This window comes from Rana temporaria, chromosome 11 (assembly GCF_905171775.1).
Source record: "Rana temporaria chromosome 11, aRanTem1.1, whole genome shotgun sequence".
NCBI lineage: Eukaryota > Metazoa > Chordata > Amphibia > Anura > Ranidae > Rana > Rana temporaria.
Window position 1 is genome coordinate 131,658,694 of NC_053499.1, and position 58,439 is coordinate 131,717,132.

At 45.5% G+C, this 58,439-nt stretch overlaps 1 protein-coding gene across 1 annotated transcript; it reads right to left on the minus strand.

The window, feature by feature from the left end:
- Positions 1–490: 490 nt before the first annotated feature.
- LOC120917699 (cholesteryl ester transfer protein) lies at positions 491–55,315 on the minus strand. The gene is made up of 16 exons (XM_040329169.1): positions 55,127–55,315; positions 51,241–51,355; positions 42,880–43,011; positions 37,688–37,758; positions 34,101–34,188; positions 30,976–31,045; positions 29,266–29,326; positions 26,440–26,531; positions 24,651–24,830; positions 21,561–21,611; positions 18,033–18,185; positions 14,674–14,741; positions 11,918–11,960; positions 9,469–9,538; positions 4,069–4,154; positions 491–689 (listed from the first exon to the last, which is right to left on the minus strand). Exons 1-16 carry the CDS (start codon positions 55,248–55,250, stop codon positions 615–617), a joined length of 1,479 nt encoding a protein of 492 aa, XP_040185103.1. The 5' UTR covers positions 55,251–55,315; the 3' UTR covers positions 491–614.
- Positions 55,316–58,439: the final 3,124 nt, after the last annotated feature.

Here is a 58,439-nt window from a genome sequence, read left to right on the forward strand (position 1 = left end):
TTCGCCTAGCAGCAAAAGGGTCGCTGGTTCGAATCCCGACCACGACACCATCTGCCTGGAGTTTGCATGTTCTCCCTGTGCCTGCGTGGGTTTCCTCCGGGTACTCCGGTTTCCTCCCACACTCCAAAGACATGCTGGTAGATAAATTGGATCTTGTCCAAATTGGCCCAGTATATATATGTATGACTGTGTGTCCCAAGCGTGTCACGATCCTACGGGGTAAAATGACCGCACCAGCCAAGCATACACTGGCTGGAAAAAGCGCCCAGAGGCGATTCAGTTCGCATGTGTAGCGCTATACAAGTCATTCATTCATTCTTACGGGTGTAATGTTTGTACCCCCCTGATGGCAGCCCGGCCAGGTACAGATGATGAAACCCTTCCCCAGGCTATTCAAAACAACACAAAAACATTTTTGCTTTACAACTCAAGTGAGTGTTGCATGTGTGTTTGTTATATACTATAAAAGAACATGAATAAATCTTTAAACTGGATGGAAATATTGCATTCAAATGCGTTTATTGTTTAGTCATTTTAACAAAAGATAACATTATCCATTTTCTTTTATCCCAATGGCATGGTGATGATGGATAAGTTCTCTGCTACGTTGTCTTCTACAGAGCCTTTTTCAGGAAGTCTACAAGCAAATGATGAGGAAATCCAAAATCCAGTCGGACTATTAAGTATCCCTGAAAATGAAAAAGCAAGAGTGTTCAATACAAATCTTAGATGACATTTCAGATAGTATGGATCAAAGGCGTTCTTATAAAATAAAAATGATTGTGTTGGCCTAGACAACGCCTTTGAAAATAAGAATCTTTTTGGTTGCAATGAATAAAATAAATCACTTTATTTGAGGCACCTTAGATATAGAACAGTGTCATGGGATATCTTGCAGAAGGTTACAATCCCTGGGCATTACATGTACCACTTATATAAATCCACAAATGGATACACCCACCCACTGGGTGACAAAATGTCTGCAAGAAAAAGATTTTGTGCCAATATGGATGGATCAGTTTCCCCCTTTCCTTACTGACAAGGCCTTTTCTGGAACTTTTTTTTTACAAGTTAAAATTTGTATAGAGAATAAAATGGCGATTGCAATATTTTATGTCACACTAGATTTGCGCAGCAGTCTTTCTTTTGGGAAAAAATACACATTAATGATTAGGAAAAAAACAAAACACTAGAGTTAGCCCAATTTTTTTGTATAATGTGAAAGATGATGTTACACCAAGTAAATACCGTAATTGCCGGCGTAAAAGATGACTGGGCGTATAAGACGACCCCCTAATTTTCCAGCTAAAATGTTGGTTTTGGGATATACTCACCGTATAAGGCGACCCCCTTCCTACTAGTCATGCCTCGCCTCACCTCACTGTGCTATTATATGCCAGACTGTGCCACCATTACATGCCAGACTGTGCCACCATTACATGCCAGACTGTGCCACCATTACATGCCAGACTGTGCCACCATTACATGCCAGACTGTGTCACCATTACATGCCTCACTGTGCCATTACATGACAGACTGTGCCACCATTACATGCCTCACTGTGCCATTACATGCCAGACTGTGCCATCATTACATGCCTCACTGTGCCACCATTACATGCCTCACTGTGCCACCATTACATGCCTCACTGTGCCATTACATGCCTCACTGTGCACCATTACATGCCTCAGTGTGTCATTGCATGTCTCGACGATCCCTTACCTTATCCCTGACATGCAGAATCTGTCAGACCGCGGCCGTCCATTTTTCAAAAACCGCGCCTCCTCCTCGTGCTGTTCTGTGATAGGTGGAACACTCCAGATTCTTGTACAGCCGCGTAAAATTGTGCAGGCTGATTTACGTTACGCCTCCACAACTTACACGGGCAAGTGTTGTATTCTCAAAGCACTTGCTCCGTAAGTTGCGGCGGCGTAGCGTAAATCGGCCGGCGTAAGCCCGCCTAATTCAAATTTGGATGAGGGGGCGTGTTTTATGTAAAACTACTGTGACCCGATGTGATTGACGTTTTTGCGGAACGGCGCATGTGCCGTCCGTGGAATTTTCCGGTGTGCATTGCTCCAAAGTACGCCGCAAGGACGTCATTGGTTTCGACGTGAACGTAAATGACGTCCAGCCCCATTCACGGACGACTTACGCAAACGACGTAACTTTTTCAAATTTCGACGCGGGAACGACGGCCATACTTAACATTGCTACGCCGCACTTATGCCTCATATAGCAGGGGCAAGTATGCACCGGGAAAAGCCTAACGTAAACGTTGTAACTTTACTGCGTCGGCCGCGCGTACGTTCGGGAATTCGCGTATCTAGCTAATTTGCATACTCAACGCGGAATGCGACGGAAGCGCCACCTAGCGGTCAAAAAAAAATGCAGTTAAGATCCGACGGCGTAAGAGACTTACGCCTGTCGGATCTAATGGATATCTATGCATAACTGATTCTAAGAATCAGGCGCATAGATACGACGGGTCGGATTAGGACTTATGACGGCGTACATGGCGCTGCGCCGTCGTAAGTCCTTTCAGAATCTGGCCCACTGTGTTCAGTGTTCCGCCTATCACGGATGCCCTCTCGTCCAAGACCGAGGACGAGAGGGCATCCGTGATAGGCGGAACACTGAACAGAGGCTCTGCTGGGAAGCTGAGTGTTCCGCCTATCACGGAACAGCAGAAGGAGGAGGCGCGGCTTTAGAAAAATGGACGGCCGCGGTCTGCATGTTAGGTTACTGGCGTAAAAGACGACCCCCGACTTTTAAGAAGAATTTCAGGGGTTAAAAAGTCGTCTTATACGCCGGAAAAAACGGTAGATAACCAACATGTCATGCTTTAAAATTGCACACGCTCGTAGAATGGCGACAAACTGTGGTACTTAAAAATCTCCATAGGCGACGCTTTAAAAATATATACAGGGTGCCTGTTTGGAGTTACAGAGGAGGTCTAGTGCTAGAATTATTTCTCTCGCTCTAACGAACGCGGCGATGCCTCACATGTGTGGTTTGAACACTCCCACATATGTGGGAGTGACTTATGTATTTCTTATTTTTTTTTACTTTATATTTTTTATTTTTACACTGTCCCTTTATCTATTTTTTTGATCACTTTTATTCCCATTACAAGGAATGTAAACATCCCTTGTAGTAGAAATAAGCAAGACAGTTCCTCCTTAAAAGCAAAAAAAAAAATGGACACTTTGACTTAAAAAAAAAATCATCTCTAAGCCCTAGAACCAGAAGTGGCATTGGAGGGTGCTCCGGTCTTCCAAGGGCATAGAGCCGAGTGGAGGCTATCTTGCCCTCACTTGACTTCATGCCTAGCCATCGGTCGCTTGGGATCAATTTCAGGCTTACTGACGGCTCCAGTAAGCTCGGAAACTGCAGGGAAGCGGTGGGAGGGGGAGGCACCTCTCCTGTCGCCTCCAAAAGTGATCCCGCAGCGAATCCGCCACCGAGACTACTTTTAATAATCGCAGAATCGCCCACAGAATAAAGATACCAGGGTTATGGCAGCTACTGTAGCTGCTGCCATAACAATGGTATTTAACATCAAAATGATGACGTATATATACCGTGGGCGATCGGCAAATGGTTAAAGCTCAAAAAGAGAGAGACAGAAAACAAATGTCTAGTGACCTCTATTGCCTGCGGTTCCTGTACAGCTGACATTTTCCCCATTATTAACTTACTATGCCTTGTTCTGTACTGTGTCTCTGTGTGAAGGCAGGGCTTTGCTTCCTCAGGTCAGAGCCTCCAGCGAGGAAAATAGTGAGCAACACAGTAATGACATCACCAAATTTCACCCCAAATCTCCTGAAACTAGCCGGCAGTAACACCCTAGATCTCACACTGCAGATATACAGCTATGAGGCTGTAGACACATCAGTGTCCTGAAACCCACACATACTGCTATTTTAATGCATTGGTAGAACTGAAGATAGGGCCTGTTTGGCTGCAATGAATGAAGAGAGCAGCTTTGCTATTTGACATATCTGATAAAGAAAATTGGTGTAGTTTAGTTCTTATCCCAAATATTCTTCCCTGCACATTTCTTACCTCGTGTGGTACGACTTCAGGATTTATAATTTCAAATAAACTTAGGCCTTTGGTGTTCATCAGTGATGTCAAAGCTGGTCCCAAGCCTGTACAAAAATCATTCTTTAAATATATAGCGTAGTATATACTATGTTATGCAATATGGTAAAAGGTAATAGTTACTTCATTGTATACGCTAGACCAGGGATCTTCAAACTACGGCCCTCCAGCTGTTGCGGAACTACACATCCAATGAGGCATTGCAAGACTCTGACATTCACAGACATGACTAGGCTCGATGGGAATTGTAGTTCCTGAACAACTGGAGGGCCGTAGTTTGAGGACCCCTGCCCTAGACACACTATATTGTGTTTAAATATATTGGGCCAGATCCACAGAGCGAGTACGCCGGCGTATCTACTGATACACCGGAGTACTTTCAAATTTCCCACGTCGTAGCTTTAGTTTGAATCCTCAAACCAAGATACGACGGCATCTGGGTTTGATCCGACAGGCGTATGGCTTTGTACGCCTTTGGATCTTAGATGCAATACTTCGGCGTCCACTGGGTGGAGTTTGCGTCGTTTTCCGCCTCGGGTATGCTAATTAGCTATTTCCGACGATCCACGAACGTACGCGCGGCCGTCGCATTCTCTTACGGCGTCTCTAGTCTGCTTTTTCCAGGGTATAGTTAAAGCTGTTATTTTGCGACGTATAGATAGACTTGCCATGTTAAGTATGGCCGTCGTTCCCGTGTCAAAATTGTAAAAAAAAAATTGCGTAAGTCGTCCATGAATCGGGATGGACGTAATTCACGTCTAAGTTAAAAAAATGACGTTGTTGCGACGTCATTTAGCGCAATGCACGTTGGGAAATTTTGAAACGGAGCATGCGCAGTTCATTCGGCGCGGGGACGCGCTTCATTTTAATGAACCATGCCTCCTAATCGCCGATTTGAATTCCGCCTCCAAAGATACACTACGCCGCCGTAATTTACGGCACAAATTCGTTGTGGATTTGAAACAAAGTCAAGTAAGTTACGGCGGCGTAACGTATCTTAGATACGCTGCGCCGGTGCCGATCTATGTGGATCTGGCCCATTGTGTGTATATCTATATCATACTGAAGGACTCTTATTCTCATGGTAGGAAGAACCTGTCAACGTTATAGAGAATGGTGTTTTACATAATGTATTGATATATATATATATATATATATATATATATATACACACACACAGTAAAACCTTGGATTGATTGCAAGCACAATTTGTTCCGGAAGCATGCTTGTAATCCAAAGCACTTGTATATCAAAGCAAATTCCCCCATAAAAAAGAATGGAAACTCAGATGATTCGTTCCACAGCCATTTATTCATAAGTCCTTCAAGGAGTTGTAAAGGAAATTTTGTTTTTCCCTAAATAGCTTCCTTTCCCTTAGTGCAGTCCTCCTTCACTTTCCTCATGCTTCAATTTTGCTTTTAAATGTCCTTATTTCTTCTGAGAAATCCTCACTTCCTGTTCTTCTGTCTGTAACTCACCACCGTAATGCAAGGCTTTCTCCCTGGTGTGGAGAAAGCCTCTTGAGGGGGGAGGGAGCGAGCAGGCAAGTCAGGACACTCTCTACTTTGCAGATAGAGAAAGGAGCTGTGTGTTAGTGGTAGAGCTGCACGATTAATTGCAGAGAGAATCGCGATATCGATTCTCCCCGCCTGCGATCTCCCCGCGGGATGACCCGCGATTCTTATGTGTCACCGCCATTCCACGTAACCAGCGTGGAACGCAAATGCCGCCGATATCGGAACAGACATCAGCAGCCTGGGCTTCTCTCACAGTTCAATACAACTCTAGTGTGTATCCATGCGCCACCCAGTGGTTGCCGGCGGTACTGCTTCTGATGTATTTATCTTTCTCACAGTTCTGTACAACTGTGTGTATCCAGGCGCCACCCAGTGGTTGCCGGCGGTACTGCTCCTGATGTATAAAAAACAGACCAGTGAGATGTCTATATTGTTAAAGACCATAACTTCAAAGGAGTTATATGGTCTTTAACATTATAGACATATCACTGGTCTGTTTTTTATATATTCGTATTTTCAAATAAATCACAGGTTTATTTATTTGGGGGGGGGGGTTCTGGCAATCAAATTTTGAGAATCGTGAGAGAATCGTGATCTTTAGTCTAAGCAAAAGAATCACGATTCTCATTTTGACCAGAAACGTGCAGCTCTAGTTAGTGGGCGTCCTGACACTCCTGCTCGTCCCCTCCCCCCTCAAGAGGCTTTCGCCACACCAGGAAGAAAGCATTGCATTACTGTGTGAAGTTGCAGACAGAAGAACAGGAAGTGAGGATTTCTCAGAAGAAATAAGGACATTTAAAGCAAAATGGAAGGATGAGGTAAGTGAAGGAGGACTGCACTAAGATAATGGAAGATATTTAGGGGGAAAAAAATTCCTTTACAACCCCTTTCAGTTTATAATCCATATAAAAAGTTTATAGCAATGTGATAGGTTGTGTAACCATAAAATGTCCATCCACAAATGGCAGCCTCCACAAGGGGATTAGAAGCAAAATCCAGCAGGAGCTCCAGAGTATAAAAGAGAAGAGAGGCGCCTCTAAGTGTAGCAATATGGTTACACTTAATGAAGGTACAACATTTAGCAACTCACATGGTTGATGTATAAAAGAGGCACATCTAAGCATGCGTCATCCACACCGCTGGCTCTCACCGCTGTCAGGCTGCAATTGTGACCGGGAAGACTACCCTGCAGTAGAGCGATCTGAAAGCGAGGCTTGAACTGCTCGTGGAAGGGATGACATCAATGGTGGTGCGGAGGGCGGTCTATGTGGACAGCTTTACCCCGGATCCCTGCATACTTAGATGTGCCTGTTTTAATCATCAACCATAGAGGGTTCCCCATACTTACAATGTATGAACAGCGATCAGTCATTTCCCCTAGTGAGTCCACCCCCCCCTATAGTTAGAACACACCCAGGGAACATACTTAATCCCTTCCCTGCCAGTGGCATTTTTATAGCACTGATCGCTATAAAAATGCCAATGGTCCCAAAAATGTGTCCGAAGTGTCCGCCATAATGTCGCAGTACCGAAAAAAAATCGCTGTCCGACGCCATTACTAGTAAAAAAAAAATATTAATAAAAATGCCATAAAACTACCCCTATTTTGTAAACGCTATAACTTTTGCGCAAACCAATCAATAAACGCCTATTTTGCTGTCCTGACAGGACCGGGAGCTGTGTGTTTACACACACAGCTCCCGGTTCTCACTCTGTAACGAGCGATCGAGGGTGCCCGGCGGTAATCACAACCGCCGGGCACACACGCGGGAGTCAGGAGCGAGCCTATTGGCTGCTGGGAGAGATGACGTATAGTTACGTGCTCTCGCCCAGCAGAGCCGACCTGCTGCCTTATAACGGCGGTGGCTGGTCGGCAAGCAGTTAAAGGGGTTGTAAAGGTTTGTTTTTAATTCCCTAAATAGGTTCCTTTAAGCTAGTGCATTGTTGCTTCACTTACCTTTTCCTTCCATTTCCCTTCTAAATGTTTTTTTTTTCTTTGTCTGAATTTCTCACTTCCTGTTTCTCCTCAGTAAACTTGCCCCCATCATCTGGCTGGGGGTTAGTCAGCCAGAACAGCTTACTGAGAAGGAACAGGAAGTGAGAAATTTAGACAAAGAAAACAAAGAAAAAAAAATTTAGAAGGGAAAATGTTAGTGAACCAACAATGCACTAGCACTAGCACGTATGTGCCATTGCTTCAGTCTGGGTGCCGTCACCCGCAATACCCGGAAGTAATCCCAGGGAGAGATGGTGAAGTAACCCCAGGGAGGGGGGTATGAGAACCACTGTGGGGGCTTCGATCTGAGGTAAGTAATTCATAATGCTATGCATACTAGCTCATTATGCCTTTGTCTTGCAGGCAGGCCTGGATTTCCCACAAGGCCACTGAGGCCAGGCCTTGGGGCGGCAGGGCGCCAAGGGGCGGCAGTGGCATGGAGTCCCCCGACGCCCGGAAGATACAGTTAAGGGTGGTAAGTTATGGGGGAATCCGCTTGCTCGTTAACAAGTGATTGCGGCGATGTCGCCGATATCACTTGTAAAATATGTGCTCCCGTCCTCCCCCCCCCCCCCCCCCCCCCCCCCACATACCTCTCTCTGCTGGCTCTGTCTTCGGGACTCCGTCCTCCCCCCGGCCACCGAGTCTGTCTCCTGTTCCTGCTGCCGATGTACAGAGAGAGAGGGGAGAGCTGTGCTCTTCCCATCTCAGCTGTGACAGGAGTTATAGCACAGTGCTAGGACTCCTGTTTTGGAGGTGACAGGGTCAATAAAGAGAACATGTCACCTGCAATTGCTATCACACAGGAAATTGTTTTCTCCTGTGTGATAGCAAAAAAGTTAAGTGAATTTTTTTTTATGAAAAATAAATAAATAATAATTAAATTAATAAAATAAAAAAGTAAAGAATAAGAAAAATAATAAGAAAAATAATAAGAAAATGATACAAAAATTTTAAAAAGTAAGCGACAAGCTACAAATAAATAAAAATAAAAAAAAGTAAAAAAACAAACAAAACATATTTGAACTAACCATGCCGCACATTCTGTATTGATTTGGGGGGGTTTGGTTGGCGGGGAGGGGGTGCATTGTAGAACCTGGCCTTGGGGCGGCAGGGAGAGCAAATCCGGCCCTGCTTGCAGGGTGTTTTATTTTTTTTAGATCAGGGTTACAACCACTTTAAAGCAGAGGTTCACCCGTACAGAACACTTTTTCCCCTTAGCTTCATGCTCGTTTTGTCTAGGGGAATCGGCTAGTTGTTTTAAAATATGATCCGTACTTACCGTTTACGAGATGCATCTTCTCCGCCGCTTCCGGGTATGGGCTGCGGGACTGGGCGTTCCTATTTTGATTGACAGTCTTCCGAGAGGCTTCCGACGGTCGCATCCATCGCGTCACGATTTTCCGAAAGAAACCGAACGTCGGTGCGCAGGCGCAGTATAGAGCCGCACCGACGTTCGGCTTCTTTCGGCTACAAGTGACGCGATGGATGCGACCGTCGGAAGTCTGTCGGAAGACTGTCAATCAAGAAGGAACGCCCGCTCCCGAAGACCCATACCCGGAAGCGGCGGAGAAGATGCATCTCGAAAACAGTAAGTACTGCTCATATTTTAATACAAATAGCCGATTCCCCTAGACAAAACGAGCATGAAGCTAAGGGGAAAAGAGAAAAAAAAAACGAATTGGGTGAACTCCCGCTTTAAGGACAGTAAGTTGTATATGCAAAAAAAATAATTCTGTATAACTCACCTGCTCCTAGGGCTCTACTGTACTTACAAGGCAGGGAGTGTTGGTTATAAAATGAGATATTACTGTTGTGAGAAAGAGCCGACGTATCCATGAAACTTACGTTTTACAACAGCTGGAATTCCAAAGTTAGCCACGGTGTTCTGGAGAAACAGTCTCACAGCTTCTTCATTCTGGGAAACAAACACACTTTGTGAAAACTCTTCATGGTTTAAGTCTTCACGCTCACACAACCTGGACAGAGAATTAAAGGCTTCGTCCCACCCAAGACGCTTCGAAGTCTTCAATCTCCAGACTTTGATCCGGGATGCCAAAAGTCGGTGAAAACCAAATACCACATTTTCTTCTCGGTCACAACACTCTGGAGTCCCATGGACTCTCCTAGGTGTCCCAGCTCTCTCAGTCTCCCAGACTTGCTTAGCCGCCTCAACATCTCTTAGCCTGAAGGACATGGAACCTCTCCAACAGGAAGTACTGTCTCCTGAGTAGATGACCCCTGTCTCCTAACAGGAGCACACAGCAATCTTTAAATGTGAGCTCTGCTCCCACCTGCCTGGAGTAGGGTGCCCACGTGTCCCGGATTGCCCGGGACTGTCCCGCAATTGACATGTCTGTCCCGGGTCCCGGGCACCTTCATTCCGGGACAATACAATGTCCCGGAATGAAATAGAGGACACAGCCACCCCCTACTAACTAATAACTACATTTGCGGAACTGATTGCTAGGTGCGGCGCTGCCAGGCATTACTTCAAGGTAATATTGGATATATGCCGTTCAGTTTGGCGCAATGTGAGAACCATAATGCAAATTTATTTTACTTTTAGTATGTTAATATAATATGTTTCATTTCAGATAGTGAAATGTATTTTTCCACTATTACCTTCTTTTACTAGTCCTGAAGAAGCCTCACGGCGAAACGCGTAGGCGACGCATAGGGAATATTTCTCATACTCTACATCCTGTATGGTTTTTATTTTTGTATATTGAGTTGTTTTGTATATTTTCTACTTTTGTAATAAAACTATATATTTTTCGATATTCCTGTCTGTTTTGCCTCTAAAGTCCGACCATTGATTGCCCTTTTTTTAAGTAATTTCTTTTTTCGTCAACCCCGAGACTACATTACCCCCCGCCCCCTCATCATTCTTTGGGGAAGGTGAGAGAGGGGGTGTGTCACTGAATGGCAGTTTGGAAATGTGGTCACCCTAGCCTGGAGTCCTGAGCCCGGATTCAGATAGGAGTTACGACAGCGTATCTCCGGATACGCCGTCGTAACTCTGAGTGCGCGGGGTCGTATCTATGCGCCTGATTCATAGAATCAGTTACGCATAGATTTCCCTAAGATCCGACCGGCGTAAGTCTCTTACACCGTCGTATCTTAGGCTGCATATTTACGCTGGCCGCTAGGTGGCGCTTCCGTAGATTTACGCGAGGAATATGCAAATTAGGTAGATACGCCGATTCAGAAACGTATGTCCGCCCGGCGCATTTTTTTACGCCGTTTACGTTAGGCTTTTTATGGCGTAAAGTTACCCCTGCTATATGAGGCGTATCCTATGTTAAGTATGGACGTCGGGCCAGCGTCAAATTTTCCGTCGATTACGTCGTTTGCATAAGTCGTTCGCGAATAGGGCTGGGCGTAATTTACGTTCACGTCGAAAGCATTGGCTTTTTGCGGGTTAATTTGGAGCATGCGCACTGGGATACGTTCACGGACGGCACATGCGCCGTTAGCCAAAAACGTCATTTAAGTGGGGTCAGCCTTCATTACCATACAACACGCCCACTGTATGGAGAATTTGAATTCCGCGGGCTTACGCCGGACCACATACGCTACGCCGCCTTAACTTAGGGCGCAAGTTCTTTCTGAATACGGAACTTGCGCCCTATGTTACGGCGGCGTAGCGTTACGCCCGCCGATAGATACACAATTGTATCTGAATCCGGGCCCTGAACTATATATACCCAAGCTCACACAACCTGCAGGTCTCCATTGAGACCTGGACAGAGAAAAAAAAAGGCTTTGTCCCACCCAAGACGCTTTGAAGTCTTCACGCTCAAGACTTTAATCCGGGATACCAAAAGTCGAAGAAAACCAAATACCCCATTTTATTCTCTCAGTCACAACACTCTGGAGCCCCACACTCAGAATTAGTGCGAACCCTGGGGGTTATTTACTAAAGGCAAATCCACGCTGCACTACAAGGGCACTTCAAAGTACACCGAAAGTGCACTTGGAAGTGCAGTCGCTGTAGATCGGAGGGGAAGATCTGAGAAGCTCTGCTGATTTTATCATCCAATCACGTGCAAGCTAAAATGCTGTTTTTTATTTTCTTTGCATGTCCCCCGCAGATCTACAGCGACTGCACTTCCAAGTGCACTTGCAGTGTACTTGAAGTACAAAGTGGATTTGCCTTTCGTAAATAACCCCCACTGTGTCGCTTTTCCCTACATTCACACAGTGGCAGCGCCTAGCATTGTCATAATCACTTGTATCATTTTTATCACTAAAGTCTAATGTATATAGTAAGTGTATTTTTTTCTATTCTTACCTGACTTAGTGCCAATGAGCTCCTGAAGTCTGTTACTTGAACTCTGATACAGGGAGAGAAGCAATGTAAAATTAAGTATATGTATTCTCACCTAAAGAAAAGTTACACATAAAGGGCTAGATTCACAGAGATCAGCGGATCTTTAGATCTGCGTGATCTATGTAATTTAAGATCCGCTGCCGCAAGTTTGAGAGGCAAGTGGGTAATTCACAACACACTTACCTCCAAACTTGCGGCGGCGGATCATAAATCCCCCGGCGGAATTCAAATTCTGCGGCTAGGGGGAGTGTACTATTTAAATCAGGCGCGTTCCCGCGCCGATTTAAATGAGAATGCGCCGTGCGCGAAATTTCCCAGCGTGCATTGCTCCCACTGACGTCGCTAGGACGTCAGTGGTTCCGGCGTGAGCGTAACTAGCGACGATCGGGTTTGAGAATCGGCGTACGCAAACAACGTAAAAAAAAAAAAAATCGACGCGGGAACGACGGCTATACTTAACATTGGCTGTGCCTCATAGAAGCAGGGGTAAGTATACGCCGGGAAAACCGCTACGTAAACGTCGTAACAACACTGCGTCGGGCCCGCGTACGTTCGTGAATTGGCGTATCTCACTGATTTACATATTTCTCAGCGTAAATCAGCGAGAACGCCCCCCGCGGCCATTTTTAAATTGTAGTTAAGATCCGACGGTGTAACACAGTTCTATGAATCAGGCGCATAGATACGACGGGCCTAACTCAGAGATACGACGGCGTATCAGGAGATACACCGTCGTATCTCTCTGTGAATGTAGCCCGATGTCTTAAGCCCTGTACACACGATCGGATATCTGATGGAACCTAATCCGATGGATTTTTTCATCGGATATCCGATAAAGCTGACTTTCATCAGTCTTGCATACACACCATCAGACTAAATTCCAACCGTGCCAAAACACGGTGACGTAAAACACTACGACGTGCTGAAAAAAATGAAGGTCAATGCTTCCGAGCATGCGTCGACTTGATTCTGAGCATGCGTAAATTTTTGACCGATGGACTTCCACACAGACGATCGTCTTTTTCTATCGATTTTTTTATCCATAGGAAAAATTTAAAACATGTTCTATTTTTTTTCACCGATGGAAAACAAACCGATGGGGCCCACACACGATCGGTTTGTCCGATGAAAACGGTCCATCGGTTTGCAGGCGCATATATATATATATATATATATATATATATATATATATATATATATATATATATATATATATATATAAACCAAAAAATAAAAATATTTATAAAAAAAAAGGGGGGGGGGTTTGCCACATGGGGCCCTGGGGACCTCTGAGCCCTTTAATAAAATATATATATATAAAAAAAAGAACTAAAAATAAATAAATAAAATAATATAAAATATTTTTTTTTTATAAAAAAAGGGAGGTTGCCATCCGGGGCCCTGGGGACCTCTGGGCCCTTTAATAATAATAATAATAATAATAATAATAATAATAATAATAATAATAAATATATATATATAAAATAAAAAAAAAAAGAAATAAAAAAATATATAATTTTATTTTTATTTTTTTATTAAAAAAAGGGGGGGGGGTTGCCATCCGGGGCCCTGGGGACCTCCGGACTGCTAAAAAAAAAAAAAAAAAATGGTGCCTTAATAAAAAATAAAATAAAAATATATTATTATTATTATTATTTTTTTATAAAAAATAAATAAAAAAAAGGGGGGCTGCCACCTGGGGCCCTGTGGGCCTTCGGGCCCCTTACAGGTGTACTGCCTGTACCCCTCTGATGGCGGCCCTGCCTGCACTACATGGTTTTGGTCAATCTAAAGGAAATCAGACAACGAAAGTGGAATAGTGTGTATGGGGGGCTTAAAGCGGTGGTTCACCCTCCTTCACATCATTATACCATTACATTCGGCATCGTAGCGCGAGCTACGGTATGCCGGTCTTAAATTTTTAATCCCCGTACTCACTGTGCTATCGATCATTGAAGAATCCGACTCCCGCGGGGAATGGGCGTGCCTATGGAGAGGGAGGATGATTGACGGCCGGCTCTGGCACGTCACGCTCCCCGAAGACAGCCGGAGTAGGTCTCGGCTCTTCACGGCGCCTGCGCACAGGCTATGCGCAGGCGCCGTGAATAGCCAAGCCTATTTCGGCTATTTCCGGAGAAGCGTGACGTGCCAGGGCCGGCCGTCAATCACCTTCTCTCACCATAGGAACGCCCATTCCCCGGAATCTTCAATGAGCCATAGCACAGTGAGTACGGGGATAAAAAATGTAAGACCGGCATACTGTAGCTCGCGCTACGATGCCGAATGTAATGGTCTAATAAAAAAAAAACATTTTTTTTTTTTTTAACAGGGTGAACCCCCGCTTTAAGTCTGTTTGATCTGCAGTTGCCATAATGCTGCACATGTGATTTGATGGCTTGACAATTCAGTTGGGAATACAACTGTGACAGTTATCATTCACAGCATGCTTTGAATACCCAACGTAACTGTTTTGGGGAAGTGAAATTGATGGGTTTAATTCCCCTTTAAAGGCCAGCTGAATGTTCCGTTTAAATCAGCTAAATGCATTCCAGGTGCATCAAAACGCATTTTGTGCAAAATCTTACAGTTTCTTTTCTTTAGAACTAGAAAAGTCTGTCCTGTTGCTCAGGAGCAAACCAGCAGGATTGTCACTTTAAGGTTCTTGAGCAGGAAAGGTAGAAACAGAAAACCACTGTTATGAATAGGTTGCAACTCACACGGAATCCGTTGGGGAAAGTGTAAGTTTCTTATCACCATATGAAGTCTGAACTGTTGTGAGAGTTTCCTGCAATCAGACAAAAATACAAAGCAGAAGGATACATCAGAAGGACACTCTCCCAGTGTGTTCAGTGTGTTTATGATAAAGCTGTAAATGATAAAAGTACAATAACTCCTGAAGAGCAGAAGAGAAAGGCAGGAGAGGAGAGGATGGAAGCCATAACAGCACAAATAAAATTTTTAGCAGCACAAACCAGCACAAACGTAGCACTAACCAACGAGACCAGTTTTGTGTAATTTGGGCGTTGTAGGGGGGCTGATTGACCTTTGGTGACCTTTAATAAATCATTAATAACGCAAAAATGATAAAAGATAGAACGGAAATGTTAGCAGCACAAAACGGCCCAAACGTAGCACTAACCAACGAGACCAGTTTTGTGCCATTTGGCTGTTGTAGGGGGGCTAGGTGATGTCATAGTCTGGAAAAAACAATTGCTAATATCTTCAAAATAAAAGCAGCACAAACGTAAATTTTTGCGGAACAAAACAGCACAAACGTAGCACTAAAGAAACACACTTGAGTTTTTATTTGTGCTGATTGTAGGGGGGCCAGCTTCGCTGAGCTAAGCCGGAGGTGCTGCAGGGGGGCACAGGGGAGGCCGGGCAGTAGGAGGGATTAGTGTGAAGCCAACCTTAAGCCGCATGCACACTGGACGTTATAAAAACACCAGTAGAGTTAGCTGTAGAAAGCTATAGCTGTAGAATGAGTTTTTCAGCGTTTTTTTTAGCATTTGTGTTTTTTAGCTTTTTTTTTTGCAAAACGAGACTCCCACAAAAGCTTATGGCTCAAAACGTTTATAAACGCTGAATAGCCGAGTTTTTCAGCATTTTTAGCTTTTTTTTTTAGAGTCATGCCGCGTACACACGATTGAAAAATTTCGTGGATTTTTTTCCGACAGAATTTTGGCTCAAACCTGTCTTGCATACACACGGTCACACAAATGTTGTTGGCATAGGCGTGCGCACCGGGTGTGCCAGGTGTGCCCAGGCACACCCTAATCACCCTGTGCAGAACAGATCCCCCCTACTGACCTGGCTCTCCCTCCTTCCCCCCACAGCACTGCCAGCTTGCTTCCCTCCTCTCCCACCGGTTGTTACTGATGTTTTAGGATGAGTCGGGGAAGGGGCCAGTAAATATGCCATTTACTGGCCCCTTCACTTTCTGAATGAACATCGTGAGTGATCGGTAGAGTGTGTTTGAGCTTTGGGGTGCACACCCTAATGCCAAAGGCTGCGCACACCTATGGTTGTTGGAAATTCCAAACGTCAAGAACGCGGTGATGTACAACACCTGGCAATCACCGGCCCCCCAGCCACCCCGTTTTACTTACCTGAGCCAGTTCACCTGCTCTGCGCGTCCCCGGCATCCTTTTCTCCATGGAGTCTCGGCATTGATTGGATAAATTGATAGCAGCGCAGCCATTGACTTCTGCTGCTGTCAATCAAATCCATTGACGCAGGCGTCATGGGGCGGGGTCGAGTCATACACTGACGGACGCCGAGTGTATGACTCATGAGCGTGCCCGTAAGGTAACCCCCTCGGGAGAGAGCTTCCCAGAGGGGGTTATCTAAAGCGTTCGTGCCATTTAAACGAACGGTGGTTCTTTTGAATTGAGTGTGTGTACACTCGGCCGGCAAGAGAATCTTGCCAAGAATCTCGTCAGGAAAAACGTTTTTTTTTTACTTAAGAGATTCTGGCCTGTGTGTACAGGGCTTAACCGGCCAAGATTCGAACCATGTATGGGCAGGCTGAATGTACTCAAGTTGATCGATTGCCGGATTTTGCATGCGATTCTCGCTAGTGGCTATTGTAGCCTTTAGCAATAATCACTGTGTTCTGCCAGTAGGGACAGCTTCCCCCACCCCGGGAAGAGAACACAATGGCTCGGCGAGAGGGATTACACTATGGTGATAGGGGAAAGCCATGGTTGCAGGAAAGAAATTCACTCCTTCTATGGCTGGCCTTAGACAACCAAGCAGCAGCGGTCCGTCCATAGAGGGCGCTGGAGCGCCGCCCCCTCTGGCTCCGCACTGCCACTGAAAATAACATACATTCATGCATTGCATGAATGTATGTTATTGTTGCCAGCTGCCGCTGGTCTATTCAGGTGGCCGGACATTGAGCGCCGACCACCTGAATAACGGCAGCTGGTTGGCTGTGCGGAAGTGCCTATCAGAGCCAGCGGCTCTGATAGGCTTTCCGAGTACAGCCCTCGTCTCCTGGATGTCTTATCTTTCGAACGTGTGGGGTGCGTACCTTGGATAAGACTGACGGCCGTCTCAGCCAATCAGGTTCGCCGATTCTGGTTATCGGTAACCTGATTGGCTGAAGCGTCACCAAGGCGAAGGAAGACATCGAGGGATGTCGAAGGATTAAGGTAAGTGCATTTTACAGGGCACAGCAGCGACAATGGGCACAGAGGCGACAAAGGGCACAGTGGCATCAATGGGCACAGTAGTGACAATGGACACAGTGGCGACAATTAAAGGGCACAGTGGTGACAATTGGCACAGTGGCGACAATTGGGGGGCATAGTAGTGACAATTGGCACAGTGGCGACAATTGAGGGGCACAGTGGCTGTGTTTGATGGCATGGTACAGTGACTGCGTTTGATGGCATGGCACAGTGACTGCGTTTGGCATGGCACAGCAACTGCGTTTGATGGCAAGGCACAGTGACTGCGTTTGATGGCATGGCACAGTGACTGCGTTTGATGGCATGGCACAATGGCTGCGTTTAATGGCATGGCACAGTGACTGCGTTTTATGGCATGGCACAGCGGCAGCGTTTGATGGCATGGCACAGTGGCTGCGTTTGATGGCATGGCACAGTGGTGCGAATTGATGGCATAGTGACTGTATTTGATGGCATGGCACAGTGGTGATAATTGATGGCACAGTGGCTGCGTTTGATGGCATGGCACAGTGACTGCATTTGATGGCATGGCACAGTGGTGCGAATTGATGGCATAGTGACTGCATTTGATGGCATGGCACAGTGGAGACAATTGATGGCACAGTGGCTGCATTTGATGGGCACAGTGAGGCTGCAATTTTTTTATTTTTTTTACGTTTGCGCCCCCCCAAAAATTTTGAGCACCAGCTGCCACTGCAACCAAGAGAGTGCTAACCGCATCTAAAATGACTCCACAGAGAAAAGTGAAGACCATGTAATAATAGTTCACTTAGGACACACCTTTAGGAAAAACGCAGAGAAACAGTACATAGTATATTATCACTTGGCCAAACGACTCTGATTTTCATGTTTTGCTCTGTAACCTTTTCCTTCTCACTTACTACTTGAAAATATAATTCTTCGGTGGGAGATACATCTATTCGGACAGCTACAGACGCTTCAACAATTGTCCCCTTTGGTCTGAATGTGATCCGAGGTCTGGTGAGGCTCCATACTTTGGCCACAGTGTTTTCCATTGGAAGGTCTTGGAGGATCTAGCTCATTGAACAGCCAAATAAATAGACAAATTAGTTCAAGTAAAACACTATTGTATTTCTAGAAGAATAAAATAAAATAAAAATGCTCAGAACTGAATTACAGTAACTGCACAAAGGGTTCATTAAAAAGTTTGTAAACCCTTATGCCGCGTACACACGATCGGAAATTCCGACGATAAAAACGTGGATTTTTTTCCCAGATGGAATTTTGGCTCAAACTTGAGTTGCATACACACGGTCACGCAAAATTCCGACTGTCAAGAACGCGGCGACGTACAACACTACAACGAATCGGGAAAAATGGAGTTCAATGATTTCGAGCATGCGTCGAATTGATTCCGAGCATGTGTGGTTTTTTGCGTGTCGGAATTGCATACAGACGATTGGAATTTCCAATAAGAATCAGCTCTTAAATTCCGACAGAAAAAGTCCGATGGGGCTTACACAAGGTCGGAATTTCCAACCAAAAATGCACATCGAACTTTTCTTATCGGAAATTCCGACCGTGTGTATGCAGCATTACAAATACCCAGTGATGTGACTGACCTCAGGTGATACACAGAGGATAAAACAAATCCTCCTACATAAATTGTAGCTGTTTATCTACAGTCTTCTCTTCTCTACATCTTTTCAAAGCCCAGAATTTATAAAGCGTGTCTGAGCAGTCAGAATAAAAAGGGGGCAGGAAGTAATGCCGCGTACACACAACCATTTTTAATGGTCTAGAAAAAAACAACGGGCCAGATCCACATAGAAATAGATTGGCGCAGTGTATCAGAGATACGCTACGCCGCCGTACCTTACCTGGCGGAATTTCGAATCCTTAAAGATTTTGCGCCGTAAGTTACGGCGGCATAGTGTATCTCTGGCGGCGAAATTCAAATCGGCGATTAGGGGGCGATTTTCATTTAAATGAAGCGCGTCCCCACGCCGAATGAACTGCGCATGCTCCGTTTCGAAATTTTCCGCCGTGCATTGCGCTAAATGACGTCGCAACGACGTAATTTTTTTTAACTTAGACGTGAATTACGTCCATCCCGATTCACGGACGACTTACGCAAAAAAATTCAAATTTCGACGCGGGAACGACGGCCATACTTAACATGGCAAGTCTAACTATACGCCGCAAAATACCAGCTTTAACTATTTGCCGGAAAAAGCCGACTAGAGACGTCGTAAAAAAATGCGCCGGCCGCTCGTACGTTCCTGGATCGTCGGAAATAGCTAATTTGCATACCCGACGCGGAAAACGACGTGAACGCCACCCAGCGGACGCCGAAGTATTGCATCTTAGATCCGAAGGCGTACGAGGACGTACACCTGGTGGATCTAACCCAGATGCCGTCGTATCTTGGTTTGAGGATTCAAACTAAAGATACGACGCGGGTAATTTGAAAGTACGCCGGCGTATCAGTAGATACGCCGGCGTACTCGCTCTGTGGATCTGCCCCAACGTTTTTTTTCAACCCGATTATTGTTAAACCGTCCTTGCCTACACACGATCATGAAAAAAAAGAAAGACTAAAAAAGAAAACGAATACAGACATCACATCTAAGAATTGGTAAGCTAGTAAATGTTTGTTTTTGGGTTTAATACTGCTGTAACTTCAAATGCCCTATCAGTTTCAAAGAAAAAATAAGTAATGTCTCCCAAATCTGACACAGTACTTGAAGCAAGACATTGGTTAGAGTTAAATTACAGATGAATTAAATCAGCCTTTATACATATTATTGCCTTAACAAGGTGTACTGCAGTGTTCTACACTCGGGCTACTTTCACACTAAAAAGCTGGGTGCGCTGGCGGTAAAACGCCGCTATTTTTAACGCCATTTTACTGTTTTGTTTGCCACGATTTTCGGCCGCTAGCTTTGCGGTTTTAACATCCGCTATCGGACGAAAAAGGGTTAAAAAGCCTGTTTGCGCCGTTTTGCGGGCGGGTTGGAGGCGCTACCCCATTGTTTTCAATGGGCAGAGGCGCTATAGGAGCGGTATTTTTACCGCTCCTACCGCGCCTCATAGATGCGGCTGGCAGGACTTTTTTTAGCGTCCCGCCATGGCAACGCTCCAGCGTGAAAGCCCTCAGGCTTTCACACTGGATATAAAGGATTGTCTCTTTCCGGGCAATAGCGCCTGCAAAGCGCCTCAGTGTGAAAAGCAGCCTTATAGTCTATATTAAAGGGGTTGTAGAGGTTGGTTTTTTTATTTTCTAAATAGGTTCCTTTAATCTCGTGCAATTTTGGTTCACTTACCTTTTCCTTCAACTTCCCTTCTAATTTTTTTTTTTCTTTGTCTGAATTTCTCACTTCCTGTTCCTCCTCAGTAAGCTTGCCCCCATCATCTGGCTGGGGGTTAGTCAGCCAGAACAGCTTACTGAGGAGGAACAGGAAGTGAGAAATTCAGACAAAGAAAAAAAACATTTAGAAGGGAAGTTGAAGGAAAAGGTAAGTGAACCAACAATGCACGAGATTAAAGGAACCTATTTAGAAAATAAAAAATGAACCTTTACAACCCCTTTAATTAGGGTTGTCCCGATAGCGATACTAGTATCAGGACCGATACTGAGCATTTGCGCAAATGCTCCCGATGCTTCACCCGATACTTTTTTTTTCACCCGAGAGCGGGCTGAGATGGGGCGGAGAGCAGGCAGAGAGTGGACTTAGAGGGGGCGAAGAGCAGACTGAGAGGGAGCGGAGAGGAGGCGGAGAGCCGGCGGAGAGCAGAGCAGTCCTCGGGAATGTAAAACATGTCAATGGAGGAGAGGAGAGCTGCTGCTGCTGCCGCCGTCTAATTGATCAGCGCGAGGAACAGAACAGCTTTCATTTGAATAGCTGTGTGTTCCCCGCCGCGCGTCGTCATATATAGCCCCTCCCCCTTGTCCGGGTACTTTGATAGACAGGTCACCCATCCCAGGATTGGACGGATGATCTGTCTATCAAAGTGCCCGGACAAGGGGGTGGGGCTATATATGACGACACGCGGCGGGGAACACACAGCTATTCAAATGAAAGCTGTTATGTTTCCCGTGCTGATCAACTAGACGGCGGCGGAGGGGTGGGGGGGGATTGGGGGCTTTCTCTTTGCCACTGGAGACCTACACAAGGCCGCATTTGGGGACACATGGCTGCATTTGGGGACACAAGGCTGCATTTGGGGACACATGGCTGCATTTGGGGACACAAGGCTGCATTTGGGGACACATGGACACATTTTAAAAAAAAGTATCGGTAATTGGTATCGGCGAGTACATGAAAAAAAGGATCGGTACTTGTACTCAGTCCTAGTGGTATCGGGACAACCCTACCTTTAATCCTATTATATATCGCAATGCCACATCAGCACTTACGGCACTTGCTAGTTTAGGATAAACTTACCTCATTGATGATTTGCTGATGTGATTCTGTATTGTCATCCTTAAAGATCTCCTAAATAGATGAGATTACACCAAGACGTCATGTTAGCTGTTATTATGTATTTAAAGGGCATTAGGTGATTAAGATAAAAAGCTAGATATGGAAAGCTTGGGCTAACTAACCTCTGATGGTCCAGAGACATCATTGTTCTTAGCTTTCTAACTAAATCAGTAGCTTTGGCTATTGTTATTGTTATGAAAAGAAGAGTGCAGCCAGGTCATTTGGGCCCAAGACCCTATCCCTACCTTATAGTGGTTGTTCCACTAATCTGTCTTTACTTTAACAGATATCCACCTCTTATTAATGCAACCATTGTATCCATTATTACAGAGCATCCGGAAAGTATTCACAGAGCTTCTTTTGTGGATACAAATTGCCAAGTTACAGCCTTATTCTGAAATGGATTAAATCCATTATTTTCCTCAAAATTCTCCAGACAATGCCCCATAATGACAACGTGAAAGAAGTTTGTTTGAAATCTTTACAAATTTATTAAAAATTTAAAACAAACAAATCACATGTACCGTATTTATCGGCGTATACCGCACACTTTTTTGCCCTGAAAATCAGGGCAAAATCGTGGGTGCGCGATATACGCCGATACCCGCATTCCCGCGCCGAGTTTGAATACTGCACCGACATATACCGAGCGCAGTACACTCGTGTATAGTCGGGCAGTCTCGGCTTTTCTTCGGCTGACGTCCTGGACGTACAGGACGTCAGCGCGAGAGTAGCCGAGCCTGCCCGAGTGTACTGCGCTCGGTATATGCCGGCACAGTATTCAAACTCGGCGCGGGAAACGAGCGGGGAGGACGCGAGGACGCCGCAGAAGGACCCCGGACCCGACGACGAGGACACCCGAAGCCGCAGACGGACGCCGGACCCGACGAGGCCGCCGATGGACGCCGCGCAAGACACCAAAACTGTAAGTACAAAAAAAAAATTCCACAGGAATTTCGAGCAACTTTAGGGGTACGCGCTATACGCGGGAGCGCGCTATACCCCGATAAATACGGTACATAAGAATTCACAACCTTTGCCATGACGCTCAGCCTAGGTGGGAACCAGCGCACTTCCGGTGCCATTTCCCACACTGCATCTCTCCCGCAGGCAGTTTACACTTCCTTCTGCGAACCGCTGCAGGTGTCAATGCAATGTTAAGGACACCCCCAGATCGGTTCAGAGATCGCAGTGCAAACTGTGGATTCGGATCAAATGCGTGAGAACACCCTTGCAATCCGATTGCTGAACTCGCATTACACAGACATTGCATGTGATCGGCACCACAGCTTCCTTCTGCTGACCTAAACCTCATAGAGAATCAATGGAGTATTGTCAAGAGGAAGATCAGAGACACCAGACCCAACAATGCAGATGACTCGAAGGCCACTATCGAAGCAACCTGGACCTCAATAATACCCCAGCAGTGCCACAGACTGATCCAGGGGAGGGCTGGCAGCCTTAGGCCTGGGGGGGCAAGTCCAGTCAAATGGCCCATAGAACGTGGAAAAGTTATGGATCGAGGAAAACAGTCTAAGATTTTTCATGATCACAAGAGTCCACGCAGAGGCTCCCCTTACATCAAAGTCCGCACAGACCCCATATATATCAGATCTGATGCTAAGGGGTGTTCTGGGAAACTTAATTTAAGGGTGCATGCTGTGGACTATTGTGTAAAGAGGGTCTCTGCTCACCAAAGCCTGCCCCCCTCCCCTTTAACAAAGTCCACAGAGCACCCCTTTTTATACACTGGAAGGCAGGAGAGACTAGAGAGGGTGAGCTTTCCAGGATGGAGGCTGAGGCGCAGGCAGGTTGTCTGATGCTTTTTTGGGTTCAAACTTCCTGTCCAGTGCCCACACATGCCCGGGGAGTGTGGGCAGGGCAGACTCAGAAGGAGAAGGAGCAGATGAGCTCTATCTTTCCTTGTGTCTGTGCAGAGAGAGAAGGGGATGTCAGCGCTGATGTGCGCTGAGGCTGAGCTATGTGTCAGACGAGACATAGCTCAGCTCTGCAGCCATCTACCTCGGAGCTGACACAGGCATGGCTGCACAGTGGGAGGTGAGCAGCGGCCATGACCTGTGTTAACAGAGCTCCAGCAGGCATATTCCTGCTCTGCAAAAACAGCATTTGGTAGTGGTGGCCAGTGGCTGTGCATAGTGTCACCAGCCTGGGGGGAGATTTTCACCCTGCCCCCCCTGCCAGCCCTCCCCTGGACTGATCGCCACCATGCCACACCGCTTTGATGTAGTAATTAATGCAAAAGAAGCCCCGACCAAGTGTTGGTATAGTGCATACTATACTGTAGTACCTAGGGTGACCACATTTCTAAACTACCATTCAGGGACACCCTCCCCCTTCCCAAAAACCAGCTTGTGCTGTAACGAATCACAGTACAGTGATTGGACACAAGAGGCGGGATTTATGATTTCTCCAATCACAAGCAGGGGGCGGAAATTGTGCTCCTCCAGGCATTTCCGGCCAGGACAAGTACTGTCAGTGAGTAAAGCGGTGATGTGGCGGCCTTTTTTGGGGGCATCAGATTGGCCCGGGGGGGTGGCTGTGTCAGTTTAATTCCGGGACACTGTATTGTCCTGGAATGAATGTGCCCGGGACAGACCTGCAAAATGCGGGACTGTCCCAGGCAATCCGGGACAGGTGGTCACTACATGGACATACTTTTCAGGAAGCCAACATTTCTGTATTTTTTTTTTTTTGTAATATTCCAATTTTTTATGAGATACTGAATGTTGGGTTTTCACTAGCTGTAAGGCGTAATCATCAAAATAAAAAAATAAAAAATAAATAATGTGTGTAATGCATCTTATATAAAAATATATGAGTTTAGAATTACTGAAATAAGTTAACTTTTTTTTATGATATTACATTTTTTGGAGATGCACCTGTACAGTAATTGTAATAATTGGTGCATTTTATGTCTGCCTGGAGTTAAGCTGTAGGCCCAGAGTCATCTTTTTCATAATCTGAGAAAATACATATCAGTAGGTCCTGATACATATGAATGAAGGATGTGCACTTATATCTATGTTTTACCTTTAGCTCAGCACCTGTCAATGTCAGGACCAGTCGTTCATCAAGGTAGTAGCCCAGCACTAAATAGTCCAGGACCTGCTCTGAAAACCAGAAGTAGAGCATCCTGTCTTCTGTCAGCATGGAGGGTGTATATATGGAGCTGTTATAATAAACACTATGGTTCTTGTATTCCAAGAAACCCTATGGGGGAAAAAAAACAAAAATAGACAGGTTTTAAAGATATATAAATGTGTTTTAAAATGTTTAACATAGAAACTACAGAAGAATTTAGGGCCAGATTCTCAAAGGCCTTACGACGGCGCAAAGCCATTTTCGCGGTCGTAAGTCCTAATCTGGCCCGGCCTATCTATGTGACTGATTCTTAGAATCAGTTACGCATAGATATCCCTTAGATCTGGCAAGCGTAAGGCTCTTACGCTGTCAGATCTTAAATGCATTTTTTTTCCCGCCACTAGGTGTCGCCGACGTCGTTTTCCCCGTCACTTATGTAAATTAGCAATTTACGACGATTCCCGAACGTACGCACGAACGACGCAGAGAATTTACGACGTTTCCGTAAGCGTAAACTTGCCCCTGCTAATATGAGAGGCAAGTTTACGTAGGTCCGTCGTATGCCATGTTACGTATGGCGTTGGGTCAGCATCGGCTTGTTCCGTCGGTTACGTAGTTTTCCTAAGTCGTCCGTGAATACGACTTTACGTCAATGACGCCCACGTCGGCGTCATTGACGTTTTCCGTCGAGAACTGGAGCATGCGCACTGGGCTATTTTAAGCCCGGCGCAAGCGCATTTCGATCGGCGCGGGGGCGCGCTTAATTTAAATACAAGCCGCCCCCTTTGAATTACGCAGCCTTACGCCGGGCCAATTACACTACGCCGACGCAAATTACGGAGCAAGTGCTTGGAGAATACGGCACTTGCTCCAGTAAGTTGCGGCGGCGTAGTGTAAATGGCTTACGCGACGCCGCCGCAGATTCTACAAGAATCTGGCCCTTAGTGAGTAAAAGTATGGAGTTTTATTGTGCAGTGACATATGTTTCCTTAAAGCGGGATTCCACCCGCCATTTTTTTTTTTTTTTTTTTAAAGTCAGCAGTTACTAACAGTGTAGCTGTTGACTTCTAATAAGGACACTTACTGTACCTGTCCTAGTCGCCTGCAATGTCGGTCCCCCGCCGGCGATCGCTGGCGAGCGCTCGGTCTTGGCTCCTTCATCCTTACTAAGGGAAACAGGTAGTGAAGTCTTACGGCTTCACTGCCCGTTTTCTACTGCGCATGCGCGACTAGCACGCCGCTTTGTGAATGGGCGGCTGCCTCCTGGGATACACACAGTTCCCAGAAGGCAGCGCGGCTCATTCACAAGAAGACACGGCGACGTAGGACGAGCCAGAAGATCCACCGTGGTGGAAGAAGAGGCAGAAGAGCTACGTCCGCATAGCAACTGCCCTTTCAGGTGAGTATATCAAAATAAAAAAAATTTGAGAGAGACTTACGCCGGTCGGATCTAATACAAATCTATGCGTAACTGATTCTATGAATCAGGCGCATAGATACGACCGCTCAGACTCAGAGATACGCCGTCGTTGAGAATCTGGGCCAGAGAGTGCAAAATCTGGTGCAGCTCTCGCCAATCAGCTCCCCTGTTTTTTTTTTGGTTTTGTGTCAAAGCTGAACATGCCAAAGCTAGAAGCTGATTGGCTGCCATGCTCAGCTGCACCAGATTTTGCACTCTCCAGTAGTAAATCAAGCCCTGTGTGTTAGCCCATTTTGCAGGTGGCTCTCTAGCACTAACCTTATGATGAGACTCCACGTAGTTATCGTTTATGACCGGAAAGGATGTTACATCAATATTTACTCGAATATCTCCAACGCTCAAAAAGTCTACTGCAATAAGATTTTAAAGGTTATAACTTGACAAAAGCAGAAAACCCAAAATATAAAAGAAAATGTATCTTTTATTATATTTCATAAATCCTCTAACGTTTTGGGCACATTTAACAAAACTTTGTATCCTTGACAACCAATCGAAATATACAGTATCTCACAAAAGTCAGTACACCCCTCACATTTTTGTAAATATTTTATTCTATCTTTTCATGTGACAACACTGAAGAAATTACACTTTGCTACAATGTAAAGTAGTGAGTGTACAGCTTGTATAACAGTGTAAATTGTCTGTCCCCTCAAAATGACTCAACACACAGCTATTAATGTCTAAACCGCTGGCAACAAAAGTGAGTACACCCCTAAGTGAAAATGTCCAAATTGGGCCCAATTAGCCATTTTCCCTCCCCGGTGTCATGTGACTCGTTAGTGTTACAAGGTCTCAGGTGCGAATGGGGAGCAGGTGTGTTCAATTTGGTGTTATCGCTCTCACTCTCTCATACTGGTCACTGGAAGTTCAACATGGCACCTCATGGCAAAGAACTCTCTGAGCATATGAAAAAAAAGAATTGTTGCTCTACATAAAGATGGCCTAGGCTATAAGAAGATTGCCAAGACCCTGAAACTAAGCTGCAGCATGGGGGCCAAGACCATACAGCGGTTTAACCACTTAAGCCCCGGACCAATATGCAGCACTGCGCTGCTTTAACTGGTAATTGCGCGGTCATGCAATGTTGTACCGAAACAAAATTTGCGTCCTTTTCTTCCCACAAATAGAGCTTTATTTTGGTGGTATTTGATCACCTCTGCGGTTTTTATTTTTTGTGCTATAAACAAAAATAGAGCGACAATTTTGAAAAAAATGCAATATTTTTTACTTTTTTCTATAATAAATATCCCCCAAATATATATATAAAAAAAAAAAATTTCCTCAGTTTAGGCCGATACGTATTCTTCTACATATTTTTGGTAAACAAAAAATCGCATTAAGCGTTTATCGGTTGGTTTGCGCAAAATTTATAGCGTTTACAAAATAGGGTATAGTTTTATTGCATTTTTATTAATTTATTTTTTTACTACTAATGGCGGCGATCAGCGATTTTTTTCGTGACTGCGACATTATGGCGGACACATCGGACAATTTTGACACATTTTTGGGACCATTGTCATTTTCACAGCAAAAAATGCATTTAAATTGCATTGTTTATTGTGAAAATGACAGTTGCAGTTTGGGAGTTAACCACTAGGGGGCGCTGAATGAGTTATGTTTCACCTAGTGTGTGTTTACAACTGTAGGGGGGTGTGGCTGTAGGTCTGACATCATCGATTGTGTCTCCCTATAAAAGGGATCACTCGATCGATGCAGCCGCCACAGTGAAGCACGGGGAAGCCGTGTTTACATACGGCTCTCCCCGTTCTTCAGCTCCGAGGTGAATCGTGAATCAGTGATCGCGAGGGGGTGGCTAGAAACGAATAGCCGCCCCCTCATCCCGGATTGCTCCCACGCGATTAACGACTGCCGTATGTACCGGGGGGTCCCGATCGGACCCCCGGCCCACGTCTAGGCAGCGACGTGCGGGCACGTCGTTCTGCCTGTCCGTGCCATTTTGCCGACGTATATGTAGATGCGGCGGTCGTTAAGCGGTTAACAGGACAGGTTCCACTCAGAACAGGCCTCGCTATGGTCAACCAAAGAAGTTGAGTGCACCTGCTCAGCGTCATATACAGAGGTTGTCTTTGGGAAATAGATATATGAGTGCTGCCAGCATTGGGGGGGGGGGGTCAGCCTGTAAGTGCTCAGACCATATGCTGCACACTGCATCAAATTGGTCTGCATGGCTGTCATCCCAAAAGAAAGCCCCTACTAAAGATGATTCACAAGAAAGCCCACAAACAGTTTTCTGAAGACAAGCAGACTAAGAACATGGATTACTGGAACCATGTCCTGTGGTCTGATGAGACCAAGATAAAATTATTTGGTTCAGATGGTGTCAAGCAGGTGTGGCGGCAACCAGGTGAAGAGTACAAAGACAAGTGTGTCTTGCCTACAGTCAAGCATGGTGGTGGGAGTGTCATGGTCTGGGGCTGCATGAGTGCTGCCGGCACTGGGGAGCTACAGTTCATTGAGGGAACCATGAATGCCAACATGTGCTGTGACATACTGAAGCAGAGCATGATCCCGTCCCTTCAGAGACTGGACCGCAGGGCAGTATTCCAACATAACAACCCCAAACACACCCCCAAGATGACCACTGCCTTGCTAAAGAAGCTGAGGGTAAAGGTGATGGACTGGCCAAGCATGTCTCCAGACCTAAACCCTATTGAGCATCTGTGGGGCCTCCTCAAACAGAAGTTGGAGGAGCGCAAGGTCTCTAATATCCACCAGCTCTGTGATGTCATCATGGAGGAGGGGAAGAGGACTCCAGTGGCAACCTGTGAAGCTCTGATGACCTCCATGCCCAAGAGGGTTAAGGCAGTGCTGGAAAATAATGGTGGCCACACAAAATATTGACACTTTGGGCCCAATTTGGACATTTTCACTTAGGGGTGTACTCACTTTTGTGAGATATTGTAGTTGTGGCTATTTGCGCCATACTTCTTTTGTTGAATAAGGCGGATAGATTTCCATTACTGTTAGCCTCCAGTTTGAATTGATTGCAGTTTCATATAATAGATGAGCTATTAGTGAATTGATCTACAATTGGAACAGCATTTTCTATTCAGTACAACTTACTTGCTCTGTCCTGAATAAAGTCAGCCAGAAAATTGGCCACATAATTAATTTCTTTACAAATCTGAAAAGAGCAGACAAAGGATAATATAGAGGTTATTACGTATAGGTTGTACAAAGTCTCCAGTTACCAGATTACTGTACAATGCACACATACACTATATTACCAAAAGTATTGGGACACCTTCCTTTACACACACATGAACTTTATTGGCATCCCAGTCTGAAGCCACGGGACAGAATCTCGTCAGGAAAAATACGTTGTTTCTCTTGCCGCCCGAGTGTACAGACACTCCTTTTAAAAGAACCGTGGTTCTTTTGGAAGGCAAGAACGCATTGACGTCATTGCGTACCCTACCAATGCCTAGGAAGCTACCGCGCATGCGTCAAAGTCATTTCGAGCATGCGCGGCTTTCCACGGCGACAGGTAAGTATACACACTCTTGGGTTTCTCGGCAGGAAAACACTGCCTAGAATCACGACGAGAAAATAGCGATACAGGCCCGGATTCACGTACGAGTTACGCCGGCGTATCTCCAGATACGCCGTCGTAACTCTGAGTCCGAGCCGTCGTATCTATGCGCCTGATTCTTAGAATCAGTTACGCATAGATTTGTATTAGATCCGACCGGCATAAGTCTCTTTCGCCGTCGTATCTTACTGCATATTTACGCTGGCCGCTAGGGGCGTGTACGCTGATTTACGCCTAGAAATATGTAAATCAGCTAGATACGCGAATTCACGAACGTACGCCCGGCCGATGCAGTACAGATACGCTGTTTACGTTAGGCTTTTCCCGGCGTAAAGTTACCGCTGCTATATGAGGCGTAGATGCGGCGTACCAATGTTAAGTATGGACATCGTTCCCGCATTGAATTTTGAAAATTTTATGTTGTTTGCGTAAGTCGTTCGCGAATAGGGCTGGGCGTCATTTACATTCACGTCGAAAGCATTGGCTTCTTGCAGGTTAATTTGGAGCATGCACACTGGGATACTTTCACGGACGGCGCAAAAAAAAAAAAAAGCGTCATTTACGTAGGGTCACATTAAATTTACATAACACACGCCCACTGCCCCCCCCCCCCCGCTCGCTTCTCTACTTAAAATTTAGCAACACCCCGTCCCCCGCTTCTTGCTTGGGGCCCCCAAATTCCTTCAAACGGCCCTGCACCCATGTAACACATATGTGCAGCGGCAAGGAGAGTGGACTTTAACACCCACACATCACACATATACAAAGTTTCTGTGATGAGACACGCACTGTGTGTTCTCAGGACAGGGACTTAGCTGTCATTGATATTTCTTAGTCTCTAGCTATGATGGGAAACTGGGGGACAGGCTCTTGATCATGTGACCACTGTCATCGCCTATCACAGTGGTCATGTGATTGGGAAATCTGTCCCATCCCACAGGCATAAAGACCCATTGGAAGTCCCCCGCTAGACTCATTTAAAGGGATACCACTGCTGGACTGGAAGGGGTTAATAAAATAACTAAAAGCAAAAATCATATAAAAAAAAAAAGGATCTGATTTAAAAAAAAAAAAAGCAATAATCCGTGATAACCACTTTCATTGCTCAAACTAAAAACAGATTGGCTGTCATGGGTTAAAGAACTTTGTATGTAATCTCTGCTTTTTTAGCAATGCTTTATTGAAAAAAACACCTCCATATTATGTTCCAACATAGAAAATACTAGAGAACTTGATCTCACCTGACTTTTAAGAACAAGTTTTAGTGAGAATGAAATAAAGTCGGTAAAAAGCTGTTTCAGCCATCCAGGTCTGTAGGAAATAAAACAAGCATTATGTATTGTCAAAAGGCTACTATTTATTATTGTGTAAAATTAGATTAATATTCACTATATGCAGTGAATGGAAAAAGTATTCATACCCCTTGACATTTTCCCCATTTTGTCATGTTACAACCAAACAACATACCGTATTTATCGCGGTATAACGTGCTCCCGCGTATACCGCGCACCCCTAAAGTGGCCCCCAATCCTGTGGAAAAAAGTTTTTTTTGTACTTACAGTTTTGGTGTCTTGCACGGCGTCCATCGGCGGCCTCGTCGGGTCCGGCGTCCTTCTGCGGCTTCGGGTGTCCTCTTCGGCGTGTCCGGCATCCTTCTGCGGCTTCGGGTGTCCTTCTGCGGCTTCGGGTGTCCTTCTGCGGCGGGTCCGGTGTCCTCTTCGGCGGGTCCGGCGTCCTTCTGCGGCATCCTCGCGTCCTCCCCGCTCGTATCCCGCGCCGAGTTTGAATACTGCGCCGACATATACAGAGCGCAGTACACTCATGTATTGTCGGCAATGCTCGGCTACCCGCACTGACGTCCTGTACGTCCAGGACGTGAGTGCGGAAGGAGCCGAGACTGCCCGACTATACCTGAGTGTACTGCGCTCGGTATATGTCGGCGCAGTATTCAAAACTCGGTGCGGGAAAGCGGGTATCGGCGTATACCGCGCACCCACGATTTTCCCCTGATTTTCAGGACAAAAAAGTGCGCGGTATACGCCAATAAATACGGTAAATGTATTTTATTGGCATTTTATATGATAGACCAACACAAAGTGGCACAAAATTGTGAAGTGAAAGTAAAACGATAAATAGTTTTCTATAAATGTGGAAAGCTGGGAGAGACATACCCAAAAAGACTTTGAGCTGTAATTGCAGTGAAAGGTGGACTATTGGAAAACCATTTATCATTTTCCTTCCACTTCACAATTATGTGCCACTTTGTGTTGGTCTATCACATAAAATGCCAATAAAATATATTTATGTTTTTTGGTTGTAACATGACATGTAACATGTGTAAAATTTCAAGGGGTGTGAATACTTTTTCAAGGCACTGTATATAGTATATGTTATGCATAGTAAATTCACTTGAAGGTTCTGTATAATGGCCTTGTGCATATTTTCTTTCTTTAATATGGTCAGGACTAAAAAAAAGACAATTTTAAAACATTTTTTTTTTTAACCACTTCAGCCCCGGACCATATTTCTGGTTAAAGACCAGAGCACTTTTTGCGATTCTGCACTGCGTCGCTTTAACTGACAATTGCGCGGTTGTGCGACGTGACTCCCAAACAAAATTGGCGTCCTTTTTTCCCCACAAATAGAGCTTTCTTTTGGTGGTATTTGATCACCTCTACGGTTTTTAGTTTTTGCGCTATAAACAAAAATAGAGCGACAATTTTGAAAAAAATTAATATTTTTTTACTTTTTGCTATAATAAATATCCCCCAAAAACATATAACATTTTATTTTTTTTCCTCAGTTTAGGCCGATACGTATTCTTCTACCTATTTTTGGTAAAAAAAAATCGCAATAAGCGTTTATCGATTGGTTTGCGCAAAATTTATAGAGTTTACAAAATAGGGGATAGTTTTATTGCATTTTTATTATTTTTTTTTTTTTTTACTACTAATGGCGGCGATCAGCATTTTTTTTCGTGACTGCGACATTATGGCGGACACTTTGGACAATTTTTACACATTTTTGGGACTATTGTCATTTTCACAGCAAAAAATGCATTAAAAATGCATTGTTTACTGTGAAAATGACAATTGCAGTTTGGGAGTTAACCACAAGAAGCGCTGAAGTGGTTAAGTGTGACCTTATCTGTGTTTCTAACTATAGGGGGGTGTGGCTGTAGGTGTGATGTCATTGATTGTGTTTCCCTATATCAGGGAACACACGATCAATGACGGCGCCACAGTGAAGAACGGGGAAGCTGTGTTTACACACAGCTCTCCCTGTTCTTCAGCTCCGGGGACCGATCGCGGGACTCCAGCAGCAGGATATTCAAATTTAAAAAAATAAAATACAATTTTTCCTCAGTTTAGGCCGATATGTATACTACATATTTTTTGTAAAACAAAATCACAATAAGTGTATATTGATTGGTTTGCCCAAAAGTTATAGCGTCTATAAAATACAGGATAGATTTATGGCATTTTTTTTTTTTTACTAGTAATGGCGGCGATCTGAGATTTTCTTTGTGACTGTGACATTGCGACGGACATATCAGACACTTTTGAAACATATTTGGGACCATTACATTTTTTTACAGTGATTAGTGCGATAAAAATGCACTGACTAGGGGGCGATCGAGGGGTTAATGTTTCCTAGGGAGTGATTCTAACTGTAGGGGGTGGGAACTCACAAGAGGAGGAGACCGATCGGTGTTCCTCTGTACTAGGAACACACAGTCTCCTCTCACCTGACAGGAAGTGGGTCTGTGTGTTTACACACACAGATCCATGGTCCCGCTGTGTTCATGAGCAATCGCGGAGGCCTGGCGGACATCGCGGCCCCCGGGCACACGCGCCAGGGTCCCGAGCAACGCGGAGGCGCGCGCGCCCCCTAGACGACCGGGAAGCCCAGGACGTCATCTGACGCCCGCCCAGAATGGGAGATCCCTCCTGCGGACGTCATATTACCATAGCCGGGTAATGAAGTGGTTAATAAACAAGAAAAGTTGCCCTAGCCAAGAGTGGACTGAATCATTTCCCCTGATAACTCATTTGCCGAGTGCAACGAGCCGAACCAACACTCATGAATTCTGTAGTGGAGCCTTTGATGAGCTTCTCACCTTCAGAGGTGTACACAATTCTTGTAGTAGTAAAAGAAGTTTTAAAAGCACTATTTACTTTATTGAGAGGCACTAAATAACACAAAATGCGAAATAACATGTTTCGTGATGCACAAGCCACTTCTTAGGCATGTATCACAGTTCCTGGATCAGCTGGGAGCTAATCTATCAGTGGTAAGGAGGTATGAGGAAGCCTGATGCCTCCTTATGACTAAACGCTCTATACAGTTATTAGAAATATCTTACTGCTTGTTTCCATGGAGGTATAAATCCAGTTTATGAAACGACAGGTAACAGTCAGATGTGTCAGCGGCAACATGATTTTTCCCACAGCCTGTACAATGATGAGACACAAAACACATTAAACATCCTTATCATTATTTCTTTCTTTCATATAATTTATTATTAGGGTATGGACACAATACTGTTGCCAGTGTAGGTACCCCATGGCAGGTTCTTTGGGTACCACGCGGTGACCACACAGAAAGAACTCCCAAACCATTTATTATATACCACCTATTATATAATGTATGTTAAAAATGTATTAAGACTAAAAGGTTACACTTACAGGAAATGAAAGATAAAACATCAAGATTTAAAATCCGGCCGGCTTGCGAACACCAATCCACTCGGATTCACAACGTGATGACGTCAGCACGCCACTCCTCCCGACGCGTGTTTCGTCACAATCTGACGTCATCCTGACAACGTCAGATTATGACGAAACGCATGTCGGGAGGAGTGGCTTGCTGACATCATCGCGTTGTGAATCCGAGTGGATGGGTTCTTGCAAGCTGGCCAGATTTTAAATCTTGATGTTTTATCTTTCACTTTATTTAGTCTTAATACATTTTTAAGTTACGATTTACACTATGGTGAGCTTCTTTCTATTTCTGGGTAATGCCTGGTCTACATCCATGATTATTGAATGATCGAGTCTCCCTGGAGACCTGCTGTGTGCTTATACCTACCCTATCAAGCGTCTTTTAGTTCCTGGTTTACTACCTCCTGGAAAAAGGCCCTGGCTGAGTTAATAGCTGCAAGCCCATACCGCTTCCCTTCCAGTAAGCGTGCATTTTATGTGGTGGAGGTGCACATACATGGGGGCAGATCCACAAAGATCTTCACCGGCGCAGCGTATCTAAGATACGCTACGCCGCCGTAACTTACTTGGCTTTGGTTTGAATCCTCAATGAATTCACGCCATAAGTTACGGCGGCGTAGTGTATCTCTTGCAGCGTAAGGGCGCGGAATTCAAATGCGGCGGGTGGGGGGGCGTGTTTCATTTAAATGAAGCGCGTCCCCGTGCCGCACGAACTGCGCATGCGCCATCCCTAAAATTTCCCTCCGTTCATTGCGCTAAATGACGTCGCAAGGACGTCATTGGTTTTGACGTGAACGTAAATGGCGTCCAGCCCCATTCACGGACAACTTACGCAAATGACGTAAAATTTTCAAAATGAGACGCGGGAACAACGGCCATACTTAACATTGAGTACGCCTCAGTATAGCAGCTTTAACTATACGCCGGAAAAAGCCGCACGGAAACGACGTAAAAGAATGCGACGGCCGCGCGTACGTTCGTGGATCGTCGGAAATAGCTCATTTGCATACTCGACGCGGATTACGACGGGAACGCCACCTAGCGGCCGCCTGAAAAATTGCATCTTAGATCCGACGGCGCACTAAGACGTACGCCTGTCAGATCTAACCCAGATGCCGTTGCATCTTGTTTTGAGGATTCAAAACAAAGATACGACGCAGGAATTTTGAAATTACGCCGGCGTATCAATAGATACGCCGGCGTAATTTCTTTGTGGATCTGCCCCATGGTGTTTAGAATCAATCAAATTTTCATACACCATATTTTTTGCCTTTTATTTTTGCGCAGCTCTGTTCAATTTTTTACTTTGTATATGTGTGTATTTCACTTTTGAGCTGCTGCTTGTTTTTTATATTCATTTTATTTTTATTTAGCGCAGTATTTTCTTACTTATTGTTATTACATAAAGTATACATTAATGTGGCCCTCATACACACGGTCGGAATTTCCGACAACAAATGTTCGATGTGAGCTTGTTGTTGGAAAATCTGACCGTGTGTATGCTCCATCGGACATTTGCTGTCGGAATTTCCGACAACAAATGTTTGAGAGCTGGTTCTCAATTTTTCCGACACCAAAAGTTCTTGTCGGAAATTCCAATCGTCTGTAGCCAAACGCATGCTCGGAATCATTGAACTTAATTTTTCTCGGCTCATCGTAGTGTTGTACGTCGCCGCGTTCTTGACGTTTGGAATTTCCAACATTTGTGTGACCGTGTGTCAAGTTTGAGCGAACAATCTGTCGGAAAAAAATCCACGGTTTTGATGTTGGAATGTCCGATTGTGTGTACGCGGCATAAGTGAACCAGAACTGCAACAAAAGAAACTTGTCACTTTGTTTTTGTTTTTTTAATTAGTATATCATAATGCATTACAAATATACGTATGGTAGAAATATTACCTATAGCAAATGAGTAGATTGTTACAGATAGCTAAAAAGATCACCGGTGTCAGTGGGAATTTATCTGAGAGGCAGAAATTACAGATTACTCAAGGAACCCCTAGCAACCTCTGGATGAACCCTAAAGTTCCATGGAACCCTGGTTTAACCCCTTAACGCCCGCCGCACGACTATATACGTCCGCAAAATGGCACGGACAGGCAGATGGGCGTATATATACGTCCCCGCCTTCTAGCCGGTGGGGGGTTCCGATCGGGACCCCCCCCCCGCTGCGTGCGGCGGGCAGATTCCCTCGGGGAGCGATCCGGGACGACGGCGCGGCTATTCGTTTATAGCCGATCCGTCGAGGCTGAAGAACGGGGAGAGCCGTATGTAAACACGGCTTCCCCGTGCTTCACTGTGGCGGCGTATCGATCGAGTGATCCTTTTTATAAGGGAGACTCGATCGATGACGTCAGTCCTACAGCCACACCCCCCTACTGTTGTAAACACACACTAGGTGAACCCTAACTCCTACAGCGCCCCCTGTGGTTAACTCCCAAAATGCAACTGTCATTTTCACAATAAAGAATGCAATTTAAATGCCTTTTTTGCTGTAAAAATGACAATGGTCCCAAAAATGTGTCAAAATTGTCCAAAGTGTCCGCCATAATGTCGCAGTCACGAAAAAAAATCGCTGATTGCCGCCAATAGTAGTAAAAAAAAAAAAAATTTTATAAAAATGCAATAAAACTATCCCCTATTTTGTAAACGCTATAAATTTTGCGCAAACCAAGCGATAAACGCTTATTGCGATTTTTTTAACCAAAAATAGGTAGAAGAATACGTATCGGCCTAAACTGAGGGAAAAAAAAAATGTTATATATGTTTTTGGGGGATATTTATTATAGCAAAAAGTAAAAAATATTGAATTTTTTTCAAAATTGTCGCTCTATTTTTGTTTATAGCACAAAAAAATAAAAACCGCAGAGGTGATCAAATACCACCAAAAGAAAGCTCTATTTGTGGGGAAAAAAGGACGCCAATTTTGTTTGGGAGCCACGTCGCACAACCGCGCAATTGTCTGTTAAAGCGACGCAGTGCCGAATCGCAAAACCTGGCCTGGGCATTTAGCTGCAAAATGGTCTGGGGCTTAAGTGGTTAAAAAAATGATTCTAGCAGCTTAGGTCTGCTATATTCATTTAACACAGAATACCGTACATGGAAATCTACATGAAAGAACATTTATACCCACCCCCCTCTTCCTCCTTACCCTCTTCCCCTTCCGTTTTGAGTGACAGTTGGCAAATTATTAACATAAACACAGGTATTTGTACACATATCCACTCACCTAGTTTGGTGTTCACTTGCAGATCAGTTGAGGTATAGATTTCAAAATCAATAGACTGTTGAACATTTACACTACAATGGTAAAGACATATTTATTTTAGTTTGATATCTTTTCTTTAATATAAGCCTGAAACATCAAGAGTGAAAGTCTTACATTAACCACTTCCAGACCTTAGGTGTTTTTCAGATTTGGTGTTTGCAAGACTAAAACATTTTTTTCTGCTAGAAAATTACTTAAAACCCCCAAACATTATATATATTTTTTTCTAACACCCTAGAGAATAAAATAGTGGTCATTGCAATACTTTTTGTCACACTGTATTTGCGCAGCGGTCTTACAAGCGCACTTTTTTTGGAAAAAATTCACTTTTTTGAATTAAAAAATAAGACAACAATAAATTTGGCCCAATTTTTTTATATATTGTGAAAGATAATGTTACGCCGCCGAGTAAAATGATACCCAACATGTCACGCTTAAAAAATGCGCCCGCTCGTGGCATGGCGTCAAACTTTTACCCTTAAAAATCTCAATAGGCGACGTTTAAAAAATTCTATAGGTTGCATTTTTTGAGCTACAGAGTAGATCTAGGGCTAGAATTATTGCTCTCACTCTAACGATCGCGGCGATACCTCACTTGTGTGATTTGAACACCTTTTTCATATGCAGGCGCTACTCGCGTATGCATTCGCTTCTGCGCACAAGCTCGTCGGGACGGGGCGCTTTAAAAAAAAAAATTTTTGTTTTCTTATTTATTTTTATTGATTTTATTATTTTTTACACTGAAATTTAAAAAAATAAAAAAATGATTACTTTTATTTCTATTACAAGGAATGTAAACATCCCCTGTAATAGAAAAAAGCATGACAGGTCCTCTTAAATATGAGATCTGGGGTCAAAAAGACCTCACATCTCATATTTAGACTAATTTTTCAAATGACAAAAAAAAAAATGTTTCTTTAAGAGGCTGGGCGGGACTGACGTTTTGACGTCACTTCCGCCCAGCAGAGCTATGGGGACGGCCGAAGGAGATTTTTCCTTCAGTCGTGTCCCCTGTCAGCAGCCGAGCGCACCCGATCTCCTCCGCCGCTACCGACGGCTCCGGCGGAGGGCGCAGGAGAGCGGCGGGAGGGGGGGGGCCCTCTCCCGCCACCGATAACGGCGATCTTGCGGCGAATCCGCCGCAAAGACCGCCGTTATCGTGTACAGGACCGCTCACACTAAAGATGGATACCTCGGTTGTGGCAGCAGCTGCTGCCGTTACCGAGATACCCATCTTTAAAAAGAGGACGTACATCGTCGTGCGCAGGTCTGGAAGTGGTTAAATACAGATCGCATAACAGAAACAATTAAATCACATATAAAACATTCATAGCCCATTCAGTATCATTTTCCTTGAAAAATAAAATTATAATTTTTTGGGGAGAGAAAATAGAAGATTCAGAAGCCTTTCAAATTTTAATTACTTCCTTGCCTCCTTGCTCAGTAGATCCACCGGGCCAGATTCAGGTACATCTGCGGCGGCGTAACGTATCGCATTTACGTTAAGCCGCCGCAAGTTTTACGGGCAAGTGCTTGATTCACAAAGCACTTGCCTGGAAAGTTGCGGCGGCGTAGTGTAAATTCCACCCGCCTAATTCAAATGATCCGGGTAGGGGGCGTGGATCATTTAAATTAGGCGCGTTCCCACGCCGATCGTACTGCGCATGCGCCGTCCCTAAAATTTCCCGACATGCATTGCGGTAAATGACGTCGCAAGGACGTCATTGGTTTCGACGTTAACGTAAATGGCGTCCAGCGGCATTCACGGACGACTTACGCAAACGACGTAAAATTTTCAAATTGCAACGGGGGAACGACGGCCATACTTAAAGCGGTGGTTCACCCTCAGTAACAACATTATAGCATTAAATTCAGCATAGTAGCGCGAGCTACAGTAAGCCTTTATTTTTTTTTTTTTGCCCCGTACTCACTGTGTAATCCTATAGTGAAGATGGGCGTTCCTATCCAGAGGCAAGATGATTGACGGCCGGCTATGGCACGTCACACTCCCCGAAGATAGCCGGAGTAGGTCTCGGCTCTTCCCGGCGCTATACGGCGCCTGCGCACAGACATCGGAGCTGACTGCGCAGGCGCCGTGAAGAGCAAACACCTATTTCGGCTATTTCCGTGAAGCGTGACGCGCCATAGCCGGCCGTCAATCACGAGCCCTCTGAATAGGAACGCCCATTCCCCGGAAACTTTAAAACGCGATTACAGAGTGAGTACGGCGCCAAAAAAAAATATAAAGGCATACTGTAGCTCACGCTACTATGCTGAATAAGATGCTAGAAAAAAAAAATGTTTTAGGGAGAACCCCCGTTTTAACATGGATACGCCACCTAGGGGGCATGTTTATCTTTACGCCGCGTATCTCTTACGGAAACGACGTAAATTTACTACGACGGGCAAGCGTACGTTCGTGAATCGGCGTAACGACTCATTTGCATATTCTACGCCGACCGCAATGGAAGCGCCACCTAGCGGTCAGCGTAAATATTGCACCCTAAGATACGACGGCGCTGGCCGTGGTATCTTAGGCATGTTTACGTGTATGTCAGTTTGAGAATACACTTAAACATACGACGGGCTTAGATTCGGAGTTACGTCGGCGTATCTACTGATACGCCGGCGTAACTCTATGTGAATCTGGCCCACCCACTTTATTTATCCTGGTGACTGCTGTCCCTGAGACAAAAAGTGATACAAATTCCAAAATGGTACACTTGTCAAGGGAGCAAGAGGTAAGGACAGGACTAGATTTTACTTTGGGCTACCTGGACCATGGCCTAGGGCGGCCATTTGCGGCCCAAGCCAATAATTTGCTTGTCTTTTGTTAACAGTCCTTTTGTCGCTGCTACTCAAGCCTTCCACCTCATTGTACAATGGCAGCAAATGACATGCACGGTGTATATCTAGGGTGTGGGGCGAGACGTGTATGCTGGGAAGCTATGTATGATAGCTATGCAGTGTGAGTTATGGCTCCTGCTGCTATCTAATCATTTCAGGTGTGTTGGATAGCATGTCCCCTGCTGTGTGCTGTGATTCCTCCCACTGACCCACACATAACTATTGTGTGCTGTAGTTAATGCTGTATCCTGGCCTAGGCCAACAAGGCCCAGGCCTAGGGCAGCACTTTGCAGGGGGTGCAGCACGGAAAGAGTCCCCGCCGGCTTCTGCTACACTGTTAGTGTAACGCAAGCTGCTTCTAATTTTGACTGTCCTATCATCCTGGACCACAAACCTTCCTCAATGTCCTATATGTTTTCTGCTGCACCATTAGAATGGTTATATCTTCTTAGTCCTCTCCATAAAATTATCAGAAATTTGTGCTTAAAGTAGAACTATAGGCAACACTTGTTTTTTTCATTTTGGATAGAGTAAGGGAGGGTTATAGCCCCTGTCAGTTTATTTTTTATCATCCCTGTCCCATTGCAGAGATTTCCCTTCACTTCCTGCCCCATAGCCAAACAGGAAGTGAGAGGAAATCCATGTAAATTAAGGGAATCCATTACCCCCCCCCCCCCCAGGCCCTAAGAACTAGTCTTCCCACTCGAAAATGTCAGGGCGGATCTTAAACAGAAAGGGGTGTGGCCTTGATGGGAAGGGGTGGGTCATATTTAAATTAGGGGTGCACGAGTTTAGTCAGGCCTAAGGCAGCACAAAACTTAAATACACTACTGGCTGTAGTACGGTGGTGATCAGTAGAAGGGACCATAATACGTGGTGGGGGACATGCTGTTTGACACAGCCGTACATTTCTGTCTACACCTGTCAGACGGGTTCTGTTTCTTTTACTGGCTGCCCATGTTTCATTTTTTTCACCGAGGCAACATAGTCACTTTTAAATTCATATGAAAATGCTCTCATAGAAGCTCTACTAAAAAAACTGATTCAAAATGTTCTGCAGTGGTGTTTTTAGGTTTTGTTCTTATCATAGGCCTGACTAATTTAAATATGACTTACCCCTTCCTGACAAGGCCACACCCCTTCCTTTTTAAGACCCGCCCTGTCATCTTCATGGGACGCCGTGGGAAGAAGACAGAGGAACACCGTGGCAAGAAGACAGAGGGACACCGTGGCAAGAAGACAGAGGGACGCCGTGGCAAGAAGACAGAGGGACGCCGTGGGAAGAAGACAGAGGGACGCCGTGGGAAGAAGACAGAGGGACACCGTGGGAAGAAGACAGAGGGACACCGTGGGAAGAAGACAGAGGGACACCGTGGGAAGAAGACAGAGGGACACCGTGGGAAGAAGACAGAGGGACGCTGTGGGAAGAAGACAGAGGGACGCCGTGGGAAGAAGACAGAGGGACGCCGTGGGAAGAAGACAGAGGGACACCATGGGAGGAAAAGAGGGACGCCGTAGGAGGAGGACAGAGAGGGATGCCGTGGGAAGAGGACAGAGGGACACTGTGGGAAGAAGACAGAGGGACACTATGGGAAGAAGACAGAGGGAAACAGTGGGAAGAGGACAGAGGGACACCGTGGGAAGAGGACAGAGAAACACTGTGGGAAGAGGACAGAGGGACACTGTGGAAAGAGGACAGAGGGACACTGTGGAAAGAGGCCAGAGGGACACCATGGGAAGAGGACAGAGGGACACTGTGGAAAGAGGACAGAGGGACACTGTGGAAAGAGGACAGAGGGACACTGTGGGAAGAGGACAGAGGGACGCCGTGGGAAGAGGACAGAGGGACGCCGTGGGAAGAGGACAGAGGGACACTGTGGGAAGAGGACAGAGGGACACTGTGGGAAGAGGACAGAGGGACACCGTGGGAAGAGGACAGAGGCACACCGTGGGAAGAGGACAGAGGGACAATTGAGAAGGGATAGAGGAACTTTGTTCTGAATGAGGGACGGTCCCTTGAAATTAGAGACACTTGGGAGCTATGGACTATATAAATCAGACAAAAAATGAGGGACAATTGAGGAGGAAAAAGGGACTCTGTTCCGAATGATAGACAGTCCCTCGAAATCAGGGACAGTTGGGAGCTATGGTTCTGCACTGCAACCCTGTCTTGTTAGCAAAGCCTCAGTGGTGAACAACAGAGTAAGGCATAGTTTATTTTTCAACCAAGTATATCATATCACACTATGTGATAATAAAATAATAACATGTGCATGGTTATTTTAATATACAACATAAACACTTACAACCAGGCCCCATATCCATAATGGAGAACTCCTTTAAAAGTTGCGCTAACATTTTTGATCGCGATGTCCACTGCCTCATCACTCTTCAGCTCCACCTCACTGTTCTCAATGGACAGATCGTTGACCTGGATACTGGATCAAATGTATATCAGTCAGTATTAGGCACCCAGAGTCTGCATGACCATCACAATCAGTCATAGCCATTGCTAAGCCAACACTTAAAAAAAGGGAATAGGCTGTTTTTAAAAGTTGTTCTTGTGACCTTCAGATTGAAAGAAATAGGCAATTACAAAATGAGATCACTATTGGTGCACGTCCCCCTGACATGTTTCGTCCCCCTCACCTCTGTGAACGAGCGTCAGTGAGTGGGACGAAACATGTCAGGGGGCGTGGCTGGAGCGACACTGGCTGAGGCCACATTCATCAACATTATTAATTTACAAATCTTTTTGTAAAAAAGCCTATATGTGTGTTGTCTCCTAGCCTCCATTGGGATCCATTTCGGAAAGCTTGCATTTTCTCCCTGCATGTCACAGATGAGTATATCTGAATCACAACAAGAAAAGCTCAGCTATAATGAGGCATTGAGAGTCGTCTATGCTCTCCACGTGTAAGCTGTGCTGCAATAAAAAAAATGCATGACAGACACCACATAGTTTATGAAGGCGTTAGGCAGAGGATAGCTTTTTATCTTGCAAGAGGTGTAACGTAAAGTGTAAATCACTCATATATATTGTAGTTAGCAGTCTATCATTTTTAAAATACATCAGAGTTTACCACAGCTCTAATCTTTTGGTGCTCTGGGGGGTAATACAGTCACTTAACATGTCATAGGCACTCGTCAAGAGAATGGAGGAGGGGAAACCCTTCATTCTTCTGCCTGTCCTCCATTCATGGAACGCTTTTCATTGATGGAAGCAGTGGCAGCCCATCCATGCGCCGCCCCCCCCCCCCATCCATGCGTCCAGCCCCCTAATCTACATGCAGGGTGCAAGACGCATGGATTCCAATGGGGGGGGTGGTTTGAAGCACACGATTAGAGCAAAAAGGCTCTAATAGGCTTCAAAAAAGGGTGGGCTCGGGGCGCAGAGCCCACCCAGTTGTGTAACAATAGCAAATGAATGATCGCTATTGTCACACTGATCCTCCTCCTGGTCAATCGGGAAGCGGGTTCTGAGGCCATTTACCCGATTGGCTGAAAGGAAAGGTGATCCTATTGGACATCTAGGAGGAGGAGAGAAGAGATGCATGTCAAAAGCCACCGTGATGTAGAGGAGATGCAATGGGATCTGGCACCCCGCCTGCAACCTAGATGGGGTAAGTGCGGGGCTGGGTGACCGACAGAGCGAACGACCGCCAGTGGCTGACTAACTGACCCACGGGGGGGGGGGGGGTTTGCCGCCAGCCAACCGACCGTCCGGGGAAGGTGGCCGTTTGCAGATTACTGCTGTGGGTGTGCGGGGGGGGGGGGGGAATATCAGGTTTTAACTAGAAAGGGCGGTATCAGCACAAGGGACATGTCTCATTAAAGTACCATTCCCTGTGCTGATTTTTTTTCTCTAAGTTTTCACTAAACATAGGCTTTAATTATAATAGAATTCTTCCAACAAATTCAGTTTCTAGTGTCATGTCTCAAAGCGGATGTGCGCAGAAAAAAAAAATATTAAAAGCCAGCAGCTACAAATACTGCAGCTGCTGACTGTTAATATTAGGACACTTACCTGTCTTGGAGTCCAGCGTCGTCCGCAGCAGAGGACGAGCGATCACTCGTCACTCTGCTGCTCCCACCGCCATCATTGGTGAGGGAACCAGGAAGTGAAGCACTCCGGCTTCACTGCCCGGTTCCCTACGGCACATGCCTGCAGTCTACCCGCAGACTGTGTGGATGGAAGTGGGTGCAAATACCTGTCTTTTGTAAAAGGTGTCATTAAAATTATTTGTTGTCAGTTTTCATTGTGGCCACTAGATGTCAGTGCACATCACCTAACAAACAAATTCAAGTACTTACACTGCAAGTATTTAGCTGCATAAATGTATCTTTTATATTTACAGGAGATCAAATAAAGAAAAAAAAAAGCCCCTAGTCACACTGCTGCGACCTGTGATGACGAGATGGGGATCCCCCCCGCCTTCCGTCGCTCGCCTTGGCTCTCCCGTCCCACCGAGAGGCCCGTGCAACCAGCTGGCACATCCACCGGCTGGTCGAAGACCCGAACAAAGCCAATGCTTCGTTCTGGACTCGGATCTAGTAACCCGGAAGCGATGTGATGACATCACTTCCCGGATTACTGGCATCTTAAAGGTGCCAGTTCTAAGAAATAGAAAGTATTCAAAAACGCTGATCTTTCTTGACGCTTTAAGCTAGATTCAGGATGGCGAGCGCATACTTGCGGCGGCGTAGCTTATGGCATTTAGTTAGCGAGGGAAGTACATGATTCACAATGTACTTGCCTGCTAAGTTAAGGCTGAGTAGCCTAAAGCGGGCGGGCGTAAGGGCGCCTAATTCAAAATAGGCTGAGGGGGGCGTGTTTTATGTTAATTAGGCTTGACCCAACGTGATTGACGTTTTTTTGGTACTGCGCATGCGCCGTGCGCCTACATTTCCCAGTGTGCATTGCATTGCTAAGTCCGCCGCACGGGCCTATTGGTTTCGACGTGGACGTAAACAACGTAAATCCCTATTCACGGACGACTTACGCAAACAACGTAAAATTTCCGAATTTCGACGCGGGAACGGCGGCCATACTTGACATTACTATTCCATCTATTTGATGGAATAACTTTAGGCCGCTAATGCGTTACGTAAACGGCATATCTGTACTGCGTCGGCCGGGCGTACGTTCGTGAATAGGCGTATCTACTGATTTACATATTCGACGCCGACCAAAATGGTAGCGCCACCTATCGGTCAGCCTAAAGATTACACTTTAGGATACAAATATGTAAGACACTTACGCCGCTCGTATCTGAGCCTAATTTAAGCGTATCTGGTTACCAGAATACGCTTAAATTAGCGCGGGTGCACATTCAGACTTAGGCTGGCGTATCTTCTGATACGCCAGCCTAAGTCTCTCTGAATCTGGCTATTTGAATACTTTGAAGTGCAGAGGAGGGGTTTGGGGTCTTATAAAGAGTACCTGTCACAACAATAACGGTGATAAAAAACGGAAAATTGTATACTTACCTTTCCGTAATTTTCCTTTCCTGACGCATCTTCATGGCAGCACACACTGGGTTGTGACTCCGCCCCCACAACCTGACAGGATTGGTTAGCTATAAATTTGAAGGGGAGACACCCGGCATTATTCTCCGTAAATATCATCATTGAACAGTAGGGTGGGCAGCTGTGTGCTGCCATGAAAATGCGTCAGGAAAGGAAAATTACGGAAAGGTAAGTATACAATTTTCCGTTTTCCTGACGCATTCATGGCAGCACACACTGGGAAATAACTCGCCAGTCGGGAGGGTTCAATGCAAAAGTATTTTATTCCCTATAGAGCAGAAGAGTTGGCCCTGATGACAGATCTGCCAAATTCGGCCGTAGCCAAGAGAGCGGCGTCCACCCTGTAGTGGGAGATAAAGGTATGCCTGGAAGACCAGGTTGCTGCTCTGCATATAGTTTCTGCAGAAACACCACAATATGCTGCCCAAGAGGTTGCCACTGCCCTGGTTGAGTGTGCCCTGACGCCTTCCGGGATCTCCATCTGCTGAGTGGAATACGCTTTTCCAATAGCCCTGACCAGCCAAGAGGCGATGGTGCGGGAAGTGGCCGCCTGGCCTCGCCTGGCCCCGTGAGGTATAATCAAGAGAGCGTCTGTTGATCTGAGATGAGTAGTAGCCGACAGATATTTGGAAAGTGTAGATTTAATGTCCAAGGCATGAGGTTCGCCATTCTCGTTAGAAAGGCATGGTAAGACGATGTCCTGGCTGTAATGGAAGGCCGAAGTAACTTTGGGCAGGAAACGGTCTGACGGTCTCAGAATCACTCTGTCGGGATGAACAATCAGGTATGGCTCTTTAGACATGAGAGCTTGCAACTCCGACACTCTCCTCGCCGAGGCAATGGCAATGAGGAAGGATAACTTTAAGGTCAGATCCCATAGAGAAATCGAGTTGAGTGGGAAGAAGGGTGGATTGGAGAACGCCTCGAGGACCACCGAAAGATCCCAGGACGGGAAGGACGGTCTTCTGGGTGGTCTGATCTTTACGCATGCCTTCATGAACTGGATGATCAAAGGGTGCAAGGCCCACCTGGTGCCAGTTTTGGCGGACAGAGCGGAGATCTGTACCTTTAGGGTGCCTGAATTTAGTCCCTTGTCAATTCCCGTTTGCAGGAACTCCAGGATCTGGTAAGGATCGGGTGAGACGGGGTTCCAACCTTTGAGTTGCGCCAGCTGGGCGAATCTTTCCCAAATCCTGGTATAAATGGAATTCGTGGAGGATTTCCTGGCTTGCATTAAGGTTGTTATAACCGCTTGGGAACATCCTTGTTCCCTTAGTCTAGCCCTCTCAACCTCCAGGCTGTCAGGTGGAGCCTGTCTGGTGCTGGATGGGGAGACCGACCTTGGAGTAGGAGATCCGCCGTAACTGGAAGGTGGATTGGAGGTCGGGTATTGAGCTGTAGGAGCGTCGTAAACCACGGTCTCCTCGGCCAGAATGGTACCACTGTGATTACTGTGGCCGACGACCTTCGGAGTCGCGATAGAAACCTCGCTATTAGAGGAGTTGGGGGGAAGATGTACCCCAAATTGAAGTCCCATGGGTGAAGGAGGCAATCTGTCCCCTCCGCTGTTGGAAAGGGTACCCTGGAATGGAATCTCGAACACTTGGCATTCGCTGGTGTTGCTGCCAGGTCTATCTCCGGAATCCCCCAGGTTTCCGTTAGAACGGCGAACACCCGGGGGTTCAAGGACCACTCGTTGTTGGATAGAAGTTCTCTGCTCAGAAAGTCGGCTAGCGTATTCTGTGCTGCTGGGACATAGACTGCTCTCAGGTCCAGAAGATGTATCTGGGACCACTCCATTATGGGGCGAACTTCTTCCAGAAGAGTGAGGCTTCGGGTACCGCCTTGCCTCTGGATGTAGGCTACCGCCACCCTGTTGTCCAACCGAATTAGGACGCTCTTCCCCTGTAGAAGAGGCGCAAAGGCTAAGAGGGCCTGGAATGCCGCTCGGAGCTCCAGTATATTTGAGACTGTCCCCCGAGCAGGGAAGTGCCAGTGACCCTGGGCTGTCTGATCCAGATAGTGAGCCCCCCAACCTCTCTCGCTGACATCGGATGTTACTATCTCCGGTTCCAGAGGAGCTATGGGCCTGAATCTTCTGAGGTTGGAAGGGCAAGTCCACCACAGAAGGGAGTGTCTTACATGACTGGGGATGCTGATGGGTTGGTGCATTGATGCTCTGTCCCAATGCCTGAGAAAGGTGTTCTGCAGGGTTCTCATGCGCCATTGGGACCATTGTACCATGGGTATGGTGGATGACATCGAGCCCAGCATACTGAGGCAGGTTCTGGAAGACGTGAGACTGGAGGACAATAGATTCCGCACTTTCTGGACTAAGGGATTCACCTTCTCTAAGGGCAGTTGTACCCTGTTCTGCTTCGTGTCCAATTCTGCCCCCAGGTAAACCATGGACTGTGATGGCTGAAGGCTGCTCTTTCGCCAGTTGATTAACCAGCCAAACTTTTGGAGGGTCGAGATTAGGATCTCCCGCTGGAGGAGTAGAGTCTCCCGATCTGTAGCCAAGAGCAAGATATCGTCCAGGTAATGATGCACCCGCAGCCCCCTCTCTCTGAGGAATGCTATGAGGGGAAGCATAACCTTCGTGAACGTCCTGGGAGCCGAGGAGATCCCGAATGGTAGACATCGGAATTGGTAGTGATGTTGGCCGATGGAAAAGCGCAGGAACTTCTGGTATGCGGGGTGTATTGGCACATGGAGGTAGGCGTCTGACAGGTCGATCGACAGCATCCAGTCCCCGAGATTTACTGCCAGGAGGATGGACTGGAGACTCTCCATCTTGAAGGCCTCTATTTGAATCCTTCTGTTGAGCCGCTTGAGGTCCAGGACGGGCCGAAGGTCCCCTGATTTCTTTCGAACCAGAAAGAGAGGGGAATAAAATCCCCTGCCTCTTTGGTGCGAAGGAACTTCCACGATAGCTCTTTTCTGCAATAGTTCTAAAATGTATTGCATGAGCAGTTTCCTTTTGTCTAGGGAAGACGGTATTTTGGTGGGCTGAAAGGTAGCGTGAGGCAATACCCCTATAAAGTTCCATCTGTGGCCATGCTTTATTGTAGAAAGAGTCCAAGGGTCTTCTATGTAGTTCGACCATATTTGCGCAAAACTGCTGAGCCTGGCGCCCACCTGAGCTGGGTGGGCAGGCAAGACTTCAAAAAGACTTCTGCTGTTCCCCTGCAGTAGTGACCTTGGGCTTCTGCCCCCTCGTAAAGGGTGGGCGATTAGGTCTCCATTCTCTCCTGAACTCCTTACCGGGACGATAGGATCTGGCCTCCCTGTACCTCTCAGGCAGATTACGCCTGAAGGTAGGACCTTTCTGAGGCTTGGGTCTTCTGTCGGAGGGAATAAGCCCCGATTTTCCACCCGTGACCTTGGAGATTGCCGAATCCAATTTTGTGCCGAACAGGTTCGTGCCATCATATGGTATCCTGCACCAGTTTGCTTTTGAAGCCGCGTCAGCGACCCAAGGTTTTAACCATAAGGCTCTGCGGGCCATGACTGAGGCCAACATGGACCTGGCCGAGGAACGGATGATATCCACCGAGGCCCCCGCCATAAAGTCACCGGCTAGCCTGATCTCCTGCAAGGAGGATATGACATCCCCTCGATCAGCACCTTCTAGGAGAACCTTCTCAGCATTGGCTGCCCACGCGGAAATGGCCTTGGCGACAGCTGCCGTAGCAATAGCTGGTCTACATGCGCCCCCCGAGGTGGAGTAAGCCTTCTTTAATTCCAGGTCGATCTTACGGTCGAGAACATCCCGGAATGATACTGCGTCCTGGAAGGGAGCAGAAGATGGTTAAAAATAAGGAATAATAAAAAAAGAAAGGAGAGCCTAGAAGGGGAGAGGTAAATCAGTACCTGGGCAAAAAACCCCGTGTGTTTTGGGCAAAGCAGCAGCTTCAGGGAGGAAAAGGAATTTTGAGCCTTTTTAAATTCGGCGCCGCCGTCGCGGCGCCGATGACGCATTCGCGCATGCGCAGTAGCGTCCCGCGCGTCCCGGCGCCATCTTGGATGAGGGCGAGGAGACCGCCGGCGTCATCACTATGCTGCGCGCATGCGCCGTACGCCCGGGAGACGCGGCGGGGCTATGGAGGACTATATGGCTCAGAGAGCCTGCTGCCTGAAGGGGGAAAAGGACCCAGGCAAGGTAAAATGATTTGAGCAAGAGAGCCAATGTAATAAGGACACAGTAAAGGGCATACAACACTGCTATAGTACTGAAATAAAAACGGAACAGTAAGGGTAAATTTGAAAGCATAAAAACGGGGAAGAAACACCCAGGAAGTAGAGAGGGAGCCACACTTGCCTATTTAAGCTTATTTAAAGCTTGTACATATGCCAGGAATCTGTGCCGGGATTAACCCCTGAGACCACCAGAGCGGGGTTCCCCCTATAAAGCTCTATTAGAGACTGTACAAGGGGGACTTCCAAACAGGAGAGGCTGAACCTGCTGGGGTGATAGCGGTAGGAGACAAGCTGTACGTCCACGTCCTGTCAGGTGAGGATAAAAAAAGAGAATAATGCCGGGTGTCTCCCCTTCAAATTTATAGCTAACCAATCCTGTCAGGTTGTGGGGGCGGAGTCACAACCCAGTGTGTGCTGCCATGAATGCGTCAGGAAAATTTTTTTTTTTTTTAAATGTACAGAATATCGGCAGACAATATCGGCTATTGGCCTGAGAGGTGGCCAAAATATGGGTATCGTATCAGCACCGGAAAAACAATATCGGTCGATCCCTAACTGTTACATCATCTTTTGCCAGCCAATCAAGCGGCCAAAGACTGGCAACCCGAAGAAGCTGGGGAAAAATTGTTCCTTTACAACCCCTTTAAGGCTCGTACACACAATATGAAAATTGGAAGCAAAATTTCCTCCAACGAACGATCTGACGATTTTTGGATCGTTAGTACGGTGCTTTTCGACAGCCGATTGCAAAAAGCTAGATGTGCAGACTATAACATTTTTGTCGCACATAAACTCAACGTCCGCTTTTCGTTTAATTAGTACGGTTTTTGTTGGGGGAAGCAGCACTCGAGAAGAGCTTAGAGCGCCGTCATGCGCAAACGGTTGGCACTATATAAATCCTGTATAATAATAATAATTAGCCCTGGTGTCCTTACTTGGTTAGACCATAGTTGACTCCCCCAAGGAAGCGGACAGCCTTCTCTCCGGTGATGTTTGGGAACGTTGCATGTCTAAAGGCAGCCTGGATTACTTCTGTAGTCTTCTCATTCACTAAAAGCACAAAGATGTAGAAGGTGTTCCAAATATGAAAACAGTATTTAACCACTTAAGCCCCCGACCAATATGCTGCTAAATGCCCAAAGACGTTTTTACAATTCGGCACTGCGTCGCTTTAACAGACAATTGCGCGGTCGTGCGATGTGGCTCCCAAACAAAATTGGCGTCCTTTTTTCCCCACAAATAGAGCTTTCTTTTGGTGGTATTTGATCACCTCTGCGTTTTTTATTTTTTGAGCTATAAACAAAAATAGATCGACAATTTTTAAAAAAATTCAATATTTTTTTACTTTTTGCTATAATAAATATCCCCCAAAAACATATATAAAAAATGTTTTTTCCTCAGTTTAGGCCGATACGTATTCTTCTACCTAATTTTGGTAAAAAAAATCGCAATAAGCGTTTATCGATTGGTTTGCGCAAAATTTATAGCTTTTACAAAATAGGGGATAGTTTTATTTATTTTCTTTTTTTACTACTAATGGCGGCGATCAGCGATTTTTTTTCGTGACTGCGACATTATGGCGGACACTTCGGACAATTTTGACACATTTTTGGGACCATTGTCATTTTCACAGCAAAAAATGCATTTAAATTGCATTGTTTATTGTGAAAATGACAGTTGCAGTTTGGGAGTTAACCACAGGGGGTTCACCTAGTGTGTGTTTACAACTGTAGGGGGGTGTGGCTGTAGGTCTGACGTCATCGATCGAGTCTCCCTATAAAAGGGATCACTCGATCGATGCAGCCGCCACAGTGAAGCACGGGGAAGCCGTGTTTACACCGGACCCCCGACCCGCGGAAAGGCTGGGACGTACATATGCCTGTACGTGCCATTCTGTGGACGTACATATACATGCGGCTGTCGTTAAGCGGTTAAATGTCACTTTATAACTTAAATACATGAATGTATTCAATGTTATTGCGCTGCGCTTTTAATTTTTTAATTACTCTACCGGAATTTTGGTTGCTCGACCCCAAATGGATAGCTGCTTAAATTTTTCTGTTTGTCTAATTTTGCACTGATTGATTATTTTTACAATCCTAACACTTAAGCTGCCTTTATCCAATATTACCTACCTCTTAGGCCTCATGCACGCTGGACGTTTTTACAGCTGCTGTTTTTGGCTTCAGACATTTTTTTTTGTACAGTCAAACTCTCCAGCAAGTTATACTATTAGGTAGATTCAGCAAGAGTTAGGCCGTCCTACCTTAGATTGCAATATTTTGGATGGTCGCTAGGTGGCGCTTCCATTGCGGTCGGCGTAGAATATGTAAATGAGTAGATACGCCGATTCACGAACGTACGCCCGGCCGACGCAGTACTTTTACGCCGTTTACGTAAGAGATAGGCCGCGTAAAGTTAGAGCTAGGCCCTATTGGAATAGTAATGTCAAGTATGGCCGTCTTTCCCGCATCCATATTCAAATTTTTTACGTCGTTTGCGTAAGTCGTCCGTGAATCGGGATTTACGTCGCTTACATCCACGTCAAAATCAATAGGCCCGTGCGGCGTACTTAGCCGCAATGCACACTGGGAAATGTAGGCGCCCGGCGCATGCGCAGTAAAAAAAAAACTAAAAAACGTGAGGTCAAGCCTCATTAACATAAAACACGCCCCCCTCAAACACATTTGAATTAGGCGCCCTTACGCCCGCCGATTTAGGCTACGCCGCCGTAACTTAGCAGGTAAGTACATTGTGAATCATGTACTTGCCTAGCTAACTTATGGCGGCGTAGCTTAAATGCCTTAAGCTACGCCGCCGCAAAGTTACGCGAACGTACCTGAATCTAGCTATTTGTATGCTTATCTAATATTGTTTTATAGGCTACAAATTCCACGTCATAAAAGTTTTGGTACTTTACATTTGCGGTTTCTATTATAGAAGAAATGGTACTTCCCAGGAACGCTAGGCTTGAATGCATCTTTGGGGAATTTCTTACGTTTCTGTGTTATATCATCAACATTACTACAAAATCACTGTAATTAGTGAGTTTTAGAGCCCTTTCACACCGTGCTGCCCATAGTGTTGGCGATAAAACGCCGCCATTTTTACTGTCGACGCTATGGGCGGATTTGCGGCGCATTTTGGCCACTACCGGGGCGCATTTACCACCCCGCTAGCGACCAAGAATGGGTTAAAACTGCACGCAACCAGCGCATTGCCAGTGGTATACCCGCACTGTCCCATTGATTTCAATGGGCAGGAGCGGTAAACACACCACAACAGAGATTCGCATCATGGATGTGCAGCCGACAAATCTGCAGGAACTGTGTGATGCTATCAGGTCACTATGGACCAAAGTCTCTGAGGCATGTTCAACACCTTGCTGAATCTATGCCATGAAGAATTAAGGCTGTTCTGAAGGCAAAAGGGGGTCCAACCCGGTACTAGCAAGGTGTACCTAATAAAGCGACCGGTGAGTGTATATTTATAGTTAAAGTACTATCTCTGGTTTCATTTTATGCAGTAGATGTTTTGCTTTCCCCAACTTTTATTAACCACTTCCCGACCGCCGCATGTATATGTACGTCGGCAGAATGGCACGTACAGGTACATTGGCGTACCTGTACGTCCCTGCCTAGACGTGGGTCGGGGGTCCGAACGGGACCCCCCCCCCCGCTACATGCGGCGGTCGAATTCCCGCGGGGAGCGACCCGGGACGACGGCGCGGTAATTCGTTTACAGCCACTCCGTCGCGATCGCTCCCCGGAGCTGAAGAACGGGGAGAGCCGTATGTAAACACAGCTTCCCCGTGCTTCACTGTGGCGGCTGCATCGATCGAGTGATCCCTTTTATAGGGAGACTCGATCGATGACGTCAGCCCTACAGCCACACCCCCCTACAGTTGTAAACACACACTAGGTGAACACTAAATCCTACAGCGCCCCCTGTGGTTAACTCCCAAACTGCAACTGTCATTTTCACAATAAACAATGCAATTTAAATGCATTTTTTCCTGTGAAAATGACAATGGTCCCAAAAATGTGCCAAAATTGTCCGAAGTGTCCGCCATAATGTCGCAGTCACGAAAAAAAATCGCTGATCGCCGCCATTAGTAGTAAAAAAAAAAATAATAAAACTATCCCCTATTTTGTAAACGCTATAAATTTTGCGCAAACCAATCGATAAACGCTTATTGCGATTTTTTTTTACCAAAAATAGGTAGAAGAATACGTATCGGCCTAAACTGAGGAAAAAAACATTTTTATATATGTTTTTGGGGGATATTTATTATAGCAAAAACTAAAAAATATTGCATTCTTTTCAAAATTGTCGCTCTATTTTTGTTTATAGCGCAAAAAAAAAAACCCGCAGAGGTGATCAAATACCACTAAAAGAAAGCTCTAATTGTGGGGAAAAAAGGACGCCAATTTTGTTTGGGAGCCACGTCGCACGACCGCGCAATTGTCTGTTAAAGCGACTCAGTGCCAAATTGTAAAAGCCCCTTGGATCATTTAGCAGCATATTGGTCCGGTCCTTAAGTGGTTAATGGGAAACAGGCCGCAATAAAAACCTGATAGGCATTCAAGCTCCCTCCACTCTATTTTAAAACTGTAAAAAGTTTTTCCTTTAGCGATACTTTAAGTTACTTTATAAAGCAGAATAATCTACCCCCTGGAAGATTAGCAGAGATACTTTGATTGCCAGCACAAAATAAGCAGTGCATTAACATTTATATCTATAAACAATGCTAAGCTATTACAAGCAGAGCCGTTATAAGTAAGGATGGAAAATCTCGTCAGAGATGAGGCAAGTACTTACACACCAAGGCGGCCGGCTTCGTCAACCTGCAGACTATCCCGGTCTCTAGAGGGGATGATGGCTCAAACTCGCAGGATGATGAAACTCTCAGAAAGCAGGCTGACAACGCAAGAAGAAGCCACATTGTACCAACCGCTCAGCACTCAGTCACCAGAGATCTAGTAAGTTGTGCGATTTGCGTTCCCTAAAATCCACAAGATGAGTACAGGAAACCGCACAATCCCGACACATCCTGTCTTTCCTTCTTAGTGTAAAAAAGAGGCACTGTGCTTATCTTTTCTCACAATAGCTGGAAACGGGCCCCAAAAAGACGATCAATCAATATATTACTCTTCTGCCCTGTTCACTAAAGGTTAGCAGCCTAACAAAATGAAAATCAGATTCTGGGAATACAGCACTTCCAAGAATTGGGTGCTCTTCAGAGTTTACTTAGAGCCATCTCTTAATACTCTGTATGGCCAAATTCTCATCAAATAAGATTAAAGGAGGAATATAGCCAACATTTCTTTTGGCTGTACTTCTAGGAATTACATAAGGGCAGTTCATTTTGCCCAACTGTGACCCGTTTTTAGCAGAGATCACAGATTCGGTCCAAGCTCTAAGAAAAAACAACTCAGGACCATAAAGGTTGGGATCCACCCAGATACCCGGACCATAAGCTGGCTCAGCCTCTCAGCAAGCCTGAGCCAGTCTCTCCTGCCACCTCCACAGCCCAGCACTCCAGACTGACAAGTCACCATCTCTCTGCAGCCTGTAGACCAAGAACTGAGCGATGTTTGATTGTTCAGTTCCCCGTCTTAGGACTAGCGGGGGGGACTGATGCTGCACCTACCTAGGTGAGTATAAAAAATGTTTTTTTTTTACCTAAACTCATACTTCTCTTTTAATGCTACAACAAAGTATTATGCAACATATCAAATAGCTAAATAAGGACCTGATTGACATTTAACCACTTAAGCCCCGGACCAAAATGCAGCAAAAAGACGAGGCCAGGTTTTGCGTTTCGGCAATGCGTCGCTTTAACAGACAATTGCGCGGTCGTGCGACGTGGCTCCCAAACAAAATTGACGTCCTTTTTTTCCCACAAATAGAGCTTTCTTTTGGTGATATTTGATCACCTCTGCGGTTTTTATTTTTTGCGCTATAAACAAAAATAGAGCGACAGTTTTGAAAAAAATTAAATATTTTTTACCTTTTTCTATAATAAATATCCCCTAAAAATTATATAAAAAAAAAATGTTTTCCTCAGTTTAGGCCGATACGTATTCTTCTACATATTTTTGGTAAAAATCGCAATAAGCGTTTATCGGTTGGTTTGCGCAAAATTTATAGCGTTTACAAAATAGGGGATAGTTTTATTGCATTTTTATAATTTTTTTTTTTTTACTACTAATGGCGGCGATCAGCAATTTTTTTTCGTAACTGCGACATTATGGCGGACACTTCGGACAATTTTGACACATTTTTGGGACCATTGTCATTTTCACAGCAAAAAATGCATTTAAATTGCATTGTTTATTGTGAAAATGACAGTTGCAGTTTGGGAGTTAACCACAGGGGGCGCTGAAGGAGTTATGTTTCACCTAATGTGTGTTTATAACTGTAGGGGGGTGTGGCTGTAGGTCTGACGTCATCGATTGTGTCTCCCTATAAAAGGGATGACACATTCGATGCAGCCGCCACAGGGAAGCCGTGTTTACACACGGCTCTTTCCGTTCTTCAGCTCTGGGGAGCGATCGCGCGGGGGGGTGGCTAGAAACGAATAGCCGCCCCCTCATCCCGGATCGCTCCCAGAAGATTTTTCAACCGCCGCATGTACCGGGGGTGGGGGGTCCCGATCAGACCCCCGACGCACGTCTAGGCAGGGACGTACAGGTACGCCCATCTGCCTGTACGTGCCATTCTGTGGACGTATATGTACATTCGGCGGTTGTTAAGTGGTTAAAGGAAGCCTGTTTCGAGGAAATACAAAGGCTGCCATTTACCTGATTGACATACTGATCAAAAAGCTTTAAAGCCCAATTCCAGCTTTACTAGGACTTTAGGCTAAGCTGGCCTAAATGAACCATTTCCTTTCAAACAGATGCACCTTGTGGGAGTGCTTTATAAACCATATTTAGCGTGTATTTAATGAATACAAGGCTTCCTCTGACTGGCCGAGATGGGCCCATGTTGTCACATCTATTAAACCAAATGTAAATCTTCCTGTGAATAGCTGAGCAGCACTCGCACAAATAAAATTTGTTCTGGAAATAGGACAAAGCCTCCCTCTCTGCCGAAACACAGCACTGTAATGTACGTAGCTGTTCCATACAGTTTAGACAGCGCTAGGAACCCTGAAAGTCTTATACAATCATAGAATACAATGACCATAATTGCAACTGTGCAATTTATATTTCTTGGATAATTGTAACTGATTAAGAAGCATGGGATTGATTACAAAGTAGTAGCACTTTTTTGTAGAAACATGTATATGTGCAAGTTGCGATTATGGTCATTGTATTCTATGATTGCGTAGGATTTATAGAAGGGAGTTTATTCACAGCGCTGCATTTATATATCACATCTTCCATGTATGTAAATGGGGATGCAACGGCTTAAAATTACAGTGCATTTCTGCAATGCAAAAATGCCATACTACTATCAAATAGCCTGTTCACTTTGAATGGGAATTCTATCCAAAAGTGAAATCATTCAGCAAAAAATTCTATCCAAAAGTACTGTAACTGTACACAGAGGGGCAATAGGAGTGTACTTCCTTCCTGAAGCCCGTACTACGCGACTTCCACTGTTTCCTGCAATACAAATCACATTCATATTTCCAAAGCAGGTTTGAGTCCGATTGGCTGGGAGAAAGCTTCATAATACTAGATTTGTTTACATGAAGCTTTGCGTATACGAGAAGCAGCACTGGGCGTGTTCTAGAATCAGCAGTAGAAGGGTTCTAGTATCACAAGTTGGGTAGACTGGTGCAGTTCAACAGTGGTTCTCAACCTCAGTCCTCTAGTACCCAACAGGCCATGTTTTTGGAATTTCTCTTGGATAAAATGTCTGTCCAAAATACCCAAGCATCTGTGCAAGATAAAGGAAAACCTGCAAACATGTCCTGTTGGGGGTACTTGAGGACTGAGGTTGGGAACCACTGCAGTACAGCAATGCCAGGATACAAAAACATGTAACTACTAAGCAGGTAGGCTATGCTAACTGTAAAGTTTAATTTGCAATTCACTGCAGGGCACCATTAAATATTGCACATCTTTATCAGGGCCCTACTGTAATTTACACAGCAAGAGGGATAAATTCAGTTTCAGCT

Excerpts from the sequence above, each read along its gene's own strand:
- LOC120917699 (XM_040329169.1), bottom strand. The coding sequence starts at position 55,250 with ATGTGGCTTCTTCTTGCGTTGTCAGCCTGCTTTCTGAGAGTTTCATCA. Across the intron at positions 43,012-51,240 it reads GTCAACTATGGTCTAACCAA|TATCCAGGTCAACGATCTGT; the intron begins GTAAGGACACCA and ends CATTTGATCCAG. Across the intron at positions 31,046-34,100 it reads TACCTCCATGGAAACAAGCA|ACCTGGATGGCTGAAACAGC; the intron begins GTAAGATATTTC and ends TATTTCCTACAG.